Raw genomic sequence first — 72,089 nt, forward strand, 5'->3', positions numbered from 1 at the left:
CTCTTTGGATCAGGAAATAAAAATGCACAAGAAACAGACTCATCTGCTGTTGACAGTGAGACAGTTTTTAAATTATTATTAACAGTTATCATTATTATCAACAGACAGGTCAAAGGTCAGATGAAAACCACCATTTGTTGAGCATTCTGAAGCTCCTCTGCTGCCACCTACTGGCCCTATGACTGATGTCTTTCTACACAGTGCATACACTCATTGGCCACATTTTTAGGTACACTTTATTAATCCTGGATTGAACCGTCTTTTTGCTTTCAGAACTGACATAATCCCTCATGGCATGGACTCAACAAGGTGCTGGAAATATTACTCAGAGGTCCGTATAGAGATGATAGCATCGCACAGCTTCAGCACATATGATGATGTGAATCCCACACATCCCATAAGTGCTGGACTGGATTTTCAAGGTTTGGTAAAAATGTTCGACAGAACAAATATTTGTTTACTGTTTACTCTTCTGTCAGAGTCCAACTTCAACTGAGAACTGCAGTCGACTCTTTTAGTTGTCAGCACTTCAGTGTCACTACATGGGCAGCAAAGGCCATGTTTTGGTCAGTAGTTGGTGATTTTTTGTCTGTTGATGTTATTGCAATTTTTACGATAATGAAAACGCTGCACAAGATCATAAAGTATTTTATTACAGAAACTTTGAATAGTTCCTACCGTTGTGAAAGTAGAGTTAAACCAATGCTATTCTCCAACCCTGCAAGAACATACATACACTGTGTCACGGCAGCCAAGGCGAGCCGTGTGGAGTTGGAAGAAGGACCCAAGATGCAAGCAGTGGATGAGATGCTAATGAGGTTTATTTACAAAGGTGTAGTGGCAGACAAGCAGTGGGGCATGACAAATTAGTGATGGGACGTTCTGTATCGAGGCTTCGGAGCGTGTGTCGAGTAATGGAGGGGACGTTTCCGCGAAGCGCGTTTCGAGGCTTGCTTCATTTATGGGAGGAGCTGAAAATGATGACGTCGGAAGCCTCGCTGCCCGGCTGTACCACGTGACTGGTTCATGAAGTGGTTCGAACTTTGCCGCGAGATATGACAGCGATATAAACCCCTCAGACTTCATTCAAAATGTAGGTGTTTGATGGAGAGATGCGGTTAGTCAGAGTTTGGAGACCGTTTGGAGGTTTATGAGAGTGAGGAGAGAAAGTCAGGAGAGAATGGAGCCAGCTAAGAAGAGGAGGATGTCCTCCCCTGTGTGGGAACATTTTGATTTTATTCCTCCCAACAAGGTATGTAAATTTCTACAGAAGATGTATTTTCATGATACTGATGGTGCAATACAATTTATGTTAAGCTGTCGTTACTTTTGTACAAGGTGAAGTGTTTGCTATGTGCCAGGGAGCTGGGATATAACAACAACACCTCATCCATGCTTAGGCACTACAGAGCTTTGCATGAGAATAAGGGGAACACCGATTGTGGAGCAAGACCAGGTGAGCCATCAAATGCCATGATAATATAGCATGCAGTAATGTTACTAAATGATATAACAATATTATACAACTGTAATAAGTTACGTGTGTGATATTTATATTTGTGCTTTGTCTTTATTGTCTTTCCTCAGGAAAAGAATCTCCAATAGATGAAGACATGGTTAGCATGGTGATTGAGGACTCCCAGCCATTTAGCATTGTGGAGGACAAAGGATTCAAAAGATTTGTTAAATCATTAAATCCTAGCTATGTTCTCCCCACTAAAGGTCATAAAAGCAGTGAAAATTTAGTTTTTACAGAATAAAATGTGAACAGGCATACCTCAACGTTACAAAAGCACAACTACTGTCCACACCCCAACCACACCTCACCTCACAGTAAATGATCATTTCCATTTTAAGCATTTCCAAATAATCATTTTCCATACTGCCAGTATAAATATACACAGTATACTGCATCACTACAATATACATGTTTCACACACTCCTTTTGTTGTTGACATTTACAGGCTGTGTGCAAAAGGCCACACTCTTCAAATTCATGCCAACATATATTTTTACGTCCAGTAGGTGTCCTGCTAGAGCAAATGAAGCTTCAAGAAGCTTTGCACTGAGGTGAACCAATTGGATGAAAAGCTTCAGTGCTTCATGAGGCTTCATCTGCCCATCACTATGACAAATAACTGAAGACACCTAAACTGGGGGGGGGGAACCTGGGAGCATACGGCAAAGGGATGAGAAGCAGAGAGACGCAGACGAGGAACAGGACACCGTGGGACACAGGGTAAACGCAGACTGACACGAAGTAACACAGACAAACCGGCAACAGGCAGGAGAACACACAGGGCTTAAATACACACACCAGTAATCAGGGGATGAGAGACAGGAGGGCAACACAGCTGGGAGGAATCGGAGCTGACGGGACAGGGGAAACGTAAACTGAACACACTCACATCAGACAGAGACCTTCACAATAAAGCAGGAAACTCAGACACGGGGAACCAAACAAGACACAGAACTAAACAGACAGCTTCACAAACAGACAGGGTGATACCATAGACAGAGACACAGACTCAAAGGCAGACCGAATATAACACATAGAACTCAAACAATAATCATCATCATCATCATAATAAACTAGAAAATGATAACAAACTAAAAGCGCTGGGTCACCGACCCAGGACCATGACACACTGAGGTCGGTGTAAACAGTGACTGACACCTTAAATCCTACAGAGGAAACAAGTTTCAAAAACACCAGAGACAAACTAAAGTTAAAATCCACTCAGAATAAGCAATGACCGCCAATGTCTTGCAACATTTACTTGCTGTCATGTGATTGGCTGATTAAATATTTCTAGTAACAAGCAGCTGAAGGGGTGTACCTATTAAACCCGATTTACCAGTAAAGTGATACCCAGCAAAGTGGCCAGTAAGAGTGACTTAAATGTACATCACTGCTAATTTGGATGCTAGCAATCTTCTGAAACTAAACCAGACCTGGTAGAGCAGAGTTAACTGATAATCGTAAAGGTCGATGGTTCGATTCCAGTCTGCATGCCAAATAGGCCAAAGCCAAAAAAGGGCTTTGAGTGCTCAGAGCAGAAAAGTAATATACATGAGCTAGTCCATTTATATTTAGCTCTGATCATCACATGAAACTTAAATGAAGAAGTTCCTGCAGCTTTGAGGTGCATGTCTGTATGTTCCCTAGGATGAGTGGACTGGTCTTGATGAAACTTTGTGTGGTGGCGCTAAGGCGGATAACCAGTAAAGGTGACTAAATGGTGTTGACAACACCACCTGGGGAGGCAGTTACACCCCAGGAGAGATTACTACAACCAGTGCTAACGTACTAGTTACAGAAGCCCACAAGTTCGTTATTAGCAAGCAGAGGCAAGGCAATTTCATAAATCCAAGTTTGTTAGGAAAAAGCTACTAAAAAGCATAGAGCTGCAAAACCAGAGAACTTCTTGGGAGGGCTGCAGGGCTGACAACGCAAAAACATTAGAACACTTTTAATAACAAACAATAATTCAAAGGACAGGATTTGCTGCCACTGCTACTCTAGTTAAAATGCTGGGTGAAATAATTACACAAAATGGTAGAGACCGCCACTTAAGGAGGCAAACTACAGGGAAGAGTGCCACCAATTACTCACCAGTGTAGTTTCGCTGCAAACCTCAGTGCAATCTGAGTGGTGCAATCTACCCATTTCCCAATGTGTTCCACCATACCTGCCTAGCCCCCACAACAAGAGGCCGTGCCTCCACTAAGGCAAAAATCAACAATAACCTATAAGATCAGATATAAGATATAAAACACAAAACCACCGAGTAAATGAGATATAAAAGAAAAACAAGATACAACTCCTTTGAGGAACATGATTAAAATATAATAAACAGTTAACACAAAACACCATAAAAACAAACAACCAGTCAATGCCAGACAACAAAACAGCAGCAGTGCGTAGGCCTGTAACAAAAGAAAGAAAGCAGTTATCCAGGGTCCATCCTACTATAAGCCAAACTGTAGATAATCCATGAGGATCCTACTTAACACCCTTTAATAGTTACACAGCTTAAGCAACTGCCAGGGGAAATTAATCTGAACTGCGACACTTAAAAACAGCCTGTGAGCTTCGCCACCTTCACCTGAAAAGAGTGCAAGTTGCCAGGGATCAGGAGTAGGCCATAGCTGTTCCTTATAACCAGCCTCTGGTTACCAGCTAATGGAGGAGTCAATGTTTATGCTGCATTCATACACACCATGCATGAACCAACATCTGCCAATCTAGCCCACTACACCAAGGAATATAATGTAAATGACTGGGCTTTTTTGTTTACCTTGCTAGCTAAGTCTTCCTCGATAAACTCTACAGAGCAAGTCACTGTTCTGTGTTATAAGCTAATTTTTTTTAAATTTGTTCTTGCTCTCAGGACACAAGAAACTCCCCTTCAGAGAATGGCTTGCTGGTCTTTGCTAATTCGAATGCCAGCAAATAACTTTCTTTCATGCTTGATTATTGGATGGTAGTTTGTCAGATAAATGTGTTATGCTGAGCCTGCAAACTATCTCTGAGCGGTAGTCGTCCATTCTTGTGTTGACTGGTTGTTAACATAATTAGCATGCTTGGTGGAAAAGTGACAGCTGATGTTGTATTCTTCTAAATCCACAATGATTTCTTGGCAAATAAGATATACAGCCTATGGCTGAGCTTCTGTGAAAAAGTATTTAGTTGTCCATTCTTTGTTAATTAAAAACTTGTAACTCACTGTCAACTTTTCTTTTATTTGGCTCACTCATTGTGGCAGATATGCAGATTGCAGTATGTGGTACAGTTTTCAGTATTCACTGCTCAAATGCATACCTAATTTCAGTAACCTCTTACTGCATGCCCCATGACTTCACAGCATGAGACACGGATGAGACACACCAATCTTTGGCAGGCCAGAATAAAAAGACCAATGGGCAGGAAGTGGCCCACGGGCTGCAGTTTGCCCACCCCTGTATTAGAACCAGCTTGACTACTGTTTTTGCCAATCTGAGTTACAGAAGCTTATCTGTTGGATCAGACCTTACAGGCCAGCCTTCACTCCCCTCACTCATTAGTGAGCCTTGATAAACATGTCGCTGATTCATCACTGTTGCTTCTTGGGCCACTTTTGATATACTGACCTCTACAGACTGACTCCACAAAGAAAGAAAGAGTATGACACACAAATGTACTCTTTCTTGTCTGGAAAAGCAGCAGTGGGCCCTGACCTGTTGATCCTTTAAGTGTGTAAAACACAGACCACATGGGCACAAAAGGAGCATCTCTGAGTGCAGCTCTAAACATCATGAACCAACTGCTATGTCTGTGTGCTATCATGGATCTGATGAAGGATTTTAAGACTCTCCTTCACCCTTTTCCAGATTTTCACACCTCTGACCATGTGAAAATTACACAGTTGCATAACTTAACTTAACAATTACAAATAAAGATATCAGTGTAAGAGGAAAGGTCACCCTAACATGATCTGGAAATTAATTTGGTTGCAATATCAAGGCAGGAGAAAAATCTTTTCACTTCTTCCTTACTGAAGGTGAAAGCTGCTCTGTTTTGGTTCTCACCACTCCACCTGATCTAAAAACAGACTCAATGTAATGCATGTGAATCAGCACAGGAAATATAAAACTGTCATTAAAATTACCTTTGATTTGAGATGATGTTCCTGTGGAAAGGTGAATAAGAAAATTGCCTCTCATCCTTGTTAAACTGATGATGTTTTTGAGCTTCTCCACCTCATAGCTGCAGATCACCCAAAAGCATGTGCAAAGATTCACTGAACCTCATCAATCTCTTTACATGCCTTTCTTACATAAGAAACATTACTCATGGCTATATATCTGTAAAAGACCAATTCAAAGACAATTACTGGCATGCAGCACTGAAAACGAGAGGACTTACTCTCAAAATATATCATCCAACCTTCCCGTTGGTCTCTGGTTGAAGGTCTTCAGTCACTGTAAATTTTGCAAAGATGCAGATGAGGCAGAGACGCAGGCACTGATGTGCATTCAAAACTGTTCCCAAGCAGCCTCCATTATATTTTTTTATGTGTGCAACTTATTAGAGAGGTGAGATACAAATGCTGAGAGATAAGCAGCATAACACAGTTGGGAATCTAAGAAAAATCAAAAAAAAAAAAAAAAAAAAACAGCTCTGAGAAAGTCTGCATTTCCATCTTTCTTTGACATTTACACAACCTACAATACTCACGCATCCTTTTGTGCATGACCACTAGAGGGCTAGTTTTATCACTTACTTTCATCCTGTTGTCTTGTTCAATGATTCAGTTATTGAAAAAAAAAATTCAACTACCTATAACCCCCCCCCCCCCCCCCCCCCAAAAAAAGAAAATCAGGGCGGGGATTAATTTTTTCGTGTCCTCAGACTATAAATGAAAAAAAACAAAAGCTCACATCACTGAGAGGAACGATGAGGGAAACGTCTCTGCGATGTCTGCTTAGTAAGTAAAACATATCTTTAAGTTGCCTAAAGTTTATTTTTACAGACTTTTTAGTCACTGATTGATGATGAAGATGAAAGAAACTAACGTGAAAATCAGGTTAAACTGAATTAAAAACTGTTTTAATACACAGGCCTTAACCCCAGACCTGTACAAAAAAACAGGCTGTGAAAAACTTCAGTAATTTGGTGTGTTTTTTAAAGAACTGTACAGTGAATATATATTTATTTTTATTTTATTTTACTGTTGCAAAATTTATAATTCATTTATAATAGGAAATCTTAGTAATTCTGTACTCATTGCTTTCTAAAATAAACAAAGGCATACTGCATTTGACCAACAGTTACTAAAACAGAACTCTGAAAAATCCACATTTCCGTATTTATGGATGTTTTTAAATGTTCAGAAGAAAGATAAACACGTTATTCACGTGCTTGACCGCTAGAGGTCGCTTAATTTCAAAACATACGTTTGGTCATGAAATCTGCCCAGTAAGTAAAAGACCTCTTTAAGTTACCTAAAGTTTATTTTTATTGTGTTTTTGGTTACTGATTGATGATGGATGAAAGAAAACGACATGAACAACAAGTGAAATAGAATTCAAAGCAAGTTTAATACACAAAGAAGATGCATTTCAGCTGTATGAAGGAAGTTTGAGCATCTTAACACCAAAAAACAGGTTGTGAAAATCTTCAGTTTTTCAGGCAATTTAGTGATTTTGAAATAAGAACTGTAAATTATAAATATTGCCTGTTTATTAACAATCCATAAATACCTCCCTCCCCAGATTAAGATAACAGTGTTTCAATTCAGGACTGCACGACTCAGCTCAGAACAAGACACATTAAAATGTCTACATACAACATAAACGACATTCATTAATTCCACTAGTGGGATTTGTCTCGGCATGAGAGCAAAATTCATCTTTCGCCATCATATTTGTGATTGCAGCCATTCCCCTACTCTCTATGAATGGTACTCATGGCCATTGGTCAGTGGTTGTTGATCAATGGTCATGAGAATTTGCATAATTTTGATGAAGGAACTGACCTCCCAGCCCATTGTTCCTTCGGTGGGCTGGTTTCAGTCATAACGCAAATGTAGGCTGTTTATAAGGTTGGGGAAACCTGCAGTCAGCTGAGACTGAAGAAGTCACTTGGATGAGTGACGAAACATTTCTCTTACTGAAAACGCTTCGTCCAGATCAACAGAATCAACTTTCGGAGTTTTATGTAGTTTATTTCTGTCACTGTTCTGTGTTTAGGTTTGCGGATGTGATTCATATCTGACTGCAGTCATTACATTTGACAAATCACAAGTTTCACATTTTGACATGAAGCATAAATCAGACTTTAGGGGAACATTTTACTCAACACTAACACCACAGAATCTCTTCTCTTTATCGGACACAGCAGTACTGAATAAAATATGACTTATCACTTGATTGTTTAACTGATTGATGAAGAATTGATTTGTTTGTGAAAGCTCAAACCAACCTTTTCTCTTTAGTTCTGATCTCATTGCCGAGCTGCACAACAAACCAAGGTCAGTAACCTTCTTCTGTCACAGTTTAAACCTAATAAATGCTCACTGATATGACCTGATTGAGTTCATGTTTCAGAGTGTAAAGTAAAAAGATCATCAGTTTTTCATTGTAACCCTCACAGCTCGTCTGACTGTGAGTCCCAGCAGCTCTCAGTTGTTTAAGGATGACTTTGTGTCTCTGAGCTGTGAGGAGGACGACAGCTCTGCTGGATGGACTCTGAGGAGAAACACAAGCTTAGAAACCAGGACTCAGTGTAGAGATGGGTGGGGAAAACCAGCTGCTTCTTCCTGTAACATCAGCTACATCGACCCACTTGAAAGTGGAGTTTACTGGTGTGAGTCCAGAGAGGGTCCCATTAGTAACATGGTTAACCTGACAGTCACTGGTAAGCTGAGTGTGTGGAGTTAGTGTTGATGAAGCTGTGTGTAAATGGATGAAATGCTGTAGTTTGTCTCTGTGTTGAGGTGGATCAGTGATCCTGCAGAGTCCTGTCCTCCCTGTGATGGAGGGAGATGACGTCACTCTGCTCTGTAAAACAAAGACCACTCCCTCCAACCTCCCAGCTGCTTTCTATAAAGATGGCTCCCTCATCAGGAAGCAGCCTACAGGTCACATGACCATCCAGCATGTTTCCAGGTCTGATGAAGGCCTCTACAAGTGTGACATCAGCGGTCATGGAGAGTCTCCATCCAGCTGGATCACTGTCACAGGTGACACACTCACCTGTCTGTGTTTCTGCAGGTTTCAACATTCACAATGTGACGACAACTTAATGACTGTGTTTGCTTTATTTTAGGGGAACACACCACCACACCTCCACCTACATCAACACCTCCACCTACATCAACACCTCCTCCATCACTGTCCTCCACTGCTCTCTCTGTGTTGTCATTTCTTAAATCGATCTGTGGGTTCTTACTGCTGTTACTGGTTCTGTTAGGGAGACCGTGTGTTCACAGGAAACTTGAAGGTGAGACTTGGTAAATTATTTTGATGTGATGTTCACTAATATTTTTCTCAGAGTATGAAAGAGTAAATTATTTTGCTGTTCATTCTGACTGATTTCAGCTGATGGGGCAGAAGTTGGAGATAATGACATCACATACAGAGAGAGAAAATCTCAAATCATCGGCAACAGCCAATCAGAGGAAGCAGAGGTAGTGTTTAATATGCTGTGTCTAGCGTTCATGTTGATATTGAAAGAAAAGGTTACATGAACTCATTGTGAACTCACTGAGCCTAAACTAATGTGTTAAACACAATAAAAAGTCCTTACATATTCCGTGCATAATATGTTTATGTCCACATTCACGCTTGTTAATGATTGGAATAACGTTAATGTTAATGGAGGAATAACTCTTTGAGCTGCTTCAGCCCAAAAATATACTTCTTATAAGACTTTTCATTTAAACAAATTAAACTCATTACTACTATGACTCTCCAAAAATCTAATTCTACATGTAAATGAATCAAATTTATAGAGCCAGTGAGAAAAATAAACAACAAGTAAAAACTTGCAATTTTATCAACGTGTTATTATAAAATTGCACACACACACAGAAGATCTTATTTCCTGTTGCCTACACTGGTTTATTTTTTATTCTTTCCACTGTGAAGTTTTTTTTATATTTGTACATCTTTGATTTCTTCGTCTTCATTTTAAAGTGACGTCAGTTATTTGTTTTAGTTTTTACTTTTCACCAGCTGGACGCGCCTAATAAAGTTAAACAGTTACACAGTGAATTAGCGTTTATTATTATATTTACAAAATAACAACGTTTTTATCTTCGTCGTAACATTTTATTTTGTTGTATTTATCCGCAACACCTTAGGCTGGTCCGTGAAAATATTGTCTGACATTAAACTGAACCGTGGCGCAAAAAAGCCTGGGGACTGCTGCTGCAGTCTATATTACTCTATTTTGCTTATTCTTGTCAGGGCCATTGCAGGGCTGGAGCCTATCCCTGCTACCACAGGACGAGAGGATGCCAGCGTGACATAGGGGTAGCCATTCAAGGTTACATTCACATCTTGGCAATTTAGAATTGCCCTTAATAATAACTTAATAACTGCATTCCTCTGGACTGTGAGAGGAAGCCGGAGTACCCGAGCTGTATCTCAATTCATTGGCCACATTCCTCGAAGAACTCAGCCTTCATGGTCGACGTGGGCAAGGTCCTCCAAAGACCGAGAAGGCCAGAAATGCGAGGCTGTGAAGTGGGACGGTGTAGCCTTCAGATTTGCGTCACCAGTTGTCTCACCAGTTACCGCGCTATGATTTCTGAGATATGGTAGGCCACGAAGAATACACCGGACCCATCTTTCAAATCAGGGGAAATGAAGGACGCATTTGTCGGCCCCGTTTGGAGCAGTCTTAGAATTGGGACAGCCTTCGTCGTCTGGCTGTGACGTAATTGGCCTTCAAATGTGGCCTCCGAAGGATGCAGCTCCTGAATGAAAACGCTATCTGCTTTTTGCACAAAATTATCAAATTTGCAGCTTCAGTTAAGTTAAGTAGGATGGTTTGTCAGAACACCGGCTGTAGGTGTGAACGAGTGTTTAGTTGTCTGTCTCTTTGTTAGTCCTGTGATGGACTGGTAACCTTTCTGCTGTGTATCTCAGCTGGAATAGACTCCAGACTTTGTGCTTCCATAAGATGGATCAGTGATTCAGAAAATGGATGATTTCTTTCAATGATACCATTTTACGGAACTTATTTAAAGACTAGAATTGAACTCACTGTAGGTGTTCTGAGTTTGTAGGTGACCGTTAATGAATGCTGCTCTTTGCATGTGTTTTTCAGCCTGTGGTTAGTCTGTTAACAGAAACAACAGCTCTGTGGTCGTCATGTTTCCCCTGTCAGATAAAAATACTTCAGCTCCTCAGGTTGTACTGCAGGACTGTTAATGTCACAGGTTTGTATTTCACTGGTATGATTGTAATTATTTTGTAGTTTGCATGACATCCTGGTCCAGTGAGTCTGTGAGGCCCCTGATTGAGCGGTTCTGTGTTCCACACGTACAAACATTATATTTGTATTTATGAGTAAATCTGTTTTATGCTTGTGATAGCCTAGCTCTGTATTTGTCAAAGTGTGTGGCATAGTTCTGAGTTGGGGGGCAAGTTACCTGGCAGAAGATTCATGCAGAACTAATGTTTAACATTGGAATCACTTTTACAATGGAGCAAAGAAATTTGCAGCAGTTACTTTAATAATATGCACATCCGCTGAAAAACTGCAGCCGTGTGTGTAAGGGGACAGCCACAATGAAGAAGAAGTGTACTGCAAAGTGCGAACATGTGGTCGGGTCTGTCGTGCTAGGACTAAGACTAGGACTGAACTTTATTTTTCAATGTTTGACAATATCTAAAAAAAAGTTGCAGCTTTTCTGTCATTGTTTTGTTTAGATGGGGCGTGAAAAAATGTCTTCCTGCTATTTGGTAAAAGATGTAAAAAATTGGAGAGCCACTGGCCTAGCTGAAAAAGATTTTGAGTTTATGAGAGGCCACAGTATCTCACATAGAGTTGTTATGCCTGTGATCAGGATGTATTTATGCAAGACGGATTATGAAGACGTCATAAAATGTGTGTTTTCTTCTCATATTTAAAAACAATAAGTGAACAAATATATCTAGTGGGTTTTTCCCCCCAAAAAAGAGCTGATCAAATTTTTAGGAATTTTTTTCATTGTGCTACATAGGAATAGTAATAAATTTTATCTTTTTACACACATCCTGTTCAATAGCATCACTTCTATAACTTCTAGTATTTGCAGTGATTCCTCTCTGTGTGTTTTGTTGTGCAGAGAGTGATCCCGTTCCTATCCACTCAGCCCTGAGAACAGAAGACATCAGTTATGGACAAACAGCTGTAAGAACAAACACACTCTGGTACAGCTGCTCTTTATTCACTAAAAACAGAGTAATTATTTTTCATTATTATTATTTTCCACATTCAGCAAATTAAAGTCTAGGGTCTTCAGAGACCTGCAGCAAGCTTTCTTCTCCACACTGAATCAGGTCTTAGCTCACTATGCTAGTAAATAACAGTTTGAAGTAAATCATCAACAGCTCAGTGAGAGGAAAACTAAACTAGAAATCCAAGGTGAACAAGATGATCCCATAAAAATGTCAAATCATTGATATGATGTTATGAATTATAACTGTTACATCCTACAGTAATGCTTTACTGTTATAAAGAATTTGGCAATCAGGCTTCATGTTTACTGTGTAGGACAAAAATGTTCATTTTTTGCATTTGTTTTTTACTGAAATGAGCTCAGATGATGAGAAACACCAACTCCCTCAAATGCCTTGAAACGTTTGACTGGTACTCTGTAAGATCTGAATTAAAAATGTTACATAAGTCAAGAATAGATTTAGAAAAACGTGTCCCAAGAATGAAAGTAAAAGTAGATCTTATGACTCATATCTGATTTTACCTGACTTTATTGCATTACTGATCCTGGTATTCAGGAAGGATATTGTCAGGGAATTTTTAACTTTTATTGTCATGAAATGTAACTGAGTGATATACTGATAAGCAGAGATGGGCAGTAACGCATTACTTGTAACGCGTTACAAGCTCACATAGATGAGGCCCTCATCTATTTAATGTGATGCAGTGTTTGTCTCTTTTCTTTAATGAAAGTGAGCTTCCAGAAATTATTAAGTTGTTCTTCTTGGCCTCTTTTTATAAATAGACCAATATTATATACAATACCATAGAATGTGACAGATCTGACAGACTCAGTAGATCAAATTGTAAAAATGACTTTTATTAAGATAAAATCACATCAGCAGCAACCTCCATCTGTAAAGTGTAAACAACCTGTAAAATGTGTGAAAATAGGAAGATATGTTCATACTCAGCAGTTAATTTATTTTAGTTTATTTCGTATTTTGTAGTTAAAATTCTTTTGTACAGCCATGTGGACTGTTAATCTGTTAAACTTTAAACTGAACTTACCTAAATGAAGCTTTATCTGGAGTTTGTTTCTTCTGTAACAGTTTAATGTTTCAGAGAGATGATGTCTCAGCGTCACTGTCTGAACACTCAACAACACATTTAAATTTAAATCCTCTCCCCATTCTGTCAGTTTACTTTACATAAACATAACTGAGTTTTCAGAGCTGCTTATCCTTCTCATGTTGAACGGTGTGTGTTTGTGTTTAGACTTTAAGCCAGTGCCCAACGTCGCCTACTTTTCACTGAAGCAGTCCACCGGTCCAACCACTGATGTCCAGCTGCTGGTCTCTAACTGGCCCACGCAGCCCTTGTAATCACTCTCAGTGGTTGTATAAGTCTGTCTGCATATAGTGTAACAAAGCGTAACTAAAATATAAATGTAATGAATTATTTTAATAAAGTTTGCTTTTTGTTACATTTCATTTCTAAGTGTGGCACCTCTGTTGCTTCTATACAGCAGTGAACTGCTTCCTCTGCAGCATCAGTAAACTTTGCGCTCATGTGTCATTCCTGTCGTGTGGTTCTGTGGGTTTCAGAAGTAGTGCTGATGGAAAATTTGAACTGTGTTTCTAACTGGTACACACCTCTATTCAGAGCAGATAACAAAGAACAGACAAACAGCTAAACCTCAACCACAGACTAAAAACAGCAGGAACATCATCGAGTGGCTGAAAAGATTCAGAACACAGTGTGTGTATGTGTGTGTGTGTGTGTGTGTGTGTGTGTGTGTGTGTGTGTGTGTGTGTGTGTGTGTGTGTGTGTGTGTGTGTGTTTGTGTTTGTTTGAAGAGTTTCAATTCAAGGAAATCAAATCTGTAAGAATTTTCTCCCTGGCTAGCTTGGTGTTAGCATGCTCTTTGTGCAGATGTTTGCACAGTTAAAGCCGCAATGTGATTTTTTTTCTGTCCTTGATGCAGTTTACACTTTACCATCACATTCTCAGCCTCTCATGCTACAAAAATAAGAGGAATATCTCCACTCATCCAAAGTTGTGGACCTCACCACCAATTTCCTCCTCCGTGCACACAAACTTCAGCTGCTTGTAGCAGGAAGGAAAACACATCTGATATGTATTTAATCCGTCCATTGTGCAGATATTTAAAGAGCCTTTGTAATGCAAGTAGCGACAAAATTGTAATATTATTACAGAATTTTGTACAGTAGTGTGTTGTATTACTACATTATGCTAATGTAAATGTGTTATTTTGGAAAGCATTACACACAACAGTAAACCAGTTACATCAGGAGGTGTAACAGTCAGTGCTGCAGGGGGTTTCATTTGTTGTAATACCAAACGTGACCACTTGTACCTAAAACTAAACAATTTGTGTAAAAGAAGTAAAGTAGCCAAAGTGCAGATGATAGTTTAGGTGTTGATTTGGATTTTACATTTGGAACCACACATCTGTGTGTGTGTGTGTGTGTGTGTGTGTGTGTGTGTGTGTGTGTGTGTGTGTGTGTGTGTGTGTGTGTGTGTGTGTGTGTGTGTGTGTGTGCTTGAAAGCTTTGTGATGAAAATTGCTCTTCTAATGACCGTCCCAAGGCAAAACCATGGTCTGGTGCTGCCACCTACTGACACTGAAGTGCACCAGCAAACCCTCCAGCACTGTCAAGATGACAGAGTCCAAAGTGCACAGCATGTGAGACCAGAGAAGTTTGGGGATGCATGCTCAGGGTGCTGTGATGGCTTTAAGGTAAAATAAATAAATCTGTGTCCTCCAAAGTTTCCAGACACTGAATGCTTGCTGTATTTAAATTTTTAAAAAATGTGCTATTTCCTGTGTTTTAATGAATCAAATATCACATTTCCTTCACTGTCCAATTGCCCTTGAACCTGGACTTCATGTGTATCACTGAGACTTGGCTTAACCCTGGTGAGTCCAGTATTTTATCAGAACTTTTACCAGCGGGTTGTTCCTTTTTAACACACCGAGGGAGATGAGGAGGTGCGGCAGGTGAATTTTAAAAATGATTTTAAATGTAAAGAGTTATTTTTGAAGTCTTTATCTTCCAGCTCTGATCTGACGTGTTTTGAAGTCAATCACTCCAACTCAGTGCTCTTTGCTGTTATTTATCGTCCCAATGAGAATTTTGTAAATGACTTTTCAGAATTTCTAGCTGGGATAATGTTCTTATTATGGGAGATTTTAATATCCATGTCTGCTGCACTGACAAAGGAGGAGAAGTTTTATTGACTCTTTTAATCTGGTCCAGTCCATACCTGGTCCTACACATGAACATGGTCACACACTAGACCTGGTCTTGTCACAGAGTCTGCCTGTGCCTAATGTGGAAGCTGTCGGATCATTAACCCTTCTACTGCTGCCCCGTTCTCCTCTGCTTTTAGCCAGCTGTCTGTCCCCACTGTTTTCAGCTGGGAGTTGTTCTGAGAGTGATATATAAATTGCTTCCTTGCTTGCCCCATGGCCAAGTAGATGAAATCACAATGGTTGTACTTATCTTTGATGAAGATGAGAAAGCACACTGGGCAGAGGTAGAGAATTTATTCTCGGGAGGGGCCGTGCTGACACCTACTGCTTTCTGGCAGGAAGCACCATGCCCCTCCTGTGTTTTAAACAGTGTTGGGGAGTAACGGAATACATGTACCGCCGTTACGTATTTAAAATACAAAATATGAGTAACTGTATTCCGTTACAGTTACCGTTTTAAAAGGTGGTATTCAGAATACAGTTACTTTGTTGAAATAAATGGATTACACTGCGGTACTTTCCTGTTTCATACTGTCGCGGGTCAGGACTGTTTGGGTTTGTTTGACAGCTACGTTCTGTTGTTCCAGGTGGCAGCGTACGGGTTGCCATGGTTACAGGGTGACGCTCTCTCTCTCTGTGTTTCCTGGGTGAGAGAACGCCTTTTTGTTGTTGTTGTTGTTGTGCTAAGCTAACAGGCAGAATGCTACAAGCATAGCCCTAAAGAAAGTAGCATCATGGGCAGTATAGTCCGTGTTGCAGGGAGAATGGACTGCCATACACGTTATGGGTCTGTGAGCGCGAGGAGGGAGTTAAAGGGGAGTGGAAAGGTACGAGTTGTCGTTGAGGAAAAACGGGAGCTGGAAGCATGTAAATATAATAATAACCACTTCAGCCAAGAAGAGTGCCTGACGAGCCCAGTTGTAAGTAAGCTATTAAGACTCGACTGTACACCGTGTTCGTGTTTTCCTCCGAAAACAACAAGTTCCGTTAGAGCAGCCTTTCAACGCCTCTCTCTGTCTCTCACAAGAAAAGTTGACCCACACAACAAAGTAAAGCTATTTTTCAGCTACGAGCCGACAGGGACCCCGCCGTATTAGTCAGAGGTCCCTTTACTACAGTTCGGAGTCGCGGACCTTCAGTAACAGTAATATATCACAGCAATAGTACATTCATGTAGTTGTAAAAAGCATGATAATATATTAAGTAATCCAAAGTATTCAGAATACGTTACTGTCATTGAGTAACGTAACGGAATACGTTACAGAATACATTTTGGGGCATGTATTCTGTATTCTGTAATGGAATACATTTTAAAAGTAACCTTCCCAACACTGCTTGTAACCTATATCACCAATTATGTTATGGAAAATGACGCATTAACTACTACAAAACTCTGACCTTTGTGGGAATGCTTGGAGCAGACTAACATGTGAGCTGGAGTGTTCTGGGACGTTATATTTTGTTTTTGAATGGCTGCAATCCAGGCCATCCGTCGCCTCTTTTTACTTCGGAAACATGGCTCGAACAATTTCTCTTCAACGATGTAATCCGATAACAACCGATCTCTTTACCCGTCAGCTTCCCGTGGCTGTCATGAGACCGGCTATTGCAGTTAATAATGCAACAAAAATTAAATTGCTTTATACATGACACAATAAGATTACTTACACAACTTCGACATAAGTACTATGAACACCAGGAAAAAAACAGGTAGTTTACTAGCAAGGCAAGTTAAAGAAGTTGCAGCATCAAGACTGATTACAGAAATAAGAACTAGTGCAATTAACAACTGACCCAAAGAGAATTAATGATGTATTCCGAGAATATTATAAAGCACTTTACTCTTCAGACTTAAAAAAAGATCCAGACATAATCGAAAGTTTTTTCGATGCTATTCCATCTAGAACACAAACTACTGTTAGAAGAACCAATAACATTAAGGGAGATAAATCAGGCTATTCAAAGTATGCAGTGCTCAAAAAGCCCCGGTCCAGATGGGTATAGTGCTGAATTCTATAAGACCTTTAGCAAACAGATTTCACCCGTTCTTTTGGAGGTATATAACGAAGCTCTAACTAAAGGATGCTTACCTTCAACCATGTATGATAGCACTATCTCTCTAATCCACAAGCCTGGTAAGGATCCTTTGGAACCTTATTCGTACAGACCAATAAGTCTATTGAACGTAGATAATAAAATATTGGCAAGCATTCTGGCTATGCGATTAGAGATAGTTCTCCCAACAGTTGTGTCGGAGGACCAAACTGGATTTGTAAAAAATAGACAGTTATCTTTTAATATTAGAAGGCTATTCAATATTATATATACACATGATACTTATGATCAATCTGAAATACTACTCTCATTAGATGCAGAGAAGGCCTTTGACAGGGTTGAGTGGGATTTCCTCTTCTCGACCCTGTCAAAGTATGGCATAGGCCCTAATTATATCTCCTTTGTTAAGCTGCTTTACACAAAACCTCAGGCCTCGGTTAACACAAATAATATAACTTCTAGTCCTTTCCTCCTCCACTGCTCTACAAGACAAGGGTGCCCTTTGTCCCCATTGCTATTTGGACTTGTCATAGAACCTCTCGCCATTCAATTACGCTCTACAAAAAATTACAAAGGAATAAGGAGATGTGATGTAGAACATAAGGTGTCTCTCTTTGCAGATGATTTGTTGCTATATATCACTGACCCTACTAAATCATTGCCAAAAATTATGACAGTTCTAACTGAATTTGGGAAAATTTCTGGATACAAAATCAACTTAACAAAAAGCATATTGTTTCCTATTACTTCGTTAGAAAAATTAGATAGCGCTACATTGATTTTGTTTCCTTTTACAATCTAAAATACCCGTGTAACCCGTGAATTCTCTGGCCTTTTCAAACATAATTTTATTAATTTATACCATCAAACTTAACAGAACTTGGAAAGACTGTCTAAACTGCCCATCTCGCTTGCTGGCCGAATAAATATCATTAGGATGAGCACAAGCATACGTTCCTACCCTCATTCCTTCAAATACAAATACTCAGCACTCTCCCAATGTGGTGACAAACAGAAATGAGCACTATACACCTATTCATACTCCCCAGACATATTCTATACTCCCAGGTCCAGGTTTCACCACCCCCACGGGGGCAATCAACTGCCAGACACAAGAGATGTTACCCCTTTCCCTGCCGTGGGGGCAAGCAGACCACCCCCGGCCTGGCAGTCGCGGGGGAGGCCCAGTGTCACAGATCCTGACCAACTCCTCCCAGCCACCCTGCCCCGATGGTGAATAGAGAATGGGGGTGTGAAAACCGCATACCTCACTTCGCCCTCTCATATGAACTGCGTCCTGTTCTAAAGTGCATTTAAAACACAGGAGGGTCATGGTGCATCCTGCCAGAGAGCAGTAGGTGTCAGCACTTCCCGAGAACCCTCAATGTCTATATGCATTTAAAATTAAGAGGTGCACACCCACCCCAGAGGTTAGGTTGGATATACAAACCATACTCTGGACGCCATATATCGTGCCCACTCCCAAAGCCCTATATGTATGTGTTATGAGACTATAAGTAATGTGGATGTCTAGGTTGCGGAATAAAATTGAGGTACAGGTCGCAAGAAGAGGACAGTCCCCTGCACACTGGTGACACACCTGCACCCCAAGGCCCTGTGTGGGTGGGTGAGATGGAACGGGAACAGGGAGGCCAGGGTGGCCCACACAACCCCACCGCAAAGGAAACTACACCCACCCCATCATCCAATCATCTACCACACCACATAAGACAGTAGACACCCAGGTTGAGTTCATTCTCCATCTCTCCTGCAGGGTGGACTCTTGTGGATCCGAGACCTCCTGTAAGGATGTGACAAACTCCATGCCGGTCGAAGCGACACCTATTTCCACCAGCGCATCAGAGGTCCCCCACACCAGGGCAGGGCCCCAATGCATACACCCACCCACCCACAACCCTGGCGACACACCAGCCAGGGCCCAAGCCCCCAGGACCTAGACAGATCCCTAGCCCAGAGGCGGAGCCCCCCAGACAGTGTGAGCAGTTGTTAGTAGATGTCCTGTGTACTCTATGTAGTATTTTGTATTGTATTAATTGCAGACTGGGATTTCTTATCATTTGAAAGGGTTTTAAGCATATCTGACTGAAAAGTCTGCTTCCCACTTTGCAATAGGAAGGGATATTGATTCATCTATTTTAGAGAGTGTTTTGTATATTTTAGACAATGATTTGGGCAGATTAAGAGTAAAACATTGTACCACACTTGGTAGTGTTTGTAATTCAATTTGACTGGGTTTATTTTATTATTTTTTTACTATGGATTTAATTTGTTGATATTCTAAAAATCTTTTCTTGCTGATCCCATGTTGTATAACTAGTCTGTCAAACGGAATAAAGTCTGTTCCTTCTAAATTCCTTCTTCCAAGTATTTAATTTCTTTGCAACTCCAATCTGGGAAGTTAGTCAGAATCAGAAATACTTTATTAATCCCGAAAGAAATTATAGGTTACAGCAGGCAGCATGCTAATGGCGCATGCACACTTACGAAGGAACCCTCTGACCAAAAAAAAAACACTCCACTCAGACTGAGCTCCTAATGGGAGAACAGAAAAAAAACACAAAAAGTCTTCCAGCCGACCCAGGTGGCCTTGCGTAGGATAGGGATGAACAGTCTAAACACCGTCTGTTCTCGGGATGAAAATTTGTTTTTGTTTAGCTCCAGTCTCGAGACCACAGCTGGCACCGATATGGTAGCCGCATGAAATGATGGTGGTATTCCTTTAGTGCGAACAACTGCATGTCAATTTCACAGCCGATCTAGCAGTCCTAAACCGGTCTCTCAATCTCCGAGATGTTATCAATCTTGCGCTCAAAGACCAAAGTCTGAGAACTCACGCCCGCCGTGAGCTTCTCCAAGATGTTATCCAATTTTTGCTCAGAGGTCTTAGTCTGAGTGCTCACAGCAGCCTCAAGCTTCTCCAAGATCTTATCTTCAATGATCCCATTTTGAGAAATCACGACTCGTCCAATTGCTTCAATCACAGCAGCCTTGTGGGGTTTTGAATAGCCGATTCCGCTTTCTTTAATCTTTGATAAACCAGGGGCCAAGCCAGGTCCGATCAGCAAGAACCCTGTTTTCATGGTTCCGAAAAGGTAGATGTCTTCAGTGTCCTCGATCGACAGTCCTGGCACATGACCCTCCAGTTATGCCACCCGTCCATCGTGTATCTGGCAGGGAACGTCCCTCCAGGACACTCAGGCTTACCTGAGCCCAGGCTTGTCATTGTCAATTGCATTCAGGGACCAGCTGATCAAATCCATAATTCCTCTTTTAGGTTTTAGAGAACAGACTGTGAGAGAGTGTTCCAGGGAAAAGTAATACAAAAAACATGAGACTAGACAAGGACACAAGAGGCTAAGCAGGGAAGCTAAGGGAGAGGAGAGGAGGAGAGGAGACAAGTGCAACCGCCTTCGTCAAGAGCAAGAGATAAAATGAACTGTGTATAATTAGGGGTAGAAGTTACTAATTAGTGGGATGTGAGTGTGCATTAATCTGTCAGAATGATAAACTGGAGCTCTCACCCTAAATACAGACTGAGGGGATCAGACCAAAGAGGAAGGACATGAAAACAGACCAGGTGGAAGCTGACATCGTAACATCATAAGTCAAAGGTGATGTGTTGTCCTTCAGAGCAGGTAGCCTTGACACTGGTGAAACTTTGTTTTCACAGCTCAGGGTGGAAATTTTATCCCACATCTTTCTGTTTTATTTAGCAAAATAAACATGTCACCTGGTCCTTGCCTGCTTTTGTTTGAGTTCATTCTTTTTTTTATTGTGCAAACAATAGAGTCTGTTTCAAGGTGAAGTGTTCCCAGCTGCTCGCACATGTCAGTCTGCTGTTTTCCTCTAGCTCAGAGTCACAAACTGCAACCACGTGAGGAACAAATTCAACACAGAATCGAGATCAAATATTTAGTTTTTCCTCAAGATTGTTTCTAGAAAGAAGTAGTCATATAGTCATAGCTGAGGAGACACCGGAGCGTCATGAAAGGAAAAGCAATAAGAAACCATCTCACCATCGAACTAGATAGTGAGCATGATGAGTGACACATCATCATGTCATCATGTCAGTCATAATGTATTTCGTAGCAAAGATTTTCTGGCACAACTTCACCTGCTTCCAAGGTGCATGGAGAGGATGAAAGAATTCACAAAGCAGGTTAAAAAAAGAAAAGAAAAGAAAGGGGGGTCGGGGGTCTTTAATGGTAAAAGCACGTTTAAATAAGAAAACAAGATTACATCATCACATAGGAACACATTTGTTAAAAGTTTGGAACTTTTAACAAAATTTGCTTTTAACTTTCGGTGATAAAAGGATTCAAGTTTGATTTGTTGCTTGTAGCAAAGAAAAACATCACTTTCTCTCAACTCTGTGAAATTTAAAACAACATTGGCAGTAACAGCGTCACACTGTGTGATGGAGCGTCAGCGTCACAGGGGCGCACACAACCCACTTCCCTGTTCACTCTGTTTGCACTAAGAAAGTTAAAACCACCATTACTGTTCTCCATGAACAAGAGTTTACAGTTACAGAACATACTACACTTTGACTTACCCTTCATTTATGAGGTGAGCACATGCTTGCCTGATATTTATTTATTTATGTACCGGATTCACAAAATAAGTTGTTGGAATAATGACCAAAAGATTTAAGAAAAGCTAACTTATACAACTGAGTTTTCAGTAGTGATTTAAAAAGAATCAAAGGTCCAGTCAACCTGACGGAGGCTTTTCCAAAGTTTAGGAGCTAGTGTGAATACAGTAGAAGATGAATAGAAGATTGAAATGGTCTGAAACAGTGGTATGTAGAGCGGGGTTTTATTTAAGCAAAAGGAAGACACTGGCATGCATTCAGATGATCTTTTAGAGGAGCCAGGAGGTGATGAGTATAATCTCGTTTAGGAGGAGTAATGGCAAGTTGTGGAGATCTGGATGAAAGTTAAATAACAGGGTTTGCTGAGACACTTGGATAAACTGACAGGTTCCACTTCCAGGCTTGTTCTGTGATCTGCTACTGCCCAAAAGATTAAAGACCTTCTTCACAATCATCAAACAATGTGGCAGGAAAACCAGACTGAGTGGCATCCTGTTAGGTGAGGCTGTGTGCAGGCAGGAATAGGACCCAAGGTGCAGACTCCGGAGACAGACGTGAACTCAAAAAAGGCTTTAATTCTGAACGCAACATGACATAACTCGAAAAACTCAAAATAAACTTACACCAGTGGACAGGCAAAACACACAGCAAAATAAACGGTAGATCACGACACAGACACTAAGAAACACAGGGCTTAAATACACAGAGGGAGCAATCAGGGAATGAGTAACAGAAGGGAAACACAGCTGGGGCAAATCAGGCCTAACGAGACAAGGGGAAGCAAAACCAGACACATTAACATCAGACATGGACTTTCAAAGTAAAACAGGAAACATAACACAGACTCACGGGCAGGCACTATAACAAAGGGAACAGAGACGTGGGAACAGGGCAGACACAAACACTGACTGAACACGGGGATATAGGAACTTAAGATACATATATACGCGAACTAGACAAGGGGATGCAGGTGATAGGGGAGACAGAGCAACTAAAGAAGACAGAGACATAAGCCATAAGATAGAACTCAAAGAAACCAAAAAGTATAAATAATATAATAAACTCAAAACTCCTGGGTCGATGACCCAGGCATCCTAACACATCCAAGGCATTTCATTGGTTATTAATAACAAGTTATGAAAGTAGAGATGCCATTGATGCCTAACATTTATGGAATATTATCTTAACTTGTGTTTAACAACCGAAGAATGTTGATTGACAGGGCGAGTGTCACAAAGATACCAGGGGCAACGTATTTGCAACACACAGAACATATTTTTTGTATGACTGAAGTGCAGTTTATCTGCCAGGTTTCTCTGCTGTGATTCAAGGTGAAGTGACATAATCTGTATAAAGCTACCATCAAGTTTATGTCTAACCTGTCTCTATAAGAGATGTACATGTGTAAAAGCTGTGATCAATACAACTTTCATGCTTATCTCTGTATCACAGAGTCTGGGGGAGAGCAGAGCTGCTCTGATTAGAGACGTAAGACTTCACAGACATTACATAACATAAAGAAAACACTTTGTAAACACTTCACAATACAGATGTTTAAATGGACTTTTAGTGGGAGTGTAACTGCCTCCCCTTACCTTCACTCCATATGGTACAGATGTGAGAGGTGACACAAAACACTAGTCAGTAGTGTGACGGTGTCAGAGCAGATTTTAATATTCAGTTCAGTTTTATTATTTAACTTTGACATAAAGTCCACAGAGTCCTATTTTATGATCACATCGATAATTAAGGAACAATAAGTGTAAAACTGTATGCAAGAGTCTGTATCGTGTTACTCATCATGGAAACAAAGACATTACCTAACACGGTGAAGTGATTCATAAAGACCACCAGCAGCCAGCTGACGGACAGCTTTTTCCCAAGATCTGTGAAAGCCATCTGTCCACCCGCCATTCCCTCTGCTCCTGTGGAAACACCGTCACATAGACCCATTGACCCCCTGCACGTACACTCACATCCTGTTACTGTACTCTAAAGAATGCTAAGCATTTATCTTTTTTTAAGTCTTTTTATTCATTTATTTATCTTTTTCTGCATTTTCTTTTTCACTGAGAGCAACACTGCAATTTTTATTATGTTCTAGCAACATAATGACAAAAAATAAATCTTCAGTCTTCAATCGTGACTCTGACTCTAATGGGATAACCCCATATGAGCAAAGTGGAGAATACCTGAGTGACTCAATACACCTGGTGCCTGATTTCTTGTACATGAATCATAAACAGATATAAATTCACATATGCAAATCTTTACAAAGTTCAATGTCTGGCCAGCACAAATTAAAGAAACTGACATCTGAATATTTATTTTTTCGAAAAACATGATGATATCATGCCTGAATCAAAACAAAATGTCACAAACTCATCAGGGACCATTCTTATATTTTAATGATTATATCTCTGTATGTATGCATGTAACAGTACACTGCCATGAATGGTAAGTGTATTATTTAAAAAGTTCCAACAAACTATTGAGATTATTTCACTTTATTTTTCTAAAAAGATGAAAATCCATCAGTCAAGAATTAGAGAATAGTTGTCAGTAGCAACTGGTGACATGTCTGTCTGTATATCTCTGTCAATATCTCTCTGGTCACTGTTAACAAGTCATTATGAAAAAACAAACACCCAAAAGACTGCAGCTTCTGTCATGGACCCCGTTTTCACTGACTTTCTGCCGAGGTGTGTTCTCTCTCTTTCTCTTTCTCTTTCTCACCGTCTGTTTGTTTTGATTTTACCACCTGCTGTGGAAAAGGTTAGGTTAGGTGAGTAAAGTGAACCAACATTCAGTACAGAAAAATCCAGGGTTAATCCTGAAGTTACCTGCATAAGACAAAATTCTGCTTCATACTACAGGCCGTTGGTCTTCAGCGTCTTTGTGAAGAGCAGTTTCTAAACTTCTACCACCTGAGGAGCGAATGCCTCATCATCCTCGCCTCAGAACAGATAGCAGAGATGAGCAAAGCCAAAATTAAACAAACTAAAAGTTCCACAAATGTAATCGTAATTAAAAGAATAAAGGATATGAATAAAACTGTTGGATCATCAGTCTGAGCCAATCCATCTCTTTGGATCAGGAACTGAAAATGCACAAGAAACAGACTCATCTGCTGTTGACAGTGAGACAGTTTTTAAATTATTATTAACAGTTATCATTATTATCAACAGACAGGTCAAAGGTCAGATGAAAACCACCATTTGTTGAGCATTCTGAAGCTCCTCTGCTGCCACCTACTGGCCCTATGACTGATGTCTTTCTACACAGTGCATACACTCACTGGCCACATCTTTAGGTACACTTTGTTAGTCCTGGATTGAACCGTCTTTTTGCTTTCAGAACTGACATAATCCCTCCTGGCATGGACTCACCAAGGTGCTGGAAATATTCCTCAGAGGTCCGTATAGAGATGATAGCATCACACAGCACATTTGATGATGTGGATCCGAAACATCGCTAAAGTGCTGGACTGGATTTTCAAGGTTTGGTGCAAATGTTAGACATGTGTTTATGATAAAAATAAGGCTTTTCACCCCCACGATGTTCTTTTTGTTGAAAGTAACTGTAATAGCTGTATATTCTAATACTTGTTTACTGTTTACTCTTCTGTCAGAGTCCAACTTCTAATGAGAACTGCAGTCGACTCATTTAGTTGTCAGCACTTCAGTGTCACTACACTGGCAGCACAAGACCATGTTTTGGTCAGTAGTTGGTAATTTGTTCGTCTGTTGATGTTATAGCGATTTTTACAATAATCCAAATGTTGCACAAGAACAAAGTATTGAATTACAAAGGTTTTGTTTAGTTCCCACCATTGTCAAAGTAGAGTTAAAACAATGCTTTTCTCAAACCACAAAAGAACTTAAAATACACTGAGGTCAGTGTAAACAGTGACCGACACCTTAAATCCAACAGAGGAAAAAAAGTTTCACAAACACTCAGGTTAAAATTCACTCAGACTGAGTACTGAGGAGTCCACAAAGCATGAGAAGAAGCTGCTACATGTCTAAATACATTGACTTGCTGCCATGTGATTGGCTGATTAAATATTTCTAGTAACATGCAGTTGAAGGGGTGTACCCAATAAAGTGGCTAGTAAGTGTGACTTAAATGTACATCACTGCAAATTTGAAACCAATCCAGACCTGGTAGAGCAAAGTCAACTGCTAATCGTGGAGGTCGGTGGTTCGATTCCAGTCTGCATGACAAATATGCCAAAAGGGGCTTTGAATGCTCAGTTGGAGCAGAAAAGCTGATCATCACATGAAACATAGATGAAGAATTTTCTGCAGCATTGACATGCACGTATGTCTGTATGTTCCCTAAGGTGAGTGGGCTGGTCTTAAAGAAACTTTGAATTAACATTATATAGGACACTGTGAGTGGCAGCATCTATTTGACTTATACAAATATCTTATACAGATGCTGTATCTGTGCTTTTCACAGTCTAGTTGAGCAAAGAATGAAAAGTCAGATTAAAGTGAGTCACACTATAATGTCCATACCATCATATTACAATGATTGTAGTATAGATGTGTCTGTCTGTGTAATATAAGTTTTTTTAAACATAGATAAAAAGAAGTCGAAATTACACGAGGCAGTTAAAGTGACTCAGAATGATCCTAAAATCAGTGGTTGGAGCTCTTCAGTGTCTCTAGATGGCAGCACCAGACCGTGTTTTATGCTGTTGTTGGTGCTTTTTACTGTCTGTGGATGCTGCTGGAATCAGCTACGTACAGTCAGCTGTAAACTGACCAGTTATTGATTGTATATAATTAAAGTGGCCGGAAAGACCGTGGGGACAGTTTAGGCACAAAACTGACGTGATCACATCTACAGACAGATAATTTTTTGGGTTTGAACAGATGACACTCATCCTCATACCTATAATAACAAACATGCAGAGCTCAAACCTCTTCCTACCTCTCTGAGAACAAAGTTAAATTCATGTTTTTACTGAGGTGCGTGTAAGCATGGATTGAAGTAACCAGAGAGACACTGTATAAAAATCACTCTAACACAAACTCGAGGAGCTGCTTTGAAAAATGAAGCAAACAAAAAAGCAACAACAAGCGATGCAAGAAAACTTTCACACAGACTGCTGCTAAATGCAAGTCTCACTTTTCCACCTGAACCAGTGCTAATCTTAGATTTTCTCTCCTGATTCATTCCAGATTATTCTAAATTATGAATGAATGGTTTACTTCACCTTTTTGATAATAAAAACGTGTCATATGACAGGTCCCAGTGGTATTTGGTATTTTGCAGAAACTCAAAATAAATTAAAATGAAATCAATTAAATGCACTGCAGCACTGATTGTTAATACAACACGTCACCTTGATGAACGCTAATTAATTTCTTTCATAACTTCATCAGTAGAAGTTATTCTCTTTCAGACACACATGATTCATGTTAGTGTGCATTTGTTATGGCCGCTTAATCTGACCCAGATTTTGACTGAATCGAAACCGAGATCATCATCATCACACTGAATGAGGACAGATGTCCTCACTATGTGTCCTGTGCAAGCACAACCACACATATCAACAACACAGTAACTAAGATGCGTCTGAAAAATATCTGTTGATGGAGACGTATTTATTTCAAACAGCGTCTAAAGTCTCACATATTTCAGTTCCTTGAATCTAAACTTACTGTACACAGACACATACGAGCTTCTCAAGCTTTTGTGTGAAGTTTCCAGCCACTGAGTGATGTTAGTGCTGCTCTCAGTCTGAGGTTGTGGTTTTATTGATATTTGTTGTTTTCTATCTGCTCTGTGGAGATGTGCATGGGTTAGCCACAGCAACTCATGTTTTCCATCAGAGAGCTTCATGAAACCCACAGAACCACACGAGAAGAACAACAAGTCCGACCAAAGCTTATTGATCCTGCACAAAGAAAAAGGTTTCTGCTGTGGAGACGACAGCAGGGTCCCACAAGTTACTGATTATTTTAAATACATTATGTTTATTTATCAGTTATAGATATAATACATAGCATATACATACAGTATAATGTTTCTGTTTTGGCCTTGCAGACATAGAGAGGCAGTGTGACAAAAATACTTTTTTTTGAGCTTCTTTACAAAAACGTCTCATCACCACATTCAGTTTTTCTTTGTCCGTCTGCAGTTCTGTGAGTGCATTTAATGAAGAGATCAAACAAAATACATACACATCTGTTTTATAATAAAAGCCCTCTGGGCTGAGGGCCTGTGTGGACCAGCAGCTGGTTGTCAGGTTGGACTAGCAGATTTCTTCAGTGAGGAATAGACAACATCTGGATTTGATGGAAGCTCTGAAAACACAAGAACACACAGTTCAAACAATATGAGACCAGTCACAGTTAAAATAACTCACTCATTTATTTTTTTAAAAAAAATCCACATCAGTGGTGCCTCAATTTTCACAATAGTCTTGGAGCCAAACTGTGAAATAGACCAACCAGGAAGTGCGACTCAGAGCCTCCCTGTTTCAAAAAAAACACACTGATGAGCGCCACGAAAATTTAAGTTGGAGGATCCAAATTGGAAACATATTCACATGTTTAGATAATCTTTTTATTAGGTGTTCTATCCAAACTCAAAGAAAGACAAAATCTGAAAATATTTCCAGCAGGCGGCTCAAAAACCTGAATTCTGATAACAGCAAAAAGGCTGCAACTGACCGAAGAGTGCAAAACAACCAGGCAGTGGTTTCCTTCCTGACTGCCTGAACTTTTAGACTTTCACCTCCCTTAAATTCAAACTCTTCACTAAGTTCAAACCACATCCTGTGCTCACACTGAACGTTAACATGGGACTCATAAATCATTAAATATGAGCATAAATCCAAACTTCAACATTATCCTTTGGCAAAGTAATTTGCCCAAGACCCACAGCAAAAGATTCAATCACTTTAATAAACTGTATCATTTGTAGTATTATACACTGAATCCTGGGGCCAAATTCTTTCAGCTGTTTGCCCGGGTGTTACGATAAAGTTCAGCACCCAGACATATAGATGATGTAATGAAGCAACAGCATACACATGGTGTGTGTATGCTTTTCTGCCTGTTATGTGGTTTGAAATCCCACATGATATTGTGATATCGTGAGTCTAGCAAACTAACACACTTGCTAGATTGTATGACGTCAACTATACAAGAATAAATGAAACCAGTTTTAAGTTGTTGAATGCAGATCCTATGATTTTATACATTCACCACAGAAACAAAATTATTTTGTTCAAATTACATGTTCGACTCTTGTAAATGGAAAAACCACCCAATATCACAGAGGGGAAATATTTCCTTAAAATTTTAAGTCGCTGTAGCTGATAAGAGGACAAGTGAAAGTAGGTCCAGGGGAAGCTTGTCTAGCATGATAATTCTCTTCCAAAGACTAGAGGCTTATCCAAAACGTGCCAACAATCAGTAAAGCAGCTGGCATCTTAGCTCCGCATCTTAGCTCCACCATTGTTAAAAAGAGATGGACACGCCTGTGAAATGAACATGCTACTGTCTCTATGGGAGGCAAACTTGCTTCCAACAACAATCAATTGTTGATAGCATAAGATGGCATTAATGTAAAGGATGGATGCAAATACATAAGAGGCTTAATGATCTAATGCTGTCTGAGCTAAAAGCAGAGAGATCATTGATATTTTTTTAATTGACTAGACCTTCAATATTCTGACAGACACACAGCACACAAAATAATACCTCTGCTCCGGTTGGTTGGCTGGTGGTGGTGATGATGTAATATTTTGAGGTCACTGTATGTGATGTCATCACCTCCAGATTTTACTCCATCAGCTGAAATGAACACACACACACACACACACACACACACACACACACACACACACACACACACACACATATATATATATATATATATATATATATATATATATATATATATATAATATATATATATATATATATATATATATATATATATATATATATATATATATATGACTGGATAATAAATTTCACTGGAAACTTAAGAATGCTGGCCTTCCTTGTTTTTTTTGTCTAAAGATGTAGACGAGCTGCAAGCTGTGTGTATAAATATGCATGTATACACAGACGAATAGAGAAAACAAGGAGAAAACAAAACTTTTGCTTTGTTTCTTTTATGTGTAAACACAAAAGTGGCTCATTCCTAAGTGCATTTCTTGTATTTCAGTGATTTATAGGTTGGGGTTATGTGGCTTAACAAATAAACAAAAAGAGAAATGTCCCTCTGAAAATGGAAACTAGAAGGATTGGGATGAAAATGAGTGAAAAATAAGCCAATGTCCAGAACAAAACTTCAGGAAGCCTGAAGAACTATTACTCAAGACCACTATAATGTATTACAAGAAAATAATTTCTTATTTTGCATCTCCTTGGATACAAAATGTTAATAAAGAGGGGTGGCTCAAGACTTTGCTCAATACGAGAAGTATATTAGAAACATCATTTTAAAATTTTGGTGTTTTGGTTCTTTAGGCGCTACAATTTCTTTAAGGTTGTGATTTAGGTTTTATTTTGTTGCATGTTATATTAAAAACACTTGTTAAAATTATAACATATACAATTAGCCCATTTCAAGCTCCTCCAGTTCCCATTTAAAAACATAATTCTTTCAGCCCCAAGAAAACCATCTCTGTATCTGTAGGAGTTCGGAAAGAATGTGACTGGACTTCATCACGTTTCTTGACATCACACCTTTCAACTAAGAATCTTCTTCAGTTCTAACACCAAATGCCTCATCACAGGTAATGTCTCACAATGGTTTTACTCTAAACTTCTGCTGATAATGACTTACAGCCTGATGAGAGATAAGTATTTCTCAGTAAACGCTCAAGGTGCTGGACAGAAATGGGCACAAATGAGATATAGAGCACCATATGACCAGATAAAAATAAATAATGTCCAGGCTGAAAGTTGACCCAAGACTCATTCTTAAACATGTGAGAAACATCCAGGGCTTTAACACTGATTGTAGGCGACCAGACTTCAGAAGTTGGCTGTGTTCTCCTCATGGTTCCACATAAGGGTCAATAATCTATTAATGCTATTACCTCTACTTTTTAGTCACTATGTTAGTTGTTGCATGCACTATCAACAAATTAAAAGGTTTTTGAGGCTTTTTGAGGAACAATGTCTGAAAAGACATGAATGCAAGTTGTGAAACTTAAAGTGCTGTCAGTATACAGGATGTGTGTTAAAAGAAGAGTTATTATTTCCCAGTCAGCATCATGAGCAGATTTCTTAGAAACTGTCAGCAGGTTTCAGAACCCCTGTGGTCATCTTTCCTGTTTCAGAAAAACACCCACCCGTTATTTCTAGTCATTCATGATGAACATGAAAAAAACATGCATTTTACCACAAAGTACTGTGTAGATCAACACTCTGTCAGACTATATATACATGATCATCAGCACTGTGAATTGAAATCACTCTTTATCTAAACACAAATTCCGTGTGCAGATAAAGACAGGAGGAAGTAGCTTGTATGGTTTCAAATACAGAGCTTAAAACATTAAAAACTTATTAATGTTGTTAAAGGACAGTTTGACAGAAAATACACACTGTCCATATTTTACTGAACTCATTTTCATGAGTTTTGCTGCAATCTTGTCTGCTATTAAGACTTTTCTGGGGTAAAAAAAACCCTGTAATGTGCTAGATCCTGTCAATGCCCTAGAGTATAAAGAGCTGTATGTCCGAACCATGAATCTGGTTTGGGGCAGCACTGACTGTCAGGCTCAAATCACAGGTCAAAAAGCGCTTCAGAAAGAAGAGGTTATAGATATGTTATTGTGAGTCACCTTAGAGCCATTGAATATATTTAATCCTGACTTTTTAACACAATAACATATAGGATAAATCATGGGCGTAGATGTGGCATGGACGGAAGAGACACGTCCCCACCAATATCCAGCGATTATTGAATTGTCCCCACCAATAATTTGATCTCTTCGAGTAAAGAAAATAAATCCGATAGAAGGAAAAAAAAGATATGTCAACGCCTCATTCACCCAAAAAGCAAGAACCTGGATATAAGAAAGTATTTTTCAAAGAAACCTGTAAGTCACTTAAAGTCAAGTTCAACTCATAAAATGTGTCCCTCATAGTATCGTTACAGGCTATGCTAGGCTTTGGCCCACATCAGTCTAACCACGAATAACGTGTTGCCATGTCCACTGGGAGAGACTGGGTAGTATAGATGTAAAACAAATATACCAGCAGTTTATCTCAGTTAACGAGAGGAGAACTATAAATTGTCATTTTAAATGGTTTAAAAGCATGTAAAATAGCATATGTAGGCAAGCAGTGGCGGTCCTAGTATTCTAAAGTATTCTGATTCTGATTGGTTCAGGATGACCTGCCATTATCCAATCACACATCTGCTTACCTGTATCTTTTGCTCATTTCTCCTCCTCTTCTTTTCTCTTTTTTCTAAACTGAGCACCTGATGGCTTTGAGCTTGTCTTGTCCATCTTCCATTGGTTTTAATTTTGCACTCCAGTATGAACACCCATCTCAACCCAAGGATCACCACAACATAACCTAACACACCTACACCTTAGTTCACAGATTCACTTTGTCTAGGGTGCATTTCTGAGATTTCACACAACCCAGAATTCAAATCATGAATACATAATGGGCTTGGATTTACAACAATATAAATGAAATGTGCTCTATTTGGAAGCATCGTGTCCCCCTCCCCTTTTCAACGGGTTGTGTGAGACTTTAAATCATCAAACTGTAAATTATAAATTTTAAATTGTTATTGATCCCTTTACTACGGTGGCACCTAGAGACAAAGCACGTACAAACTCCAAAACACTTGCAAACTCCAAAACACTTGCAAACTAAAAAACACATGCAAACTCCAAAACACGTACAAACTCCAAAACACTTGCAAAATCCTAAACACTTGCAAACTAAAAAACACTTGCAAACTCCAGAACACGTACAAACTCCAAAACACTTGCAAAATCTAAAACACTTGCAAACTCCAAAACACTTGCAAACTAAAAAACACTTGCAAACTCCAAAACACGTACAAACTCCAAAACACTTGCAAAATCCAAAACACTTGCAAACTAAAAAAAACATACAAACTCCAAAACACGAACAAACCCCAAAACACTTGCAAAATCCAAAACACTTGCAAACTCAAAAACACTTGCAAACTCCAAAACACATGCAAATTCCAAAACACAACGGAAGTGCTCCAGGACGCTAGGGGCAGTGTTGAGCTTTTGTTACCTAGTAACTACACAAGCCAGGAAGTACCAATGACCGGATTTGGGGTTTGCAGCCTTAAAGGCCGCATTTTAAGACCGATTACGTCACAGCGACAAGAGAAGGCTGTCCCAATTCAAAGGCTGCTCTACATGCGGCCCTCAAATGCGTCCTTAATTTCCCTGAATTTTAAGGATGGGTCGGTGTAGCCTTCATGGCCCAACATATCCCAGACTTCATGGTGCGGTGGTGGTGTGGATAATTTTGCCGAAAAAAAACGGTGGAAGCGGAGCAGAGGAAGAGTAAACTTTCAGAAGTAAGTACTGAATATTATGTCACTTATTTATGCGTAAATATTTTTTTAATGAAGAACATTAAACATTGTTGGCCACATGTCGGGAAAGTTATGTGACATTAGCGATGTCTGTACTTTCAGAATTAACTTGATTTTAAAGCCTTTACTTTAAAAAATATATATATAGTCGACCTTAATCTTACAGAGATTGTGATGATTTTGTGGATAATTAAAGTCAGTCATATATCCACAAACACAACAAGCTGAAAGTCAGTGATGCTGCTCGGTTTGCAGTCCTGAATATCACGGCACAAGCAGGATTAACTGCACTGTTAATGTTAGCTATGTTATATTGCTGCCTCTGTTCGGTGGTGTCGAGCCAAACGGACTTTAACGTGTGTTTGAACGAGCTGACGGTTCACTCGTTAAGCTGAAAGAAAGATGCTTTAATCACAGGAGTCACACATGTGTCCACTGCACCATCTGGGAACTCTTCTTGTTTCGTAATAACACAAACACTAAATCCTCCTTCTTGTGTGCTGTTTTGTAGCAGTGTGTACACCTGAGACTGTCACCTGTCTGTCTGTCCTGCACTCGCTCTCTGTTTCTTTCTCTCTGATTGTGGAATAAAAGTATGAACATGTGTTTATAAGTTACACTTGTGTTTGAATCCTGCAGCTTATCACACATTTGATTTCCATGTGTGACAACTGCAAGTGTCCAGAGTGAGGACAGACTGAGGGACCCACTGCTGCACATCATCTGTGAGGCTTTGCAGACCTGATGATCCACCAGGACAAACTCAGCAGTGTGTGAGGAAGAGGAGGAGGAAGAGAAAGAGCCAGCAGCAGCTGACAGATGGAGAGGATAGACAGACTGTTCCCTGTTTGTGAAGGACTGCTAGGAAAGTTTAAAATAACTAATTGTCTGTCCTGAATCAGTCTTATTAGGTAATGTTCAAATAATTTTATCATTCCAGTGTTTTCAGTGTGGGAGAAAGTACTCAGGGCCTTCACGTTACAAACTATGAAAGGCAGCAACAAGTGTAATATTCAGAAACCTAAAGTATGTATCAGCAGCAGAATGGAGCTAAAAATAAATGTTTGTTCCAGTTCTATGAAGCTTTGAGTATTTTGGATTAGTAGCACTGCTGTGTTTGTTGCATCATATTGCTGTAATTGTTTATATGCTTTATATATTCTGAGGTAAGTTGATCTATAGTGTTACATCATATTCTATAAGGATGTTATGTGTTTGGATACTTTCTGCCCAGTTTGACCCATTTAGCAGAAGCCAGCCTGTTTAGGGCTCTGATATCTATTCTGTATGACTTAAAGCAGTTATGACATGATCTGATTTTCTTACCCAATAAAGGAATATTTCATATATCAGTCTACTCTTCATTTTATCAGAAACAGTTATCACAGCTTGTACATTTTCTTTTTATAAACATATGTAAGCAATGAGCCAAATTTAGTAATGCCAACATACTGAAGGAACAACATTTGTCTCTTATATATGATACACCTATATATGCACTGTCAAAGATACTTGTCTTTGAGTGAAGATTTAAGGTGATAAGACATATAAATAACTGCAACTTGAATCTGTACTGAAGCTCAGTATTTGACACAGAGTTCATGTTCACTGCTGTAATAGCTAATAATGATTAATATAATAACTATAATATTGGCCATATTATATTTACATTACCAAAGTGATATGACTTTAGTCTCATGAACAACATCAGCTAATTCTTATTTACTAACTAATCTTGAAATAACTGTTCAGTACAGAAATGAAGCCCAAAAATCATGTTTTACTGTCCTGTGGTCTCAGCCTCAGATCACACAAAGCTCTTGTAGAAACAAACAAACAAACAAACAAACAAATGAACAAAATATGTTCTCCCTCTGTCAAACCAAGTTGTATGACACGTTTCCAGCGGTTAGTATCATGGTTGCTAGGCAACCTGGGAAGCGCGACGGAGACTAGACCGTCCCATTACGACAAACTTGCTGTTTATTTTGCAAATCGAGCTCAACACTGCCCCTAGCGTCCTGGAGCACTTCCGTTGTGTTTTGGAGTTTGCAAGTGTTTTTTAGTTTGCAAGTGTTTTGGAGTTTGCAAGTGTTTTTTAGTTTGCAAGTGTTTTGGAGTTTGCAAGTGTTTTGGAGTTTGCAAGTGTTTTTTAGTTTGCAAGTGTTTTGGAGTTTGCAAGTGTTTTTTAGTTTGCAAGTGTTTTGGAGTTTGCAAGTGTTTTGGAGTTTGCAAGTGTTTTGGAGTTTGCAAGTGTTTTGGAATTTGCATGTGTTTTGGAATTTGCATGTGTTTTGGAGTTTGCAAGTGTTTTGGAGTTTGCAAGTGTTTTGGAGTTTGCAAGTGTTTTGGAATTTGCAAGTGTTTTGGAGTTTGCAAGTGTTTTTTAGTTTGCAAGTGTTTTGGAGTTTGCAAGTGTTTTTTAGTTTGCAAGTGTTTTGGAGTTTGCAAGTGTTTTGGAGTTTGCAAGTGTTTTGGAATTTGCATGTGTTTTGGAATTTGCATGTGTTTTGGAGTTTGCAAGTGTTTTGGAGTTTGCAAGTGTTTTGGAGTTTGCATGTGTTTTTTAGTTCGCAAGTGTTTTGGAGTTTGCAAGTGTTTTGGAGTTTGCAAGTGTTTTGGAGTTTGTACTTGCTTTGTCTCTAGGGGCCACCGTACTTTACCCCTGGTCCTAAAGTGTATATTTATTTTCTTACTCTTCTTATATTTATTGTTTGTTTACTTGTACTGCTGTAACTGGAGCCTCGTCGTCTCGTCTCTCTATATACTGGACTGTATGTAGCGGAGATGACAATAAAGTTTACTTTGACTTCAGCAGCGAGCAGGCGCACCGAGGGCTCTCGCGCTCACTTTTCGCGTATAGAATTTCGAAAAAACATCGGTGCAAATTATAAGTCTGTATCATAATGTCTGGTGTTTTTGTGTTTGTTGGTTTGTTTTTATTTTGTGAGTTGATTATTAGATGCTGCTCCAGCCGGTCAGAGAATCCCCGCCGCCCCGCCCTCTCCTCTCTGCGCCGCAAGCAGCAGGCGCACCTCACAAACGGAGGCCGTCCTTACTCCCAGCAAATGGGAGATAGAAAACCGATCAGTGCCTGTGACATTCCCAATATGCGCTGGCATGACGTCGGGGCAGCATGAATACGAGCATTGTTTTTTTTTGCCGATGCCCGTGATGCCGCCCCCCACCACGATGCCGCCCCGGGCAACTGCCCGTGTCGCCCGTATCAAAAACCGCTACTGTAGGCAAGTATATTTCTCCCTTCTTTTTTTTTTATCAAGAAGCAAAGACAAAAAGGAAAAAAAAGAAACAGGGTTTGGTGGTTGAATCATCCGTCCCCACCAATGCCAAAACCAAATCTACGCCCTTGGGATAAATATGATTTAAAGCATCTTTGTGATGAAATTATGTGAATTTAAACATTTGAACTAAGCCGATATTTGTTTAATTAAGTTGCTGGACTTAATTTTACTGTGTTAAAAGCAGGATTACTTATTGTGTTATGGCATGTTCATAACATAACACAACTTATTCATAACACAACTTGTTCATAACACAACTAAAATCACTGACTGCACTTCACAACGTCTGTCCTGTATGGATCTCTTGTTTGAACTCTCACCATCATCACACTCATGGAGAACTCATGCTGCAAAATGTGACAGATAACAGTAACCGCTACAGATTGTCAAATAGCATCTCAATATTTACAACAAATACCATCTTTGTGAAGGACAAAAACACTTGTTCTGAACCATGATGGAGACAAAGAAGAGCAGCTGTACCTCTGGTCTTTGATCTGTTTTTCTTCTCTTTGATGGTGATCTGATCATAACTGACGTCTCCAGTTTGCACTGATGAATAGACTGCAGCTGGTTCACACTCTGAACAATAAAACACACAAGGAAGACATCAGTGCAGTAGTAAGATCATACTGGTACTACATTAAATACAACACAAAAACAATTTTGATTATTTACACTTCTTTTATATATTGTACAAATAGGAAACACACACACGTGTGTAATGCTGCTGCAGAAAGCACCAAATAAAAATGTTAAATAGTTGACAGAAACCGTTAACATTTATAGGTATATTGCAAATTTATTTGACTCTTTTACTGTCCTGAAAACATGCTAAAATCACGGGATGTGTGTACGTGACACAACATGCAAAATTTCTAACTGTGCTGTGCTTTTATTTTGCAGATATTTCTATGCTATATTTCTATTCTATTTCTATATTCTATTATAGGTTTTGATGCAAACCTATAATCACTGTCATGTGATTAAAGATAGGAGTCAAGACTTCTGCCATAACTTCACATGATGCACAGAAATGATGAACAAAGTATGGGGGTGTTACAAGCCTAAACAGACAATAAACTTCGTGTCTGTGCTTCAGCTGTTGCTGAACCTTTCACATCTATAGATAAGAGCGGAAATCACACTTTTTGCATGTGTGAAGTTAATTAAAGCTGAGGCATGTATGCACGCAGCTTTGTGAATCTGATGAAAGGAATGTGTCTGCATCAGCTTTTACCAGGGAGAGAAAACTGGTGATCTCACTCTTAAATGCAAGTCCCTGTTAATCGATTCATGACTTCACCCCTGTTTAAATAAAGATGCTTTGATCAACAGTAATTAGTAAACAGTGTCACACTGATTCAGACAGAAATCTCAACACCTGCTGGACTATTTTTCTCATTTTTATCCATGATGAAGACAAAGAAGTACAGCTTTACCTCTTTTCTTTGATTTTCTTTGCTTCTCTTTGATGGTGATTTGCCCATAATTGACGTCTTCAGTTCTCACTGCTGAGTAGACTGCAGCTGGTTCAGTCTCTGCACAATAAAACACACATGGAGAAAATCACTGCAGGCAGAACAGTCATATAGCTACTAATGTTAATATCTAAATTATATAGCAAAATTATTATTTTGTTTCCAGTATTCAAATTTAAATTGGACATAATGAAAAAAATGAATGAAAACATTTCTTCCATCAGCAACTAGCAGTGAAACAGCTGCTTTGTGCAGATCTTGCAGGCACCTTATCCCAGGTACAAGTAAGACAGATGATAGGTATGAATACAAGAACTGGAGAGTTTTTCTTACATAAATATACTATTTTGAAAATGGAAAACAGATCTGATACTCACTCTGACCCAGATCAGAGTGTTTATAGAGGATGGAGAGATGCTGATAATGGTGGGAATGCACCAACTGGTGAAGATGTTAAGATGTCATACCACCTCAAAAATAATTATCTTCATAAAATTAAGATCGCAAATAGTCAGTAACTTTTTTAATATTTATTGTGCCTAAACGGAGTTAAAAATATATATATATATATTTACTGCCCTGCAGTAAATCCTGAGCCATTGAAGTGTTACATCAGAAACAGGAAAGTGGACAACCACAGAGCTGCTGGCTTATGTTAACAGACTAACCACCGGCTGAAACACATGCAGTAAGCATGTAAAAAACAACCGTGTAATCTGTTGACATTCAACGTTTGAATGCTGTGAACATTTATAGGATGAGTTTTGAATGCATCCCTAAAACACATTTTATCTAAGATAAATACAGTTAATTATTTAAGATGCACATTAATTGAAATTGAATAACATAAAGGATTAACAATAGGCAGTTTGTGTGGCGGATATGTCCAAAAAATGATGCCAACAGACTATCTGAATATACTGAATACCTGCTTTTTCAATTAATAGATGTTTGTTTTTCTTCTTTCTCTAATGGATTGACCAAGATGACAAAACCAAAATAACAGTAAATGGAGGTGGACAGACTTTAACTCTAAAAAAGATGTACTTTTAAGCCTATGAAACTCACAAAATCTATGTCTATACTTCTATACTCTATACGCTTTATTCATAGTGTAACAGAGAAAATAATACATTTTCTAAATGAGGGTTTATAAGATTTTCAAATGATTGCATTATGCTTTTATTTATATTTTGAAAGGCTTAAAAATGCAGTTTTACCTCAAACCTCACCCATGGCACTAATCCTAAGACTTATTAAATATTACAGGAATTGGCTCTGTAAATGTTGCTTGCGAAAACCTCGATTGAAGCTGAACACCAAAAGTGAATTTTGGCGAGAAACTAATTTGTTTAATGGAAGACTCTACAGAGCTTCTTTACAACTGTCTTATCAAAAGTTGCTCAGAATGTTTTCTTTAGGTTGTAATTATATGTCACACCATTGATAATTCAATTGCACTGCCTCCCTATTAGCTTCAGAGACACATATACGATACTGGTTTTGATTTTTAGAGCTCTGCATGGAGACAGTGGCTCATAGACTCTGGAGCTCGCTCCCACAGAGATCTGTGAACTCAGTGGCATTTTTTAAAAGCAGCTAAAACCTCAGCTTTTTAAACTTACTTTTTGGTCCATTTCTGTTTAAGAAACAGGTCATTCTGCTCTAAGACACTGTGATATTTATCTTGAAAATGTCTATATGAATCACATTTCACTTTACCTTCTTTACTTTAACTATTAAATCAAACACATACAAAGGACATAATACAGTACCTCTGCTCCCCCTTATTAGCTTATGTTGACGATTTGAGATTTTGATATCACTATATGTGATATCCTCTGTGATGTCATTTTCTTCAAGTTCTGATGAAGAACCACAATGAACAGCAATATAATTTACTTTGTACATGTCTTACTGGGGACTTTATTTATTGCCAAGAAGAATAACAGATGATGTTTGGAACCAAATGCATGTATATAAAACTTGATAACTGGATAAACGAAAAGCCCAAAATCTCATCACCTTTAAATTTTTTGTGAACAAGTCGTTTCACCAGCAGAACCAGTAACACCAGTAAAGTCACAACACAGACTGATCCAACAGATGACCACACAGAGACAACATGAGTAGAGAGCAATGGAGGAAGAGTGATGGAGGTGGAACCAGGTGGAGGTGTGGTGGTGTGTTCCCCTAAAATAAAGCAAACACAGTCATTAAGTTGTCGTCACATTGTGAATGTTGAAAGCTGCAGAAACACAGGTGAGTGTGTCACCTGTGACAGTGATCCAGCTGGATGGAGACTCTCCATGACCGCTGATGTCACACTTGTAGAGGCCTTCATCAGACCTGGAAACATGCTGGATGGTCATGTGACCTGTAGGCTGCTTCCTGATGAGGGAGCCATCTTTATAGAAAGCAGCTGGGAGGTTGGAGGGAGTGGTCTTTGTTTTACAGAGCAGAGTGACGTCATCTCCCTCCATCACAGGGAGGACAGGACTCTGCAGGATCACTGATCCACCTCAACACAGAGACAAACTACAGCATTTCATCCATTTACACACAGCTTCATCAACACTAACTCCACACACTCAGCTTACCAGTGACTGTCAGGTTAACCATGTTACTGATGGGACCCTCTCTGGACTCACACCAGTAAACTCCAGTCTCCCATTTGTAGATGTGACTGATCTTACAGGAAGATCCAGCTGGTTTTCCCCACCCATCTCCACACTGAGTCCTCTGCCGTCTGCTTGTGTTTCTCCTCAGAGTCCATCCAGCAGAGCTGTCGTCCTCCTCACAGCTCAGAGACACAAAGTCTCCTTCAAAGAACTGAGAGCTGCTGGGACTCACAGTCAGACGAGCTTGATTTGTTGTGCAAAACAGCAGAGTGATCAGAACTAGAAGAAATTACACTTACAGTCAGTTGTCAGAAAAACAAAGTACAGTGGGGCAAAAAAGTATTTAGTCAGCCACCGATTGTGCAAGTTCCCCCACCTAAAATGATGACAGAGGTCAGTAATTTGCACCAGAGGTACACTTCAACTGTGAGAGACAGAATGTGAAAAAAAAATCCATGAATTCACATGGTAGGATTTGTAAAGAATTTATTCGTAAATCAGGGTGGAAAATAAGTATTTGGTCAATAACAAAAATACAACTCAGTACTTTGTAACATAACCTTTGTTGGCAATAACAGAGGTCAAACGTTTACTATAGGTCTTTACCAGGTTTGCACACACAGTAGCTGGTACTTTGGCCCATTCCTCCATGCAGATCTTCTCGAGAGCAGTGATGTTTTGGGGCTGTTGCCGAGCAACACGGACTTTCAACTCCCGCCACAGATTTTCTATGGGGTTGAGGTCTGGAGACTGGCTAGGCCACTCCAGGACTTTCAAATGCTTCTTACGGAGCCACTCCTTTGTTGCCCGGGCGGTGTGTTTTGGATCATTGTCATGTTGGAAGACCCAGCCTCGTTTCATCTTCAAAGTTCTCACTGATGGAAGGAGGTTTTGGCTCAGAATCTCACGATACATGGTCCCATTCATTCTGTCCTTAACACGGATCAGTCGTCCTGTCCCCTTGGCAGAAAAACAGCCCCATAGCATGATGTTTCCACCCCCATGCTTCACAGTAGGTATGGTGTTCTTGGGATGCAACTCAGTATTCTTCTTCCTCCAAACACGACGAGTTGAGTTTATACCAAAAAGTTCTACTTTGGTTTCATCTGACCACATGACATTCTCCCAATCCTCTGCTGTATCATCCATGTGCTCTCTGGCAAACTTCAGACGGGCCTGGACATGCACTGGCTTCAGCAGCGGAACACGTCTGGCACTGCGGGATTTGATTCCCTGCCGTTGTAGTGTGTTACTGATGGTGACCTTTGTTACTTTGGTCCCAGCTCTCTGCAGGTCATTCACCAGGTCCCCCCGTGTGGTTCTGGGATCTTTGCTCACCGTTCTCATGATCATTCTGACCCCACGGGATGAGATCTTGCGTGGAGCCCCAGATCGAGGGAGATTATCAGTGGTCTTGTATGTCTTCCATTTTCTGATGATTGCTCCCACAGTTGATTTTTTCACACCAAGCTGCTTGCCTATTGTAGATTCACTCTTCCCAGTCTGGTGCAGGTCTACAATACTTTTCCTGGTGTCCTTCGAAAGCTCTTTGGTCTTGGCCATGGCGGAGTTTGGAGTCTGACTGTTTGAGGCTGTGGACGGGTGTCTTTTATACAGATGATGAGTTCAAACAGGTGCCATTCATACAGGTAACGAGTGGGGGACAGAAAAGCGTCTTACAGAAGACGTTACAGGTCTGTGAGAGCCAGAGATTTTCCTTGTTTGAGGTGACCAAATACTTATTTTCCACCCTGATTTACGAATAAATTCTTTACAAATCCTACCATGTGGATTCATGGATTTTTTTTTCACATTCTGTCTCTCACAGTTGAAGTGTACCTCTGGTGCAAATTACTGACCTCTGTCATCATTTTAAGTGGGGGAACTTGCACAATCGGTGGCTGACTAAATACTTTTTTGCCCCACTGTATATCCGCTTTCAAGTCTAACGTTTTACATATAATCAATTCATAAAAAAAAGTCATTTGGTATTCAGATTAACTGTGAAAGTTTAAATCCTTATTGATTGTTGTTAAAGTTAACAATGCCATAATATAAAGAAAAAAGGAGGCGAGAGTAGTGGTTGTAATTGCAACAAAGCTGAGCAATACTTCAGTTAAATCCCCAAATTAAAACATTGAATTGAAATAAGTTTTGATTACAAATTAGGCGTTTTTTACTAAAAAAAAAATCCATTATGGTGGTATGAATGCATTCATACCACCATAATGGATTTTTTTTTAAATGGGGAAAATTAAAAGAAAAAATAAAAGCATCTTTTTACGCAGGAAATCGTGGCTCTGACTACATATATGTTGGTTGACCTGAGAATAACGCAAAACATTTTTACACTGTTTTCAACTTCCAGGTACTTTTCATGAAAGTGAATCATAAAAATCATAAAAAAAATCAGCTGTCCAAGCTCATACAAAAATTTACAATCTGAACCTTCAAAACAATTTTTTAGGTCTTTTATGCCTTTTATGAATGTGATCACGGAAATTGGTGTAAATAAAACTACACTGCGAAATGCAAATTGTACATCTGAGAATTTTCAGTTTGTGCTTCACTTCTCACCTTAGTTCTGAAACAAAAGAACCAACAGGACCAACCCCAGTAGATAAGCAGAATTAAAACAAAATATAATTATCATCTTCGTTTTTCTATTCTTGTTGTCATCATCTTATTTCTTTTGATCAGAGCAGACAGTACAGTACAAAGGCATTTAAACACATTTTTACTTACAGAGCAGGCATTGCACAAATATGTTCTTCATTTTCCTTTTCAGTAATCAGATTTTTTTTCCTGTGATATCAGCTAAACCCGTCCTCTTCCTGCAAACAGTGGGGACGGGGCATAACACATATATAGATGTTATGCCCCGTCCCCACTGTTTGCTTCCTTCTTCACTCATTTTGTAACAGAGTATGTCCCTCTCTCACTCTCAGACTAAGCAGTGTTATTAGTCTTAACAATGTTTCAAAACAATCTAGCATCTATCACACAGCAACACCCAATGGACAGTTTTTGTAATGTCACATTTTAATAAGGCGATAACGTGAAACAACACAGCAAAGACTTGCACAATTCAAAATAAAGCTAATACAATATATCAGACTATCATTAATTTCACAAATACTATTTTCCCCATGTTGCCTGTTTGTTCAGATGCTCAATCTGAATGTTGATTACTTTAGTGTAGGCTGCAGTGAGCTTTAGTTACTGCAGTGGGAATTATTGTTTTTACAAATTACCTTCCCACCCTTAAAGAAAAAGAAGCATTCCCTTCGCATACTTGATGTGGGTACGCATTGCACTAACAACCTCCTCCTTTTTGTCAATTTTCTTTTCACCATGGCTAAATTTTAATATGAAAGCAGCACTTTTCCAGTTTAGGTGGAAGTGTTTAAAGTGGTCCGTCTTCAGTTGAATTCCATTTTATTTATATAGTGCCAAATCACAACAACAGTCACCTCGAGATATTTCATATTGTAATAATATAAAATCTTACCATAATGCAGGAAAAAACCTCAACAATCAGATGAACCTTTGTAAACAAACACTTGGCAACAGTGGGAAGAAAAAACTCCCTTTTAACATTAAGAAACCTCCAGCAGAATCAGGCTCAGGGAGAGGCGGCCATCTTCCATGACTAGTTGAGGGTAAGGGGATAAAAACAGGACAAAAGACACACTGTCAAAGAGAGCAAGAGGTTAATAATGTCACAATTTCCAGGGGCAAATCGTGCAGAGAGAGAGGAGTGGACTCAAACGCAGACATGGATGCAGGAGAATGATTTAAACAGAAAACAGGCCTTTATTTTGGCTGATAAAATACACTACAAACGCGTGGAACACAGAAAACTAACCTGAACCCACTGACACACAGAGACACGGAGGGAATGAAAAAAGAGAGAGATACTGAAGAAACGCAGCTGGGAGAAATCAGAGCTAGTGAGACAAGGGGACGAAAAACCAGACCCACAAAAAAAATTCCTGCATATTTTTTAAGTGAAGGACAACCTGGTTACCTGGTTCAAAACGACTTCCTCATAGTATTACTGGAGGTTAAGGCAATGGCATCCATATCAAGAATCTGGTTAGATACCGTATTTCAAAGATATTAGGTTACAGCTTATCGATTTAGTGATATAGTATTTGGAAGGTTCAAATAAATACAGGCCCCCCTTTTTATTTACATTCTGGTCCAGTGTGATCTACGTATAAAAATTTCACAAATGACTAAACAGAAAGGTTTCTCGGTTTCCCAGCTGGCCGCCCTATTCTGTTTAAGTCATCAGAGGGCAGCAAAATACAAGGGGAAGAAAAACGTATGGGCTCCTGTGCTATTGTTACTTTAAAACCTGTGATGTAGCTTAAAAGCACACTATGCTGCCTTTATAGGTTTTAAACATGTCGACGGGTTAAAGATGGTTAATAAAATTTTACTTTGACATATTCTACGCAGCAGTGTTGGTGCAGACTATACACACCCCCACCGCAGAACAGACAGCAGAAAACGTAAACAGCCTCTCTGATTGGTGGATTCAAATTTAGCAGTTATGTAAGCGAATACATTTACTATCAACAACAGATATGTCTGTATAACATTAGGCTACTGGTTGGTCATTAAATAACATGTACAACTAAATTCAGTGATCTGCGAGTAAGAAAAACTATCATCGAAATGAAGTAGAGCAACAGAAGTAGCAAAACATTTGAATCGCAATGTGATCACGTGATTTACAGGAACGGGTGCAGCTCAGCAAACCTCCTCGAAATAGCACTCAACGTCCACACGCACACGCGCGCGCCCAATCGCAGGATCTACAGTTCAGCCGCTTTTCGGTGGCTTACAACTGAAGTTTAATCAAACTTATTATTAAACTTCAATTGTTTGCTGTGATGGTCGTTATCACACTCACACAGCTGAACAACATGAAATGAGAGCGAACATGGTGCCCTTCCTGGTTTTGCTGTTTCTCTGTCAACGGATTTCTGCCGCCGAAGGTACGGAAGTATTAGGTTAATGTATGTTATATGTGCCGTAAACTGTGACACATCTTTTTTGGTACTGTTCTTTTACACAGAGATTCTGGAAGGAATTTAGCAGGTTTGTTATTGTCCATATTTTAAGGGAGTTTTCTTTACGATGGGAAAATGTTTTATTCTGTTTCTTTAAGTTCCCAAAGAAGTATGATAAATGTTTTTTTATGATAAATTTGTTAATACTTTTAGCTAAATTTTTTATCCATAAATGTAAGTTTACTAACAAAACACCATATTTCTGTCATTATTTTAAGGATGTGGAAATGTACATACATTCAATATCAGACTCCACCAACAAAAATATGGAACGCCAGGACTGCCATAATGAATTAATTATACACCATTAAATAATTAATTAAATGTGGCAATAATTAATTAAAAAAGGAATTAATTAATTAAATAAATAGTTATGCCACATGTAATTAATTAATTGTTGACACATTTAATTAATTATTTATGTATTTCACATTTTAATTAATTATTGACACATTTAATTAATTATTTATGTATTTCACATTTTAATTAATTATTGACACATTTAATTAATTATTTAATGATATATTTATTTATTTCATTTTGGCAGTCCTGGCGCCTGGCTCTTATCATGAAATAATTTTATCTGTCAGCCTCACCCATCAAACTCAGGGGGCGGGGTTAACGCTGCCCATGCAGCTTCTCTAACATTTGATTGGTTGCCGTGCAAAGTAAGTCAAAACAGGTCGATCCTAGATAATCGATTGCTTGTGTAGACTTGGGGCAGCCAGGTATCCCAGAAGATACAGATCAAATCACAGGCAGCAATGGTGGTGGTGTAGTTTTTCTGTCACCAGCTACACTTTTAACAGTGTTTTAGCCGCGAATGTCGCGACGTATGTCTGGTCAGGTTGTCAACATAGAACATGTTTGCAAAAGTGCTCAGATGTTTTCAGAGATTTCACTAGCTCTGCTAACAATTAGCATGCAGAGTGCACCGAGGGGGTTACGTTAACCGGTTTGTTTACATATTCCACTCTCCGTGTTCCACATGTTGCATTCGCAGATTCTCATTTTCACCGAACGATCGTCTCTTTCCGCCTGGTCTTGTGTCTCTGTGCTTCTGTAACATAAAGAACGAGCTGACATTTTTCTCACGAAACCAGCGATCAGCTCAACAGACCCTCAGTTTACCTGCATGCATCCTCCTCCTCATCTGTCAGCTGTTTAACACCTGCTGCTAATTCAAGAAACACGCCTACGTTACCTGGTGATAGTCACAGTTTAACTGGGCAGCCGGTACTCGATATAAAGCAATGTCAGCGCATTTTTCTGCACAAGATAAGGAAATATAGTGTTTTCCCCGAGCGCAGAGCTGCTGGAGCTTGTTTCCTTACAGAGCACTTTATAGGCGAACAGCTTTATCAGCGGCTGATGTCCAATCACCGGCACACAGCTTTCAAACCTCAGCTGAGTTTTAGCTCTCAGTGGTTAAACGCTGGACTTCATTCACTCAGGTTCTGTCTGTCGGGTCACGTTTACTTCGCTGTTTTATTTACAACTGAGCAAATCGGTTTGGCTGAGGTTAAAGTTACGTTTCATAACTGCATAGTTTCACAGACGTTTAATGGTTCAGTGGCACATGTGTTAGACTGAACTATCATCTAAATATCATCTGTTTTTTAATAGTTATTCAACTGTATTCTAAGCACCAGCTGTCTGTTAGAATGTGATTTTTTTTCTCTCTGTTGGCAGAGGTATAAAAATGCGCAGGAAAATCTGACGTGCATGGCAAACTTCACCGACGATATTTAGGGAGGAATAAACACACATCAAACATAAATGAACCATTTGCCTGTCTCCATAATTGAGAGCATTTTCTCTTCTTATGTCAACACTCTCTCTCTCATTTTTTTTTTTTTTTTGCTTTTTCGGTCATGTTATGTTTACCTGTCAAAGGCTTGTTACAAACTATGAAACACATCGTGCAGACTTCTGGATGTTAGAAGAAAACTAATACTGCTCATGAAGGAGACTACAGGCAGGAAGGTGTCCTTTAAAACTAAACATGTTAATAGGACCTCCCTATTTATATCATAGTTTATGATATAGCACATGTATTTCAGTAATAGCCTGCTGATTTCAGTGTAGTGGTGAACAGTCGCACAGCTCACGTAGGCGTTATCTGTGATACTCCTTAACTATAATTTATCCAAGTTAACTTCAGTTAACCATTCAGACAGTTCTTTTGCAATGAAAAACATAAACACAGCTGTTAACATTATAGCTGCTTATGCAGTAACCATGGTAACCACGGACTCTGAGCGGCTGGATCGACGGAGGTCAGACGACAATTTTACATGTATGATCTTAAAACAGGACACAGCCACTATACGTGCTGGCCTCATATCAAATGTGAAGGCAGACTGAGTCTATGTTTGACGTTTGTTTATATCTAATCTTCCTTTTCAAACATTTAAACAGCAGCGAGTCTGCAGCTGAGGGAATACAAACTCAAATTGTCGGAACAGGTTTGCTCGTTTCTTGGATTCATTTGGTGATTTATTAAATGTATAACTGTTATTCTAATCTGCTACTGAGTCTCTTACACTTTTCTTGATGCTGTATATTTTCACGTCTCTGGAATAGTTGGAAGTTAGATAGTCAGCTGGGAAACTTTGTGTTAACTCATGGAGCTGAGGATATCGTGGATATGCTGACCTCGCTGCGTGGTGTACAGAGCGAGGTCAGCATGATTAATATTCACAATAAAAATATTAGCCGAACATCATGAAGTCTGTATGTGTTTCATAGTGTCGAACAACCTTTGTACAGTTAAAGCCAGCAGTTACTACATGACGGAAACACCAACGTTATCTCTTTTATGCGTTTATACACAGGTCACGCTGATTACTGAACAAAAACCCAAAGATCAGATGTTAAACAGATTTATTTGCTCTCTCTCCTCCTTAAACATGTTTTTAATGTTAGTTATAATTCAGAATTGGCGACTGAAACACGTAGGACACATAAGAACATCAGGAAATAAAACATCGATAAATATAACCTCAGTAAAAGAAGTCAGCGGGGGTTACTACAGCTGTGTACCGGGGCCTGCGCTTTGTCGGTGGGATTGCTTGCGAGGCGAGCGGGTCTATCCCACGCTTTGCCGTGAGACTGGGCAGACATCTCCGAAATCATCGAAGCACTTTTGCAAAGAGGCTGTATCTTGACAAACCGACCAGACACATGAAGATTAAACCACTACATCCTCGGCTAAAAAAATATTAAAACGGTATTTGGTGACACACAAACAGGGTTTTTCAAAGTTCAGTTCTGTTAGCTTCCACATGCCGGTTGTTGTGTGCTAGAAACAATGGCCACCGGGCCAAAGCAATGGTTTTGACTCGATCAGCGTTAACCCCGCCCCCTGAGTTTGATGGGTGAGGCTGACAGATAAAATTATTTCATGATGAGAGCCAGGCGCCAGGACTGCCAAAATGAAATAAATAAATATATCATTAAATAATTAATTAAATGTGTCAATAATTAATTAAAATGTGAAATACATAAATAATTAATTAAATGTGTCAATAATTAATTAATTAAATGTGTCAATAATTAATTTAAATGTGAAATACATAAATAATTAATTAAATGTGTCAATAATTAATTAATTACATGCGTCATAACTATTTAATTAATTAATTAATTCCAATTTTAATTAATTATTGACACATTTAATTAATTATTTAATGGTGTATTTAATTAATTCATTATGGCAGTCCTGGCGTTCCATACAAAAAGGCTCTCAAAACAATATATGTATGTGAATTTTTGCGTGTATTCTTATAATTGTTACCTTTTTCTTTTACCCCTGGCTTTGTGTGTTCATGTTCTGTTGTTTTGTATACTTCATCTGTTCGTTATGTGTGCGAGATCTCGCAAAACAAACTCGGGATCTCGCAAAAGTTTTAGCCGCATTCTTCGGACGCCGGCTCGAAGCCGACCGGGAGGTCAAGGCACGATGTGCCGGGAAAGCGGTGTTCCTCCCGGCTGTAGTAGGTCTCGACCTCCCGTTAGCTTCGAGCTAACGTACGATTCATCCACCTGTTATTTATCAGGTTCGCGGGGAGTTGGTTCCCAAACTTATTTTGGTATGTGCTTTTTTTCACGTCACGCTGTGCGCCACGCGATTGTTTACATGAGATGAATTGCAGAATGTAAGAATCATGTGCCTTAACTTGCCTCTTCCAAGCACCAGTTAAGTCGCCTATAGTCTGTTTATTTAGAGAATGTGACGTTATTCAGTGCTCCTCCCAAAGACCGTTGAGGCTGTTTGTGTCACTCCACAGAGCTTAGTGGTTCCTCTGGAAGCAGGTAGCTCTGATTGGCTGCTGTTGAAATAATAGCCTTTAACCTCTTCTGGGTTGTTTCCGCTTTCAGATCTGAAAATTATCACAGCTGAGTCTGGACAAAAGAGCGTCACTCTGACATGTCGAGCTCCAAACAACAGCAAGAACCTGATAGGTGTGGAGTGGAATAGAGCTGACCTGAAAGAAGAATATGTCCTCTTGTATCGGGATGAGCAGTTTGTCCCAGATTACCAGCATCCATCTTTTAAGAACCGGGTGGATCTGAATGACACACAGATGAAGGATGGAGACGTGTCTCTGATTCTGAAGGATGTGATTACTGCCGATGATGGGATATACGTGTGTCGTGTCCTCATCCCAGGAACAAAGCGCAGAAAGAGAACTGCTGAAACTGTCAGGAGCATCAGACTGAGTGTTGTTCCTCCAGGTGAGTGAGTAGAGTTGAGTGTGTGTGTGATCAGAGGTGAAGCTGCTTCCTGGTTGTTGATGTTTGTTTCTAAAGATGTTGTTGATGAGACTTTGTAGAAAGCAGCTGGTCTGAGTGATGTGATCAGAGTGCAGTAGATAATGTCTGACAGCAGTTTGAAGAGGAAATGGATTCTGTTCTGTTCTTCACTCATCACCTACCTGACAGCTGACACCTCACACCTGTTTCTCACCTGCAGGTCAGACAGGAGGACACACAGAGGATGGAGGGAAGGAGGATGGAGGGAAGGAGGATGGATCTGTTGGATTAATCGTTGGTCTGTCTGTTGCTGCTGTCGTCATTGTTGCCACTCTTGCTGGTTTTTTGATCTACAGAAAAAAAAAGAGTCAGAGTCCATACCAGCTTCCAGCTGAGCTGTAGTCTATTTGAAATGTTTCAAAGCTTTTTTTACATCTTAACTGTGAGTCTTCTGTTGCTGTTCCAAAGCTTCAGTGGAGACATGGAAATATGACCTAGCTCCCGAATCTGGGCCCTGCACTATGAAGTGCGTTCAATTAACACCAGGGTACCTTTTCGTCATCTGCATTAATTTACGCTAACATTGGCAATGAGGATGACCAGGTTCACATGAACGGGATAGCATGGGCGATATCTCACCATCGCATTGATCATTGTAGCTGATTGGCTGATTTTAACATTTTTTTTGTTTTGTTTTCTAAACTATTAGAAAAATATGAAGAGGTAACACATAAAACAGAAAAGTAGCACTGCTGCAAACAAGGCAGAGAAGGAGTTGAAAAGCAGTGCATTTCATTAGATTTCATTTTTAGTTTTAAAAGTGCTTTGTATGTGTAAGCTTGAACAGTATTGGTCAGTAAGACTGACCCTTAAAGGCAGGAAGTAAAGACAGGAAAATGGTGAGTGTGTGTGAGCAAGTGGGAGAAGATGTAGTTTTAGTACTAGCAGGCATTGTAAAGCCCAGAAGTACAAAATGTTTGCAGGCAGAAGGTTAGAATAATTTTTTTTGATTACATTAAAAAAAAAAAAAAGCTGCATCGAAGAATCTGTATATATTGCTGATGCTCATTGCGGAAACACAGACTTGTGAAACCTTCTATCCACTTGCACAGGTCAGAGGGATCCTCCAGGAATGATGATGGTAATTTCTGAAGACTTATTGGTCAGAAGCCAGTGATTTCATCCCTGCTGATCTCCAATCTGGATCTTAACCTGATCCGCAGGTATGAAATCACTGCTTTCTGAGCAATCAATTCTCTATGAAATAACATCACCGTTCCTGGAGGACCCCTCTAATCTCTGCACTGGTACTAGGAGAAATTTATCTAGCGTTTGTTTTTCTGATGAGCATCAGTAATAAATACAGATTTTTAGATGCAGCTATTCATTTTGTCCCCCCAGATTAACGATGTACCAGTAAGACGTGAACCATTTTTTTAGTATAGAAAAAAAACAGGTTTAATCATAAAGTTACCTGGATAGCACAAAATTCCGCTTCTGCTATGTAGAATAAAGCACTTCATGAACTTTTACCATCTACCTAATCATCCTCATCTGACAAACAAACAGCAGAGGTGATAAAAAATGAAAATGGATTTTGGATCCATGAATTTAAGCATTTCCATACTATTGGTGCAATAAGGGTGTGTTAGGCAAAAAATGAAATGAAAAATAAATAAATATAATAAAAACTTATAGAAATTAGATATAAATTAAAAAAAAACAGTAAAATATATCAACATAATCATGCATCAGCCTGAACGATGCAATTCATCACTTTGTGTGAGGAGCTGAAAATCCACTAGAGATCTACAGATGTGATGTTTGAATCAGAGAGTTGTCTGATAATGATCCAGAAACCTGGATCTGTCACACTGAGTCAATTAGAATACAATAGCCCTTTGTTGTCATTGTACAATTAAATTGTAAGTGTTCCACGCCAACTGGGAATAAAATATAAATGCTAATAGGAAGGAATAAATTACAAACAAGAAAAATATACATTAAACAATTATTTTCTTTTCAATATGAATGCCATGTTTGAAGCTAAAGCAGGTTTCTCAGCTAAACGTACTATACATACAACGTATACTATATATACAACGTTCTGACTCGTTGACATTCTTGACATTATTTAGCAGTGGCTCTCAGTTATTCATAGGTTTAACAATGTTATCTCCCGCTGTCTCAAAAGTTAACACATACCAACTATGCTTATGAAGAAAACCAATTAAAAACCGTAAAAATAATAAATATTAAAAAGTAACATGTATTGAAATTAAAACTAAAATAAATTAAAAACAATAACCCAAAGTACTGAGATCCCTTTGAGATATGGGATAGGCTCCACGTGCTCTTTCTTTCTTTCTTTTTTTATGGTTGTTCATATATTTCATGTTCATTGGCTGTCTTTGTAGATGTTATCTTGGATAATGGAGAAGATTAGCAAAAGTGCATCCTGATTTAAAAAAAAAAAAATCCAATATCCATCTTCCTTCTTCCACTTGTCCAAGTCAGTGTTGCTCAGGGGTTGGAGTTTTCCAAGGTGTGATATGTATAGGTACTATGCTTGTACCTATATTTTGGTTCATTGGCTGTCTCTGTAGATGTTATCATAAATAATGGAGGAGATTAGCAATCTTTTTTTTTTTTTTTCTTTTTTTAAATCAGTCTTCTTCCAACCCTCTCTCAGGGTTGTGAGGGAGGGGGCCTGGAGCCTATCCCAGCTGTCATAGGGCAGGAGGCTCAAATGCACATTGTTTCAGTAACAGTGCACCACTGTTTAAAGAAAATAACATTGGCTTAAACCAAATAAGGATGAAGCAAGGACTTTTGGCAGACAATGAAGGATTTGTGAACAACTGCTACAGCCTTAAAATTTAATGAAGCTCGTTCCAGATTTGTTTAAAATATAAATTTCCCCCATTAAGACTGAATAGGATTAATGTAAAACGAATAAAGTATCCTGCTTATTTTTGACTTCTATCCTGCAAAAGAAAACCTAAATAAATAAATAATAATATAACACAGTTCCTGATGTTTGTTGTCTGTTTTCCTGCTTTGGTTCTTTACTCTAGAAGTGAATTTGACATGTTCAACATGTTCATGCGGGTCTAAGAGAAGCTGCAGCACTAAAGGTTTAAAGATAATTGATCGCGCCTCTCCCTGAGCCTGATTCTGCTGGAGGTTTCTTAATGTTAAAAGGGAGTTTTTTCTTCCCACTGTTGGATAGAGGATAGAGGAGGGACGTTTACCATACTGTAACTTTGAAAGTATTTGTTCCTGTCATTCAGGGAAGTAAAATTTTCTGTAATCAATAAAGGGGGAAATCTGCTGTTGCTGTTAAAGGAACTTTAGTCATATTAGTGCTATAACAGCAGCTACTCAGAGACTGAAACCCCAGAGCAGACGCAGCACACAGATCTCTGATAAAACTGGCCGTGAGAGTGGAAACTTTGAATGTCAAACGTGCAAAGTTTCCGCTCTCATGTTTCCTCTGGTGGCTCTGTGAAGTCATACCAAAAACACCAAATGAGTTTAACTGAAGCTGTTTGAGAGTCAGGGGACTTCACTGGTTATTGTCAGTTATTATGAAATAAAACTCCAAGAGAGGGAAAAAGAAAGTTATGCAGTAAGTTTTGTTTCACAAGAATCGAGAGAGAGCGAGAGAGAAGACCACGCCCACTAGCAGTTTGTTTATCAGTGGAAAGTTTTCACAATTTGTCCTGGTATTTTACTCGTTCGAGGCATCTTAATGATATAAAGATCACTGTCCATGAATCAGATGGATAAACAGGTTTTTCTCTGTTTAATATGCAGATAAAAGTGAGTCACTTAAAACAAATGACCTCATTACAAATGAACCAGCTGGAGCTTTGGGGCCCTCTGGAGGTCTGATTTAAACACAGAGGCTGCTCTTATGAACACGACACGTATCTATTCATGGACTTCTAATATTTATGTTATGTCTTTAATAATATTTATAAACCAGAGTGTTGACTGACAAGTGGAGTGTTTGAATGTGTGTATGAAATATCAAGAAGCATTAATCAGCGCTGACTCACACATACACCCTGTCTTATCATAACCTGAATTCGGTTCAGCCCTTCCGTGGAAACGTATAACCTTCATTTGTATGTTTGTCCCTAACAGTCGGAGCAAATATAGAAAAACAGCTTTAAACACGTTCCTGGATTCATCTACAGCAGAGCTGAAGCTGGCTGAGCTGTTACTGGAATTCAAAGAACTGAGAAACACATGTCCTGCACATGTTACTGTTAATCTGGATAATTTTCATTGATATAATTGGTGTGACTGCTTATAATATTTAGTGTCTGCTGGCTCTTTGCAGAGGGCACAGCAGAAGAAGCCCATTTTCTGTTTAATATTCACTGATTGTTTAACTTCTCTGATGTTTATTGATCCACTGTAATGTAGATTGTTTGCTCTCTATCAGCTCATATTTACAATTTTTATCATTTTCGGTTTTTTCCCTCTCATTAAAGGTCAGAGGTCACAGTGAACACCTTCACGTGTTATTGGTCGGACAGAATCTCCTGTGCTGCCACCTGCTGGTGATGAACTGTCAGAGGGCTTCATACACCAATCACTATAAGCATGTTATTCAGTTATAACCTTAATGACATAAACTACACACACACACACACAAAACAGAAAAACAAAAACAAAAAAACCTACATGAATATGAAAGGGGTCTGAAAGATGTCAAGGACTTTTTTTTTTACTACTGAATGGAAACTTATTACTATTCACATCGTGTGAACAGAATCTGAAGCTCAGTGATATATTTTGTTCATGTTTGACCTGTTTGTGTATTATAAGTATTTCATTTTGTTTCAACATCATGCATTTTTCTCCTCTAATAACAGGATCAGACGAGTTACTGACAAGCTGTTGTACTCTAAGCCAACAATGGGAAACAGATGTATCTTTCTTTTTCAACAATGGGTTTTCTATGACCTTCTATGATGTATTTTGTCTCCGTGATACTGCAGGCTGACTCAGAGGTGACGTGAACTCATACGTTTGATGTCTCACATATTTGCTTCAGGTGATGCTGCCTCAGTAACTAAGTAGACTCAATAACACGTCCAAGAAGAACAAGATTTCTTTAAGCTTATCAGAAAAAGGATATGAGCAGAGATCTCGCTGAAACACACCTCAGGTGACCAGCAGAGGGAGAGAAATCCACTGAACAGGTGAGCATGCATATTTAAAGAAACAAAAGAAACCTGATGTCAGACTGAGATGCATCTGTTACTCTGACGCTGAGTTCTGGACTCACACTAAGGCTACGTTCACACTGCAGGTGTTGATGCTCAATTCCGATTTTTTGATCAAATCTGATTTTTTTGTCTGCTTGTTCACACTACAAATAAAATGCGACAGCAAACGCGCTCTAGTGTGAACGCTCAAAGCGGCCCGCATGCGCAAAAGAAGACGTCACACACAACGCGCTCTGTTTAGACCCAGAACAAACAATAATGTTTGACTGATGGGCCTTAATATAAAGACTTCGGACTTCACGTTTCCCACTTTTGTGCTTTAAGTTTTGTTATTTACATAATAACGTAGATAACCTAATAATGATCCTTATTGCTGTTTTAGAGGAGCGGTGCTTCAAAGGATAGTTGCAGATTTCTGTCAGAATCTGCAGATTATACAGTACATAAAATATACGTGAAAATAAAATGTTCACGTTTCCCCAACGTTGTCTTCCCAACAGTTTCACTAACATCTACACTTATTGGCCAGGAAGCGTTCGCGATGTCTTCTCCGGAGCTGATAATTGGCGTCTGTCTTGTGTCAGTGATGTAAAAGATGGATTTAATGCGACATGACCGTTCAAACAGCAGTCGCTTTCTAAAACATCGGATATGTATCGGATTCAGGACCACATATGAAAGTGACCCAGATCGGATGTGAAAATATCGGATTTGTGCCGTTCACACTGTCATAGCATGATCGGATATGGGTCGCATAGGGTCAAAAAAATTGGATTTGATGCGCTTTCGCCTGCAGTGTGAACGTAGCCAAAGACAAAAAGATTGCATCATATCTGGATGTGTGCTGAATCATCAGGAATAATAACATGCCAGAAAACTGAAGAATACCTGAGGGCCTCATTCTAGCTCACCTGGTCCCTTTACCTGAGTAACATCCCCCATAAACTGATGTAAAATGGTAAGATTGGTGCATAAAGATTCATCGTCTGACCCTCTGCTGAATGGGTCTCTCACAATGCTCAAACACAGAGCCTCCTTTCATGAACCGGGTTCTTATTTTGGACCAAGCTGCACAGAAGCGACATTTGACTTTTTTTCCCCTCTAAAAACATGATCATTGATCGATTAGGAATTACCTGAGTGTGAATGGGAGACATATCACATGACTTATTTATACTCAGTTTGTGTGATTATTTTTGTTAACTGATGATTTGTAAAATTATTGAAATTACTTTTTGATGACGGTGTTAGTAATGACTGGTTGAAAGTAAGAATGTCATATTCATATTGTCATATTTTTCTACTCCTGTATGTGGATTCATCGTAAAGAATTTGAAGACGACACTCAGTTGAGCAGCAAATATAGGCTTCCTCACATCTCACAGGAGGATGAGGTGCATTTTGTTTTATGTATTTAATGTTCTAGTTTAATTTAGTTTACAGTACACCTGTTTAACTTGCTGATGTAAAGCACATTACTCCATCTACAGTTCAGATGCTGTGTGGTTGTGCCAGCTGCAGGCTGAAATCTGAGATTTATTGGATTTAGGTTTAGAAATTTTTTCATTTCTTAGGCAGTGAAGAAGGGGCAAAGGGCAATAATGTTCACCATGAACTGAAATAAATCAGCACAAATAGTTACATAAAAATTCAGTGTTGAACTCTGTTTGATGTGTCTACAACTGTAAAAACCAACCTCTGTCCATTAAGCAGCTTCTCTTATTATCATGAAAAGTAAACATGTTTTAGAGAAAATTCACTTTCTCTACATGTGTGTCACTGTCCACGTTGTGTGCATTGCACATTTGCACTTTCTGTGAACTTTTATTTTGTGGTAAAAACAAACAAACAGATGAATGCTGCACTTTGTGTGCAGTTTCTTTTCATCATTACTCCCTCTGAAACAGCAAACAGCTATGACCCTGCGAGACCGCTGAAGGTGATGCAACATCTGTCTATGTGCTAGAAAAACAACCCAGTATGTGTGGAGTAGGTCGAGCTGGATAACATGCAGTGACTGTTTTCAAAGACAATCTCTGCAGGCATGGACGTGCACGCTTAGGTCCGTTGACATTGCCTTAGGGGAGAGTCTCTGATTGGCTGAAGCTGCATGACTGTTTGCAATGATTGGCCAACTGAAAAAAAAAAATCCACCACACCCTCAACTGTACATTCAAGTCATTTATTTCAGTGCAACTGTAAAACTGCAAACACACACACAGCATGTAATTAAATAACTAACATATGCTGCACAGAGGTGCAGGATGTATTTTACAGCAAAGCTTGATCCTATGCTGATACATTTTAAACAGTCAGCAGTTTGTTAAGTTCACAGGCAAAAAATAATAGAATATAATTTTATTTTTATATTTCAATATCACAATAATCTTCCAATTTAGAACTACAAGTTAAAAAAGACCTAACATAAATAAAATACACTTCAGCTAAATACTTCTAATTTATTTTCCAAAACCACGCTGAGCCGCAGTACAAGGACTAAAGAGCCGCATGCGGCTCCGGAGCCGCAGATTGCCGACCCCTGGTTTAGACTGACTCGCATAAAAAGTCCCGAGTGTCACCTTTCCTTTTTCAAACATGTCACGACTATTGACATTTGAAGTGCACAGAAAAGAGGCTGATTGGCTCATTACAAGAAATCTAAGAAATGATTGGACCAGACTGCTGACAACACAAAGGCGTTTCACAGCGCGGGAAAGGATTGTTAGTGTTTGCCTAACACACAGTGGTTGTCCTGGTTTCCTCCCCTCACCTTCAATTGTTCACAGCAGAAGGTTGTCGCTCCCCAAACCTGATTCTAAGATTTCTTTCTGCTAAAAGGGAGTTCCTACCAACTGTCACCAAGTGCATGATGTTATTATTGTTATTGCAGGGTCTTTATAGGGTCTGTATAAATAAAATTGAATTGAACTGTATAAGGTGTCACCTGGTTCTATTTATTGTCTTAAGGTCAAATACTCCCAGCAGTCTCATGTATCAGAGAGTCTGCTGTTTTCTGTTGTTATGGAAATTTTTAACAATAACCTGCCACACACCCAGTGAGCTTGATTTGATGTGGGTTTAATAAACACATTGCAATGTGGAGAGAGCCTCCCAGTGAAACACCAGGACCATCTCTGAATTGTGGCCACCGCCCTTACATCTTATATACAGACACACAGACAAAGAACATTTCTCAAACTCTTACATGTTGGCCCCTCTCATGGGGTGGGGTGGGGGGCTATACCTCCTCCCTCACAGAGAGAATTATGACCTTGTTTTCTGCTCAGCCTTCACCTAAGGATTTACATCCCTGATAAGCAGGAGTCCCACTATCTGTTTAATGTCTCCCATTACAATGGCCTCACTGTGTTAACTTTCCACATGCATGTAAAGTAGTGGCAGGACTGCTCTTACTATGGTAAAGTGAGAAAGTAATATTGCTATAACTAATGTGATATGATTAAATATGTGATTAATACATGAGAAAAGAAATCTGCCACCACATTGCGTTGCTCTAAGAATTTCTTACAAACTGCAACCATGAGGTACAAATACAACTCAGATTTCAGTCGATTAATTGCAATCAGAGCTGGTTCGATTTTTTAAATAATAGGGAAATATGCATCAATGCTTCCCTTATGACTTCTTTTAGCAGAGTAAATAATGGAGCATCCTTTATGACAATAAAGCAGTAAAAAAACAACAACTTTTCGTTGTTTTTTTTCCTATCAGCTTAGCTCTCTGACATGTCTCCTCAATGTGATGTTTGTGTAAAGTATGTTTGGTCAGAGGGTTCCTTCGTAAGTGTGCATGCGCCATTAGCGTGCTGCCTGCTGTAACCTATAATTTCTTTCGGGATTAATAAGGTATTTCTGATTCTGACTAACTTCCCAGATTGGAGTTGCAAAGAAATTAAATACTTGGAACATATATTAGAAGGAACAGACTTTATTCCGTTTGACAGACTAGTTATACAACATGGGATCAGCAAGAAAAGATTTTTAGAATATCAACAAATTAAATCCATAGTAAAAAAAATAAAATAAAATAAAATAAACCCAGTCAAGTTGAATTACAAACACCACCAAGTGTGGTACAATGTTTTACTCTTAATCTGCCCAAATCATTGTCTAAAATATACAAAACACTTTCTAAAATAGATGAATCAAAAAAAAAAAGACCTTGCATCATTCCTGCACCTCGTGATGTTTTCTTTACAATTCCAGGAAACAAGACAAAAAAGGGAAGTTTGAAAAAAATTTGTTCCTGCCATTCAGTAGAAGAATAAGGTTCCTGTAATGAATAAAGGGGAAATCTTCTGGTAATGTTAAAGGAACTTTAGTCATATAAATACTTTAACAGCAGCTACTCACAGACTAAAACCTGAGAGCAGAGCAGACTCAGCATCACAGATTATGATGAAAACAGGCTCTGTGCTGTGGCCTGATCTGAATTTACTATATAGAGTAATGTGCAAAAGTTTTACAGGTGTGGAAAAAATGCTGTAAACATAGAATGCTCTCAGAAATAAAAATGGTTGTTTTTTGGTCCCAAATGTATTCTGCAGCAGGACAACGATCCCAAACACACAGCCAAAGTCATTAAGAACTATCTTCAGCGTAAAGAAGAACAAGAAGTACTGGAAGTGATGATATGGCTCCCACAGAGCCCTGATCTCAACATCATCGAGTATGTCTGGGATTAGAGGAAGACACAGAAGATCTGTGGTTAGTTCTCCAAGATGTTTGGAACAACCTATCACCCGAGATCCTTCATAAACTGTGTGCAAGTGTATAGATGCTGTTTTGAAGGCAAAGGTTGGTCACACAGAATATTGATTTGATTTAGATTTCTCTTTTCTTCTATCACTGCATTTTGTTGGTTGATGACAATAAATGATTAACACTTCCATTTTTGAAAGCCTTTACAGAATTTTTTCTTCGTGTCTATGCTTTTCTTCAAACCTCAGCACAGAAAAAAAAGTAAAAGCTAAATGTGAAATTCATCACTTTGTTTTTGTTTTTGCTTGTTTTTCTTTAGTACAGGTTCATGAATGATTAATTTTCTGTAACAGAAGGAATGTGAGAAAGGAGTATTTTTCCTGGGAAAGGTAATGAAAAGCATTTGAACACTGAAAATTTCAGGCATGCAAACACCCAATAAATATGCTTTAGTTTGCTTGGAAAATAGTTTCTGAATGTCTCTGTTTTCATAAAAGACCTGAATGTGAACTCACCTTCACCTTTTTTTTGTTTATATCAAAAGTGTTTAATGTTCCAAAGAATTAAGGTTAAGTAGTCATTTTGATTGACTCAGTATATTTTTGTTGTTTTTTCAAATATTGTCATTAATAAAAGCTAAATATAGTTTAATGTTCTTTAAAATAACATTGAACTACTGTACACCTTTGAATCTACTTCAGGTCGTTCAGTGTGGAGTGTGCATGCTCTCCCTGTACCTCTATGGACTGGTTTCCTCCCACAGTCCAGATACAGGCCTGTTTGCTTAACCAGTGATTCCTAATTGGCTTTAAGCGTGAATGTGTGTTGGTCCTGCAACAGACTGGTGGCCTGTCCAGGTGCTTTTCACCTTATCACAGCTGAAGCACCTTCAGGTACTTCTGATAAAGTAGAATTTTTTCTTACCCAAGTAAGATCAGGGTTAACCCGAATGGTGAATGGTGGTTTATCATTATGCTGGAATCTAACCTCCCCGGGAGCAGGTTAGATTCCAGATTAAACCCTACAATAATGCAGAAAACTGGGACAACCTCGTATGGGTAGGCACTTTGGTGACAGAGGGGAGGAAAAACTCTTAAATATGTTGTTACGAATGTGTTTGTTTGTGCAGGTGTTGTGTTTTTTCTATGTTAATTTAGCTGTGCCAGGGCCCTGTTCCGATTGGTGCGTGGATATACTGCCCCGGCGTGATTGGATCCAGCTGGAGGACCCGCCCATTAAAAGGAGGCTGGAGTGCTACAGCGGGAGAGGTCCTCGTATTTCTCCTCATCACCCAGCAGTAGTCCTGTGGTAGCCGCTGGCTGCAGTATACGTGCGAAAATTGTGGAAGTGGAGTGGGTAGGGGTGAGCTGCCGTTTATTTTGATCACCCGTTTTCTCCTGTTTTTGAGTTGGTTAAGGAGGTCAGACTCTGTCCTTATTTTGACTTTATTTTGGTGAGGTCAGGGGTGCGGGATTTGTGTAGGTTTGTTTTGTTTATTGTTTTGGCCTTGGCTCACCCTGAAGTGTTGACACTCCCGTTTTGGTTCTCTTTATTCACCTTGTAAATAAATCACTTCACATCTAACGGATTTGTTGCGTGTGACTGCTTGGGTCTTGGGGAGGGAAGCGAGTGCCTCGCTCATGTTATGGCCTGGCCCTAGACGGGTCGTAACAATGTCTTAAGGAATAAGAAATCGCCTCTAGTGCTGCAGCTTCTCTTTCTGTCGTTCTCACCTGGTGTTGCCTGGAGCTGATTTCAGGTGGTTTCCAGTGAGATTAGACCTACATAATCATGATCACTGCCATTTTTTTCACATTTATTTTTAAAGAAAAGAACCCAAACAGAAACAGTAATGGTTTTACAAGATTTATTTTTGTTTTACAATCCATTAATCCATCCATCCATTCGCTTCCGCTTATCCTTCTCAGGGTTGTGGGGGTTGCTGGAGCCTATCCTAGCTGTCATAGGGCGAGAGGCGGGGTACACCCTGGACAGGTCGCCAGTCTGTCGCAGGGCTAACACACAGAGACAGACGACCATTCACTCCTGCATTCACACCTATGGGCAATTTGGATTAATGAATTAACCTATCCACACAGCACAGTTGCACGGTGGTTCACACTGTTGCTGCACAGCAAGAAGGTCCTGAGTTCAATTCCACCATCAGGTCGGGGTCTTTCTGTGTGGAGTTTGCATGTTCTCCCCGTGTTTGCGTGGGTTCCCTCCGGGTACTCCAGCTTTCTCCCACCGTCCAAAGACATGCAGCTTGTGGGGATAGGTTGTTTTACAATACTAGGATTACTTACAAGCAGATAAATTCAAAGGCTCATTTTCATCAAATTTCCATGTGCTGAATGTCAGCACTAAGAAGTTGGAGCAGTAACAGGAGACTCGTGGTTAGGCTGGAAAAAGCTAAGAAATGATACATTGATGTTGCTAGCATTATGTAAACGTTTTATGTTAAAATTAATGTCACCAATTGATTTTTAACTCTAAACACAAGGATATTGTTTTGATTTTAATTAATAACACAATATTTCAATACAACAAAATGCAGTACATTAAATCCAACATAAAAAGTTCATTTAAAATGAACAGCACTTTAATTTGAAGAGGATTGTCCTAACAGGCTCTCAGTACTTCTCAGTTTGCACATGTGCAGTGTGGAAGTTTGAACAACCGCCATTTTTAACCGAAACTTGCATCATGCTCAGAAGCCTGGATAAAATCCATTGCCATTTGAGGATTATTTGGTAAGTACAACCATTTAAGGATGACATATTTGGTTAATGTGTACTAAATGATAAACATCCGACATTTTCGGGAGTACTTCTGTATGTTTTATTTTAAAACAAATGATGTCTGGTAATTTTTTTTAGCATTCTAGCTTGTATGCCTCTCACAGGTGTTATTAGTCAGGCATTTAACAAATATTATCGGGTCCACTTCGGTGTAATTTCCCAAAATGTTTTACGATTCATGTTAAGCTGCAACTTGCCTACTAAGAACTGCAGCTTTAAAATTACTCCCAACATCTACCGCGCATGCTCCCTGGTGTCAGTAATGAGCACCAGGAGCGCCAGCGATCCGATCCGTTTGAAGAATGAAATATATGTATAGTGTATTTTAGAAACATGCATCAAATAAGTTGCTACATTGTTTGAAGGAATTCTACCCCGTGTTGATATCTGGTTTAGTGTTAATATCAGTGATTAAAGTGTAAGACATGCATTTATCTTGTGTCATTAAAATGCAGCATTATGTGTAATATAGCTATATGTAATTTATTTAACTCCTTGTATCAGTTCCATTGATTATCAAAGTGACAATTTGTGTGTTCCCCCCTTCATTTTATGTTGGTCAGCTAGTTCTGTCTGTCAGTAGATGCAACAAAAGTGGCTCAGATGTGGTTGTGGTTACTGTTATCTTTTATTGTAACTCTTGTTATCGTAATAAATACCAGAAAATATTGTGATAGGATTTTGAATCCATATTGCTGAGTTCTAATCTTCTATTTCTTTTTAACATTTTTAGGGGTACAATTAATAATTATATTGTTGAACAGTCTAGAATTGATTAAAGCAAAAGTGAAAGCTTTCATGTATTGTCAAAATTGAAAAGCTTCTACTTTTGTGTTCATATATTTGTTGATCTGACTCAGAAGAGTCAGTGCCTAACCAATCATTAACCTCACTGAATGTCACTAATGTGAGATGTGTATACATTGTTTAATTACTCATCGCTAATCACTCATCTGTTAATATTTTTGACTTTGGTTTGGGAAGAGGTGGAAAAGAACCAAAATCTTGTCTCACATTGAGTTCTTATCTCCACCAGAATATCAGCATTGATGTTCGACAGGAATGCGTTCTAAAAACTATCTGTGTCTACTTAAATAAAAAGCCAGATGACCTGTTCAAGGAATTTTTGGTAAGTTAGAAAAGGGGAAAGATCAGTTTGTTTGTTTGTTTTTTTTAATTTGGGATAGTAAATTGAAGATGGGCTCATTTGTTCATATGTATCTATATGCAATTAGCTTTTTCCCCCCTTGTTTTCATTTTAAGGATATGGATCTTAGTGCAAGAAGAGAAACGGAGCAGCTGACTTTAGGAGTCTGTGTTGTCAGACATGAAGGAGCAGACTCTGCAGATACACCTGAGGACATTGGTGTCATCATAGAAGGATACACTGTGCTGAAAGCTCTTAGTGATGTGGCAAAGGGGTGTGCCCTCCTGCTTGGACTAATCTACAGTCTAAATCTGAGGTACCCAAAGTACCTGAAATACATATTTGAATTTCTTCAGAAGGTGCTGATGGAGTTGGATGGGAACAACCTATCCATGAAGGTGCAAGTTCTGAAAAACAAACTGCTTGAGTGAAACAGCCTGCACTGAACTATAGAGGACACTGAACTGGTTACAAGATTCTCAAACCCATCTCCTTGCACTTTATAAACTGTTCAGTTTGAATTCCGCAAGAACTTCTGCAAGGCCTCATACTTTTTGGCATGCTTTGTTCATGTTGAACTTTTACCACCATCCAGCTGCATTGAACAAGACTGCTCCTAAGTTTGGACTTCATTTTAAGTTTTGAAAAAAAAAAGTTTTTTTTAAATATGGACAAAAATGCCACTAAAATCATTTCTACTTGTTGTTTATAGGACTGTATTGTGAGTTTTCCATTGTACCTGAAGCAAGTTTAAATTAAGTCATGTTAATGTTAAAAATGTTGGAATCACAACACTTTCCAGTTTTAATAACTTGATTTTAACATTCTGTATTATGTCTTCCTGAACTTAATATGCACTTGCATACATGTGAAGATATTTTTGTTTAGGAAAAAGGCATTGATCTAGAATTTTGAACAGCTCAAAGTTTGCTTCAGCACATTTTACACCAAGTGTTATTAAAGTTGGGTTAACTGAATAAAATTGTTTGATTTATTCAATTTACTTTAAATAGAGTAAGTAATTTAATCCTATAGTTTCAGTAGAGCTCGTTTAGGGTTAGTCAATTTATCAGATGTACTTAAAATTTGTTGTTCAAATTAAATGTGTCATACATTTTAGATTTCACTAACCCAGTTATGTGGAACCGGTTGACATAACTGGGTGGAGTAAATGCAACATTTTATTTCTTAGAGTGTAGACATTTCAAACGTCTTGCAGTTCAGCTGGAGGCTGGTGTGGACCTCGACTGTGTTGTTTATATTGACTATAGATAAAAACAAAAATAACAAAAAGCACAGCAGGAATTGTCACAGCAGCTGCAGGTCCAACAGATCCGATCTTCTCTCCTCCATCCTCCTTCCCTCCATCCTCTGTGAGTCCTCCTGTCTGATCTGCAGGTGAGAAACAGGTGTGAGGTGTCAGCTGTCAGGTAGGTGATGAGTGAAGAACAGAACAGAATCCATTTCCTCTTCAAACTGCTGTCAGACATTATCTACTGCACTCTGATCACATCACTCAGACCAGCTGCTTTCTACAAAGTCTCATCAACAACATCTTTACAAACAAACATCAACAACCAGGAAGCAGCTTCACCTCTGATCACACACACACTCAACTCTACTCACTCACCTGGAGGATCAACAACAGTCAGTGTGATGTTGCCGCTGTACAACCATGATTGCGTTTCCTCCATGAAGACACGACACTCGTATGTTTCAGCGTCATTAATCGTCACATTTTTCAGAATCAGAGACACGTCTCCATCTTTCATCTGTCTGTCCTGCAGATCCACCCGGCTCTTAAAAGATGGATGCTGCCTGAATGGCTCAAAGTGCTCATCCCGGTATAAAAGGACATATTCTTCATTCAGATCAGTTCTGCTCCATTGTACAGCTGTGAAGCTGATGTCTGGGACTCGACATGTCAGAGTGACGTTCTTTTGTCCAGATTTAGCTGTTATGTGTTTCTGATCTGAAAGAGGAAACAACACAGAGCAGAGAAGTTACAAAGGTCAAAATGCAAAAAAATTTCCAAATTTACGTAACAGTATGATGTTTGGTAAGTAAATTAATGTTGGCCAAATTAATACTGAGGAGGTTTCAGTGGAGATTTGTTTATCATGGTAGTACATAAAGACTGAAACACAACAAAATATTAAGTAGCCCCAAGCCTTTCAAACAGTTGTTATGGTAACTGATAGCATATTTTCAATGAATAGTCCAGTAACACATATCGGTTCTTTAAAATAATACAAATGAAGGGCAAAAATAATCTGTTGTCTAGGGTCTGAACATCCAGAGTTTATAACCACTAAAACTTTTTTAAGTTATCTCTGATCCCACGAATAGAAACATGTGTGCCAGTGTCAATCTCACCTACAGCAGCAGAAACCAGCAAGAAGACGGAGACCACGCCCCCGAAGAGCGACGCATGCGCAATCGTAGCCATTTTCTAAGGACACAGACCAAGAGATGTGTCCGGGCAATCATTTTGTACTGAACGCATGATGACATTTTCATTTCAAGTCGGTTTTCTTGGTGCCCCCGTCGGCTCGTTTTTCAGTTTGGCTTTAGCCTCTGACGGTAAGCTCACGCGCTTTACAGCCCTTTCCGTTCAGGTTCAGCTTCTTACAAATGGTCTGTGGACTCCTGAGTCTTGACTAGATTTTTATAATAATTTCAGTGTTTGTTTTAGAGTAATTAAAATCATATTGGGCTGGTTGTGGGTTCACACGGATTTTCCCCATTTTCGGACACCGGTTTTCTAGTTGTATTGCCGTTGTGTGTGTGTGTGTGTGTGTGTGTGTGTGTGTGTGTGTGTGTGTGTGTGTGTGTGTGTGTTTCTTAATACATTGTACAGTTTAAGTTTGTTTGTTTTATTTTTTTTTTGTTATTTGTTGTTGGTTTTCTTTTCTTTCTTTTTTCCACTGGAGTACGATTTTTTTTTTTCCATCTGACCTCACTGACCATATAACCTCACCATCCTGCGTAGTATTAGGGTCACATTAAGAAAAAAAAACATATTATTGATAATTTTTAAAGTAAAGTCGAAATAAAAATTCGAGTGTGCAAATTACGTTATTGTTATAAGACAAACTGCCTCGCTGTATACTATACAAATCCCATGTTTAGATGAGTTGAAACAAACAAACTGACCAGCCGTTTTGTACAACGTACATCTAATTTATTGCACGAGTGTTAATCATCGATAACCTTGCATCGGTCCGTTTTTGTACAAGTCCACTCTTCCGAGTTTGTGTGTGTCATGTCTGACCAGAGGGTGCAGAAATTTATAACGTTCAGATCACCAAATTGTGTTTATGTGTTAAAAGATAAATTAATTAATAAATTAAACACACCTGAATTCGCTAACTCAGATGATGTATCAACCGTGGCAGTTTATCTTGAAACATGTTTTGACTTTTTTTTTCTCGAAATTTCGACTTTATTCTCAAAATGGTCAAAAATATTATTTTTTTCTTAATGTGTCCCTAATACTCCTTCCTACCAACTCCTATCCTTGTACTGGAATAACTATTGATTTTATTATAAATGAAATTAGTATCTGCAGACAATATTTTTTTTTATAATTTTTAAATTTGTTTAAAACAAAGTCTGGAGGTCTTTGTGATCGGCTTAATGCAGTCTGAATGTTTGATGTGAAACTTTGTGTTTAAAGTATGCGAATGTTTATAATATTTTTGCTGTAAACCTCAAGATAAAAACAATAAAACTCAGTTCGAAAATGATCACATAATGTCTTTATTTGCTTTTAACTTTCGGTGATAAAAGGATTCAAGTTTGATTTGTTGCTTGTAGCAAAGAAAAACATCACTTTCTCACAACTGTGAAATTTAAAAGAACATTGGCAGTAACAGCGTCACACTGTGTGATGGAGCGTCAGCGTCACATGGGCGCACACAACCCACTTCCCTGTTCACTCTGTTTGCACTAAGAAAGTTAAAACCACCATTACTGTTCTCCATGAACAAGAGTTTACAGTTACAGAACATACTACACTTTGACTTACCCTTCATTTCTGAGGTGAGCACATTCTTACCTGATATTTCCTAACATCGGATTCAAGTTGTTGGAATAATGACCGAAATATTTAAGAAAAGCTAACTTATACAACTGAGTTTTCAGTAGTGATTTAAAAAGAATCAAAGGGCCAGTCAACCTGACAGGCCGATGAAGGCTCTTCCAAAGTTTAGGAGCTAGTGTGAATACAGTAGAAGATTGAAATGGTCTGAAACATGGTATGTAGTGCGGGGTTTTATTTAAACACAAGTTAAGATAATATTCCATAAATGTTAGGCATCAATGGCATCTCTACTTTCATAACTTGTTATTAATAACCAATGAAATGCCTTGGATGCCACTCAGTCTGGTTTTCCTGCCACATTGTTTGATGATTGTGAAGAATGTCTTTAATCTTTTGGGCAGTAGCAGATCACAGAACAAGCCTGGAAGTGGAACCTGTCAGTTTATCCAAGTGTCTCAGCAAACCCCGTTATTTAACTTTCATCCAGATCTCCACAACTTGCCATTACTCCTCCTTAAGGAGATTATACTCATCACCTCCTGGCTCCTCTAAAAGATCATCTGAATGCATGCCAATGTCTTCCTTTTGCTTAAATATTTCTAGTAACATGCAGTTGAAGGGGTGTACCCAATAAAGTGGCCAGTAACATTGACCTAAATGTACATCACTGCAAATTTGAAACCAATCCAGACCTGGTAGAGCAAAGTCAACTACTAATCATGGAGGTCGGTGGTTCGATTCCAGTCTGCATGGCAAATATGCCAAAAGGGGCTTTGAATGCTCAGTTGGAGCAGAAAAGCTGATCATCACATGAAACATAGATGAAGAATTTTCTGCAGCATCGACATGCAGAAAAGAAACTTTGAATTAACATTATATAGGACACTGTGAGTGGCAGCATCTATTTGACTTACACAAATATCTTATACAGATGCTGTAAACATCTGTGCTTTTCACAGTCTAGTTGAGCAAAGAATGAAATGTCAGATTAAAATGAGTCACACTATAATGTCCATACCATCATATTACAATGATTGTAGTATAGATGTGTCTGTCTGTGTGCTATAAGTTTTTTAAACATAGATAAAAAGAAGTCGAAATTACATGAGGCAGTTAAAGTCACTCAGAATGATCCTAAAATCAGTGGTTGGAGCTCTTCAGTGTCTCTAGATGGCAGCACCAGACTGTGCTTTAAGCTGTTGTTGGTGCTTTTTACTGTCTGTGGATGCTGCTGGAATCAGCTACATACAGTTAGCTGTAAACTGACCAGTTATTGATTGTATATAATTAAAGTGGCCGGAAAGACCGTGGGGACAGTTTAGGCACAAAACTGACGTGATCACATCTACAGACAGATAATTTTTTGGGTTTGAACAGATGACACTCATCCTCATACCTATAATAACAAACATGCAGAGCTCAAACCTCTTCCTACCTCTCTGAGAACAAAGTTAAATTCATGTTTTTACTGAGGAGCGTGTAAGCATGGATTGAAGTAACCAGAGAGACACTGTATAAAAATCACTCTAACACAAACTCGAGGAGCTGCTTTGAAAAATGAAGCAAACAAAAAAGCAACAACAAGCGATGCAAGAAAACTTTCACACAGACTGCTGCTAAATGCAAGTCTCACTTTTCCACCTGAACCAGTGCTAATCTTAGATTTTCTCTCCTGATTCATTCCAGATTATTCTAAATTATGAATGAATGGTTTACTTCACCTCTTTGATAATAAAAATGTGTCATATGACGGGTCCCAGTGGTATTTGGTATTTTGCAGAAATTCAAAATAAATAAATATCAGTAGAAGTTATTCTCTTTCAGAAACACATGATTCATGTTAGTGTGCATTTGTTATGGCCGCTTAATCTGACCCAGATTTTGGCTGAATCGACACCGAGATCATCATCATCACACTGAACGAGGACAGATGTCGTCACTATGTGTCCTGTGCAAGCACAACCACACATATCAACAACACAGTAACTAAGATGCATCTGAAAGATATCTGTTGATGGAGACGTATTTATTTCAAACAGCATCTAAAGTCTCACATATTTCATTTCCTTGAATCTAAACTTACTGTACACAGACACATACGAGCTTCTCAAGCTTTTGTGTGAAGTTTCCAGCCACTGAGCGATGTTAGTGCTGCTCTCAGTCTGAGGTTGTGGTTTTATTGATATTTGTTGTTTTCTATCTGCTCTGTGGAGACGTGCATGGGTTAGCCACAGCAACTCATGTTTTCCATCAGAGAGCTTCATGAAACCCACAGAACCACACGAGAAGAACAACAAGTACGACCAAAGTTTATTGATCCTGCACAAAGAAAAAGGTTTCTGCTGTGGAGACAACAGCAGGGTCCCACAAGTTACTGATTATTTTAAATACATTATGTTTATTTATCAGTTATAGATATAATACATAGCATATACATACAGTATAATGTTTCTGTTTTGGCCTTGCAGACATAGAGAGGCAGTGTGACAAAAATACATTTACTTGAGCTTCTTTACAAAAACGTCTCATCACCGCATGAAGTTTCTCTTTGTCTGTCTGCAGTTCTGTGAGTGCATTTAATGAAGAGATCAAACAGAATACATACACATCTGTTTTATAACGAAAACCCTCTGGTCTGAGGGCCTGTGTGGACCAGCATCTGGTTGTTAGGTTGGACTTGCAGATTTCTTCAGTGAGGAATAGACAACATTTGGATTTGATGGAAGCTCTGAAAACACAAGAACACACAGTTCAAACAATATGAGACCAGTCACAGTTAAAATAACTCACTCATTTATTTAAAAAAAAGTCAACATCAGTGGTGCCACATTTTCACATTAATAGTCTTGGAGCCAAACTGTCACAAATAATGTGAAATAGACCAACCAGGAAGTGCGACTCAGAGCCTCCCTGTTTCAAAAAAACATACTGATGAGCGCCACGAAAATTTAAGTTGGAGGATCCAAATTGGAAACATATTCACATATATAGGTAATCTTTTTATTAGGTGTTCTATTCAAACTCAGAGAAAGACTAAATCTGAACTTCCAGCAGGGCAGCTCAAATACGTGGATTCTGTGGATAACAACAAAAAGGCTGCAACTGACCAAAGAGTGCAAAACAACCAGGCAGTGGTTTCCTTCCTGACTGCCTGAACTTTTACAGTTTCACCTCCCTTAAATTCAAACTCTTCACTAAGTTCAAACCACATCCTGTGCTTACACTGAACGTTAACATGAGACTCATAAATCATTAAATATGAGCATAAATCCAAACTTCAACATTATCCTTTGGCAAAGTAATTTGCCCATGACCCACAGCAAAAGGGATTCAATCACTATAATAAACTGTATCATTTGTAGTATTATACACTGATTCCTGGGGCCAAATTCTTTCAGCTGTTTGCCCGGGTGTTACGATAAAGTTCAGCACCCAA

At 39.0% G+C, this 72,089-nt stretch overlaps 4 protein-coding genes and 1 long non-coding RNA gene across 6 annotated transcripts; 2 read left to right on the forward strand and 3 right to left on the reverse strand.

Annotated features, from left to right (window-relative positions):
• The first annotated feature begins 343 nt into the window (after positions 1-343).
• Positions 344-13,346, forward strand: LOC113014718 (Fc receptor-like protein 5). Its single transcript, XM_026156433.1, has 5 exons — positions 344-427; positions 8,206-8,401; positions 8,481-8,726; positions 11,823-11,907; positions 13,193-13,346. Coding segments are annotated over exons 1-5 (612 nt in total). The 3' UTR covers positions 13,194-13,346.
• Positions 13,347-27,754: 14,408 nt separating this feature from the next.
• On the reverse strand, positions 27,755-40,343 carry LOC113019559 (uncharacterized). 2 transcript variants are annotated; one of them, XR_003272044.1, is made up of 6 exons: positions 40,256-40,343; positions 40,006-40,095; positions 38,192-38,290; positions 37,233-37,331; positions 29,589-29,681; positions 27,755-28,184 (listed from the first exon to the last, which is right to left on the reverse strand). It is a non-coding gene; the product is annotated as an uncharacterized LOC113019559 (long non-coding RNA). The 2 variants fall into 2 exon arrangements; XR_003272045.1 differs by lacking the exon at positions 40,006-40,095.
• A 21-nt stretch (positions 40,344-40,364) lies between these two features.
• Positions 40,365-41,026, reverse strand: LOC113014727 (Fc receptor-like B; the record flags this gene model as incomplete). The annotated part of the gene is made up of 3 exons (XM_026156442.1): positions 40,365-40,423; positions 40,506-40,751; positions 40,831-41,026. Coding segments are annotated over 3 exons (501 nt in total), but the record flags the coding sequence as incomplete, so codon positions are not given.
• Positions 41,027-45,480: 4,454 nt separating this feature from the next.
• LOC113019550 (uncharacterized) lies at positions 45,481-53,722 on the forward strand. The gene is made up of 3 exons (XM_026163307.1): positions 45,481-45,860; positions 50,319-50,675; positions 50,914-53,722. The coding sequence occupies exons 1-3, from the start codon at positions 45,794-45,796 to the stop codon at positions 51,093-51,095; spliced, it is 606 nt and encodes a 201-aa protein (XP_026019092.1). The 5' UTR covers positions 45,481-45,793; the 3' UTR covers positions 51,096-53,722.
• A 10,888-nt stretch (positions 53,723-64,610) lies between these two features.
• On the reverse strand, positions 64,611-67,057 carry LOC113014735 (uncharacterized). The gene is made up of 3 exons (XM_026156451.1): positions 66,985-67,057; positions 66,239-66,580; positions 64,611-66,000 (listed from the first exon to the last, which is right to left on the reverse strand). Exons 1-3 carry the CDS (start codon positions 67,055-67,057, stop codon positions 65,813-65,815), a joined length of 603 nt encoding a protein of 200 aa, XP_026012236.1. The 3' UTR covers positions 64,611-65,812.
• Positions 67,058-72,089: the final 5,032 nt, after the last annotated feature.

The sequence above is a fragment of the Astatotilapia calliptera genome, chromosome 3 (assembly GCF_900246225.1).
Source record: "Astatotilapia calliptera chromosome 3, fAstCal1.2, whole genome shotgun sequence".
NCBI lineage: Eukaryota > Metazoa > Chordata > Actinopteri > Cichliformes > Cichlidae > Astatotilapia > Astatotilapia calliptera.

What these genes read in the sequence shown, in the direction of transcription:
- LOC113019550 (XM_026163307.1), top strand. Translation starts at nt 45,794, where the DNA reads ATGAGAGCGAACATGGTGCCCTTCCTGGTTTTGCTGTTTCTCTGTCAA. An exon ending in ACGGATTTCTGCCGCCGAAG is followed by an intron (nt 45,861 to 50,318) that starts GTACGGAAGTAT and finishes TTCCGCTTTCAG; the next exon opens with ATCTGAAAATTATCACAGCT. An exon ending in ACTGAGTGTTGTTCCTCCAG is followed by an intron (nt 50,676 to 50,913) that starts GTGAGTGAGTAG and finishes TCTCACCTGCAG; the next exon opens with GTCAGACAGGAGGACACACA.
- LOC113014735 (XM_026156451.1), bottom strand. Translation starts at nt 67,057, where the DNA reads ATGGCTACGATTGCGCATGCGTCGCTCTTCGGGGGCGTGGTCTCCGTC. An exon ending in GCTGGTTTCTGCTGCTGTAG is followed by an intron (nt 66,581 to 66,984) that starts GTGAGATTGACA and finishes TTCCTCTTTCAG; the next exon opens with ATCAGAAACACATAACAGCT. An exon ending in GACTGTTGTTGATCCTCCAG is followed by an intron (nt 66,001 to 66,238) that starts GTGAGTGAGTAG and finishes TCTCACCTGCAG; the next exon opens with ATCAGACAGGAGGACTCACA.
- LOC113014718 (XM_026156433.1), top strand. Translation starts at nt 344, where the DNA reads ATGATAGCATCGCACAGCTTCAGCACATATGATGATGTGAATCCCACA. An exon ending in GACTGGATTTTCAAGGTTTG is followed by an intron (nt 428 to 8,205) that starts GTAAAAATGTTC and finishes CTGAGCTGTGAG; the next exon opens with GAGGACGACAGCTCTGCTGG. An exon ending in CAGCTGGATCACTGTCACAG is followed by an intron (nt 8,727 to 11,822) that starts GTGACACACTCA and finishes TTTGTTGTGCAG; the next exon opens with AGAGTGATCCCGTTCCTATC.